Below are 72,089 nucleotides of genomic sequence, written 5' to 3'. Positions count from 1 at the left end.
TTCTGTGTTTTTGACCTTACTGAACAGCTGTTAAAGGAATTATTCTTTCATGCTTGGCAGTTTTGTTTTGCGACTATCTTAAAATTCCCCGTAAACAGAGATACAGCGATCTGCATGAGCCCATTTCAGGAGAGTGAAGTCTGACTTTTTATTGCAGACATAGTATTCTATTGTATTGTCCTAGCTTCTGTTATCATCCACCTTTGTAAAAAGATTGTAAATGGAATGCTATGCTGCTGTCTGTCGTAAAATTATAACTTCGTCTACTTCCAAAAATGTGCAGGTGTCTCTATGTCTAGATTCTGCTACTGAAATGGCAGAATGTCTATTTCGACTGAATTATTAGACTATATATTTGTCATGCTCAGTTTTGAGATTGAAAGGCTGAGACAGATTGTAAAATTATCTCATCAGATTGTAAGGGATAAGCGAGACAGAGGTGACACAGGGACTCAAGGCACAGAAATATTTTGGAAAGTACTGTATAAAGACTGGTAATATGACGACTGTGTATTGTGTAAGCAGTGTGCCTCTGTGTTGTATATAATTGTGTAAGAGACCAGTGAGCTGATAATATGATAGGAGCTTCTGGAATTCTGGTTGCAGACATTACTAGGATATAACCAAGATGTGCTACTATTTCTAGAAAGTGTAAGAATAAAATCTTGGCCAATAATTTATTTGCCCTCAGAGTCCCTTCAAATGGAAGACCTTTTAAAAACCCGAAAACTACCAGATTTAGAGATTTTTAGAAGTCATTTATTTTACCCCAGTGCTCACACAAGACAGGACATGACACCTCACTGCCAGATAATATCCCATCTTCCGGGCCTCAGAAGAAGTGAGTTCTGCAGTGAACTACCTCGTGCTGACACACAGCGACCCTCCCTGCCAGTGTGCACTGTGTCCAGGCCTCATTGCTCAAATTTCCCTAGATCTGGACACCATAACTCTACCCATAAAACTTTTCACACCCTTGAAGATTGTTAAATTATCTCTGACTTCTCATTTAGAGGAGAAATAATTCTCGTTCTTTTAGCTTTCCCTCAAAGGTATTAGCCTTCAAATCTTTTATTATTTTCATTGCTCTCCCTTGGAACCTCTCCAAGTATTTCACAGGCCTCGAAAGTTTCAGAACTTCGGCCTGGAAGCCATGTTCTGACAAGTGAGAGGATGACCTCGAATTTAGCAGAACACACATTTCCAACATTCCTGGAGCATCGCGTTTGCTCTTGTAAACCACAATGCATACAAAGCACGTGATCTGCTCTTCCATATCACCCTTTGTGAATCTCTAGTATTTCTAAAATATAGCAGAGAGACATTTCCCGTCTCAGAGTTGTGTGTCATATTTCTCCCCCAGAAGAGACGGAAGCAGACAACCAATACCCAGAGTCACCAAGAAAAGAGCAGATTTATTCTATTTAGCAACACCTGACAAAGACGATAAAATAGAAAACAAATATGAAACAAGCCAGGGAAGGCCTGCTTGTTATATGGGATGAAAGAAAGGTGGAACTAAAGAGTGACAGATTGAAGTGGTCTTTGAAAATGATTGTTATGAACATTTCAGCATCATTTTCAAGAGCATGATGTGTTGCCCTGATCCACGGTGTGCACTGTTATTCCAGCCTCAGAGGGGAGAGCCCACCCAGTGGTTTGTGAGGTGGCTGCCTGTGTGTCCACCCTGGTGAGCTCTGAACTGGGAAACCTGGCTCTGGTCTACCTGCCAAAAGCCAATTTGCTGAAAATGTGGCTTGGATCTAAACAAAAGTTAACTTATTTGCACAAAGAACAAGGATGATTCACATTTTTGTTCATTTAGTGCAGTGATTCTTGACTGTTGTTTTTTTTTTAAAGAATCTTTGAAAGTGCTGTATGAGCTAGTCCCTCTCTCCCTCTCCAGGCACCTCGCAGCTCCTCCCCACTTACACGCCACTGCTCACAGCCCCACCGAACTGCCTTCAGTTCCTGAGACTCGCCGTGCTCATTTCCCCCTGGGCCAGTCCTCTTTTCCTCTCTCATAAAGCTGACTCCACTCACCGTTCAGTATCAGGTTAGTGTCAGCTCTGCTAGAAAGCCTTTTCTGAACTCCCTTGACTCGTCCAAGAACTCTCACTGTGGGCTCCAAGAGCATCCGTATGTCCTCTCCTAAAGCTTACCCTGGTTCATCATAACACCTTATGAATTTGTCTTCCTCCGTAGGCTGGAAGACCTGGGAAGGCAGGACTATCTTGTTCTTGATTTTCATAGTATGCCCGAGAACTAGCATAGTGCTTGGCATGGAGGTAAGTTCTATACATTTGTCGGATAAACAACTACCAACACCAGCATTATCTCATTAAATCACAAATATAATTGAGTTACTTTTCTCCCTTAAAAACTTTGCCCATTTTTTAAATTAAAGTATAATCAAATTTGCAATGTTGTGTTAATTTCTGTTGTACAGCATAGTGATTCTTTTATATATATATATATATATATTTGCCATTACAAGGTATTGAATATAGTTCCTTGTGCTATACAGTAGGACCTTGTTTATTTTATATATAGTAGTTAGTCTCTACAAATCTCGAACTCCCAATTTACCCCTTTACATCCCCTTCCCCTACCCCCATAACCATAAGTTTGTTTCCTATGTCTGTGAGTCTGTTGATTCTTAATTGACTACAGAATCCAGCACAACAGTCTTACAAAGCACTTTTTGTCCTTCACGATATACCCACAACATAACATTTTACATTCCCTCTCTCAATTTTACATCTATATTCTCTCTTTATATAGCAAAGAACTAATTCTTGCCTTATATATTGACATACCTTCTGCTCAGCCTCACATCCTTTGGATCTGATATTTTACTCCAGCCTCTACTGAAGCAAAGAGCTGAGCGAAGTTACCCCCTGACATCTCACTTCCACTTCCCAGCCTCTCTCTTATTCCCTACCCCGAGGCTTCTCTGCCACCTGCCCTTGAGATTCCCATGGGAATAGTTCAGGCAAGGGAGCTAACACACCTGGGGCCACCTCTGACCCTTGCGGGCAGTAAATAGAGCCGTGTTCCATCTGCTGAGAAGACAAGTCTGGTGTATGGTCCACACGTCCCTCTGAGGATCCTGAAGTGTCTTCAGCTGCGGTAGTCCCTGGTGGCAAGGAGCTCAGGACAACATCTTTGGAGTGACTTTTCCTCCTTTACACTTTTACAGTTCCTTTTTTTCCCCACTCATGTTACATATATTTGCTCTACAAAATAAACTAGCTGCCAGCAAATCTTCCTTGGTTTTGGAAAAACCCAGGGCTCAAATATCTTAATACACCACATGCATCTTTACACTTTCCGTTCCCTCTGCCTGGAATTCTTCCTGCCCAGTCCCCCCCAAGCTTTTTTCTCTTTTGAAGTTCCTAGTCATCATCCAAACCCTTACACAAATGGCATCTTTACAGTGAAGTATTCCTTGACTTCCAGACTTAACTAGTACATTCTCTGAGTCCTGACTGCATTTTGTATGTGTTTCTTTTACATCTCACACGTAATCATGTTTCACAAAGCCATGAGAATGTGCAAATGACATGTATTCACTCATTTAACTTACATTTGTTTATAAAATATTTTAACAAATGCTTGTGTCTATAGGTATTTTGAAAGGAATCTAAGTAAATAAGTGTTTTTACTATTGATATTCGAAATTAGACATTGTATTAAATAAACTCTATTTGTAAATTTCCTTTGACTCAAACTGGACTGATAGAGTGTCATCTACTTTACATTGAGCAATATCCTGTGTGGATTATTTGGTGGTTAATTCCTTAAAAGAGGTTATACCTATTAGTATAAAAGATTATTTTTCCTGCTGGCTGAAGGAGACAGGGGACCCCACAGGCACTTGTGGGTGCCCCAGTGGCCTTGAGGGACAGTTGGGGGTGAGGTTGACAGAGCCAGAGAAAGATGAAGTACAGCCCCAGTGCTGGGGGCTGCACACCAGGCATTCACTGAGGGGTTATTTTCATGCTCAGGCAGCGTTGTGCATGCAGGTCTCCACGTGAACTTGTGACTTTGTGACCTTGTGTGACTGAGTGGAAGCTGCCAGTGTCCTTATCTCTTCCACATAGTCCGGACACTAATGCAACGAAGCAAAAGCAAAGCACAGACCACGAGACCAGAGAGAAGAGACCAATGCTTGGCCCCCTGGAGACCTCGCTGGGTCCCCAGGGCTGCTTCGTAGGGGTGGCAGAAACAGTTCAATTTCAGTACTGACTCTTTTTATGACACTGTAGTACCTGTCTGGGAAGGGCCAGAGAAAATCTGTGTACAGAAGTTTACTACCCAGAGGTACAACTTTGGTGGCAGAAGAGATTAAAAATACGTTTTGCTCAATTCCCTCAAGTATATAAGAATCAGTAAAGATTATGTGTCATTTTCTCAAATCTAAACCGAATACAAAAATGTTGTTTGGGCTGAGGACTAGACGTGCTACTTTTCACCTTAAGATGTTAATGTATGTTGATTCCTCCCGGGTATATCGTATGCGTATATGGATGTCTCTTTTTACTGCCTCTGTTAATTGGTACTTTTTAACTTCTCATGTAAAACCACTTGTAAGGCTACATTTAATGCAGAAAACCTGCCTGACTCCTTAAATTATGAAAATCTTATTCTTCAAAAGTCAATAATCTCAGGGCCCTATGAATTTATTATAAATATTAAGCTTTGAATAATGTAAGCTGATCCTACCTGATGGGATTTCGTTCCTGTCTTCCTCTCACAACATATTAGAACTACCCATGATCCTCTGGATAAACCCCAGTGGATGAAAGGGACTTCGCGGGGGAGGTGGATCCTTTGGAGGTTTGATGCCTCGGAGGACAGTGCGTCCTCTCCAAGCTAGTCAGCTCATGTGCTTGAATAGCCTTCTGGTTTTATATGGGGACCTCTTAATCACTCGTTAGCCTGTTTTTTAACTGGATTTGTTTGGAACCAGAATAGTTCTGATTAGAAGCAGGAGTTTTAGAAATGATATTATATTAATTATCAGGAAATATCAGTTATTTAAGGTTCTTATTGCAAATTACATTTTTGATAAGATAATTTGAGATCTCTGAATACCACAGAGAATGTTTTATTAGAATGATATTATACCATCATCACAATAATAAATGCCTTATTATAAAAGCTCAAACACACTTATACATTATTTAGAAACCAGAAAGAATATTTTAATAATTTATTTTTTCCTTTAGTAGGCATTTTTCAAAACAAAGAGATACTGATTTTATGGAATGATGATATACTCTACACTCCAGGTTGGGAGAGAATGTATATTTTGATTTTTTTAAGTGGTACAGTAAAGCATGTAAAAGCTACAAAATCATCCTTTCCATATTCCCAACACTTACTGGAGTGTAGCAGCCAGCTGTAACTTCAAAGGCATCTGTAGTCATTAGGCTTCTTAATGAAGTGACATAACAGAATGAAGCAAGTTTAAGTTGAAACAGTCGGTCCAAGTTTGCCTACGTAATTAAGGCTCTGAGACAATGATGCTGATTGTCTTTTGCACTACACAGTGGAGAGTTGTCTCCTATAGACTCTAAAAAGCATGGCCATTGTTCTTTGCACAGCCGTTTAGTCTCCAAAACAGACCTGGTGAAAGGACAGAGGCTGACAGCTCTGGAATTCCTCAGCAGGACAGCAGATCCAGGAAGGGGCACTAGAAGCCTCCAGTGAACTTCTGAAGGGAATATATTCACAGTGAGAATGAACCCTGGCCTACTGAATTCAGGTTGCTCTGTGCAGCAGGATAAAAGACGGATGTCTTAAAAACACCCGTTAGTCTACTGGGTGAGACCTCTTGGTTATGTATTCTTACTCTAGAGCTGTGACTCTCAAACTTTAAGGGGGCAAGGGAATTACCCAGAGAGCTTCTTTCAAGGGTGGCTCCCCTAAATATCCTGATTCATAAAAACGGGGCAGGGCCCAGGAACTTAAATATTCACAAACACTTAAGCTGAGTCTGAGACAAGTGTTCGAGGCCACACTTTGAGGGCCATAGTGTTACTGAGTCCAAGCTCATACTGTTCGCTGCACTACAGGCCACCATGTTGAGAGACAGGTTGTTAGGGCAAGGAATAGTGACTTTATTCTGAAAGCCAGCTCACCGAGGAAATGGTGGACTAGTGTCCCAAAGAACCGTCTTACTTGAATTAGAATTCAGGCTCTGGGCAACATTCTCAACTTATAGCCAAAGCAGCAGAATACAACGGTGAAAGTAAAAGAAACAGACCCAAGCAGCAGAATACAACGGTGAAAGTAAAAGAAACAGACCCAATATGGAGTCAGATTTGTTCTGCCTTACAACAAGAGAAGTGACTCAAATCTGACACTGTGAGCACACTGCCCACCAAATTTGTCTTTAAATGGTTTCTCTGCTGCCTCAACTGCAAATTCAAGAGTTACTGGTCAAAAATTCAATGGACATTTTTCATTCTTGCCCCACCCTTTTTCTTTTTTTTTTTTTAAATCCAGGAGTTTAAAGATTTAAAAAATTCTATTGGAGCGGGGAGGGTGTAGCTCAAGTGGTAGAGCACATGTTCAGCATGCATGAGGTCTTGGGTTCAATCCCCAGTACCTGCATTAAAAAAATTAAACAGATAAACCAAATCCTGCCCCCCCCAAAAAAAAACTGAAAAAAAAATTCTATGGTAAAGTTTTTACCAAGAGAGAGAAAGAAGGAGACCAAGAGGAGAGTTTCTCACATCCATTCCCTCATTTCCATTTTCCTTGTGCAAAGGGGACCACTTTCACCTTTGTAAGCTGGTTATTTTGCATCTACAATCGTATCGCTAAACAACATTCTTGTATTTCTTCTATCTGTTCATTTTTCAGTTTTGTGGACCTCCTTTTGTCCCCTTCACCTTCCTTACATGAGCATCTTTCCTATTGACCCACCCCCATTCTCTCCATATAGTGAGATCATAATATATTTTTTCTTTTTTTTAACTGTAGCTTAAATGGATTTGTTCACCCACTTATTCACTCAGTAAATATTGCTTTCTTTTTTTATTGAAGTGTAGTCAATTTACAACATGTCATTTTCTGGTGTACAGCATGTTTCAGTCAAACATATACAAACATATATTTGTTTTCATGTTCTTTTTCATTACAGGTAACTACAAGATATTGAATCTAGTTCCCATGGTATGCAGTAGAAACTTGCTATTTATCTCTTTTATATACAGTAGTATCAGCAAATCTCGAACTCCCAGTTTATCCCTTCCCACCCTCGTCCCCTACTGGTAACCATAAGTTTGTTTCCTATGTCTGTGAATCTTTCTTTTTTTTTTTTTTTAAATGGAGGAACTGGAGATTGAACCCAGGCCCTTCTGCATGCTAATCACAGGTTCTATCACCAAGTTATACCCTTTCCCCCGAGACCATAATTTAGATTTGGTAAATATTCCTGCACAATTTTTTCCTGGACTTAAAAACTGACTTTTTTTTTTTTTTGCTTCATTTGCTGTGTTTATCACTAATTCTACTCCAAACACCTGTACTTGTGTAAATTTCTTCTCTGATTGTCCAGTGCATCTGGAATAAATGTATCAGTTTTATCCTGTAGAAGACATCACTCAGGAGTTTAATGACCTGCTCCCATCTGGAGGGGTTGGTCTCTACATGTCTGAGCAGTTGTCTTCTTGGGATCCCCTTCCCCAGCTTGTCCCTTTGTTTCTGTGTCGTTTCGGAGCTCCTGCATCCTGTACTCTGTATTTTCCTCTTTCCTTGCTTTACTTACTCATTTTGAAGGACATATTCATGGCATCCTGCACAGAAGATACAAAGATGGTTGATTTTTGAAAACATGCATATCTGAAAATGTCTTTTTTTCTATCCTAAAATTACTTATTTAACCCCACTACTAGCACTACGTGACACATCTAATCCCTAAGTCTTTTGATTTTTTTTTCTTTGTGGTAAAAATTGAGTTATGTTTTGTGATAGTTTTGGCTTTTCATGTTGCCATTTAAAATTCCATTCTATTGAGTATAATAGTCCGAGATTGTATACATATTTCCTTGTCAGTTTCCAAACTGTTTCACTGTTATCTGTTCTCATGTTATCTCCATCTTTGTAGGTTTATGTCTTTTCCAAAACAAATCCCATTACTTTATAAACTCCCTAAAATGAAGGATGTGAAGAGGGAGTCAAAGTCAATATCATCTTCCCTCTGCCCTCTCTACATGGAAGCAACCTATTTTATTCATCTATCTTGACCTCTCAATAGCATCGAACACAGTTACTCATATTTTTCCTTCTTAAAATACTCTTCATTTTGCTTCCAGGACAGCATTCTTTTCCAGTTTCTCTTTTTTTCTGGCAGTTCTTTTTCAGTCATCCTTAAAGACTCATGACTCTTCTCTACCTAGACTTTCAATGTTTTGGCTCCCTCCACGTTCAGTTTTGTGCCTCTTTTTTCACTTTTTACTCTCTTCCCAGGCAGTATTACATTTTCCCTGTTTCATGAACCATTTACTCATTGATGATCCTAAAATGTATATATTTGTTCTTTCCTCCAAACATTTTTGAAACTCTCAACTGGTAGGGGTATCACTACTTAGATATCCTACATGCTTCTCAGTGTCCTTTTCTTGGTCTTCTATTGACCTTTATCTTTATAAATAGCATGGTACTGTGTCCTCTTATTCAGACATCTTTGATGTCTGCCTCTTCCTAAAGGACCCCCTGTGGTATACCCATCATTAGTTTCTGCTGTTTTCACCACCAAAATATCCTTCCATCTGCATCACCACCCTCCTGGCCATCTCTTACCTGGGTGAGTGTATTAGCTGGCCAAATAGTCCTCTTACTTTTATTCTTGTTCTTCTCTAAACTTCTCTTCACAGGGCAGCCAGGGTGGTCTCTCGAACTACAGAGTTGATTCCCTCATCTTCACACTGTCTTCACTGCCATCACCCACACCCCTCAACCCACATAATCCTTGCCATTTTTTTCCTTTGCTTTTTTCAATAAACACCCAAGTTCTTAACACGTGCTGTGCCTCGTTTCTCACCTCATCCAATAGCCCCATCCCTCTTGCTTTCTTTATTCCAGTCAGCACCATGGAGTGCTTTTAATTCCTCAAAAGTGATGGGTTTCCTTCTGCTGCAGGACCATTGTCCATGCTCTTTCCTCTGCAGGAATGTTTTTCTCCCATCCCACCTCCTTCATCAATGAACACATTCAGCTCAAATATCACTTTTTCTGGAGTGCCTTTCCTGACCCCACCCCGGATATCTATGAAGGAACTTCTAGCTTTCTTAAGAGTGTGTAGTCATCCTTTGCGTCACTTAACATAACTTTAATTCCACATTTATCCAAATTATTTTTACTAGTGTCAGTCTACACTCTTGAAGAAGAATAAACATTGATTTAAGGGTATCTGGATTTGATTTATTCCACTGTTATTTGGTATTCCTAACAGCACTAAGTAAAAGTGATTTGATGGCCTTTCTAGTGTTTTAGGGACAAAGAAACTATGTTTCTAAGTGACTTTCAGATTTCTTAAGCTACAATCATATAAATACTCTCCCTTGGCTAAAGGAAAATAATGATTAAAGCTGTTCTTCAAGAGTGGGCAGAAGCTTACTGGTTGTATTAGTTTCCTTGGCTGCCATAACAAATAGCCACAAACTGGGTGGCTCATAGCAGCAGAAATTCCTTCCCTCACAGCTCTGGAGGCCAGAAGTCTGAAACTAAGGTGTCAGCAGCATCTCACTTCCTGTGGAGGTTCTAGGGGAGAATCTTTCCTTCCCTTTTCTGGCTTCTATTGGTTGTTGGCATCCTCTGTGTCTGCATCACTCCAATCTCTGCTTTCATTTTTTATGAACTTCTCCTCTTTCTGTCTTCTTATCTGTCTCTTTTGAGGAAACTTATTATTAGATTTAAGTCCCATCCAGATGTCCAGGATGATCCTATCCTGAGATCTTTAACATAATTGTATCTACAAAGACCCTTTTCCAAATAAGGTCCCATTCACAGATTCCATTTGTATCTTTTGGGGCCACCATTCAACCCACTACACAGGATGAGGGATAGACTCTGAAATTGTAGTATTTAATGGCCGGGTTAGGGAGGTAAACTGAGAGAGTGAAGACTGAGGAAAAGCCAGTTGTCCATCAGGATCTGGTGAGAGGTGGGGTTGAGAAGGAGAGAGGGTGTGGGTGTAGGGGTAGAGGGCAGGGTGTGGATGTGTAACAGAGAGTAACAAACCTGACTCCATTATTTGATCTATTCCTTTAGCTGTAACCCTTGTGCTCTGTTGCCTGGGCGTGGTCATACTGGCTCTGCACCTTTGTAAAAGTGTACTCCCTCTAGTCTGAAATAGACAGGAGAGTCCATTCTCAAGGCTCTGACCTCTAATGGTATAAGACTTTTCCATTCATATAGAGATAAAAAGTTGCAGAACAGAGAATAACAACTGTCTTGTTGGAGGATTACAGGAACATTGTGACCAGACCTATGTGGACAGCTGCAAAAACAATGGATTTTGGCACCAAGAAGTTCGCAACAACCAGCCACATCCCCTCCCCTTTTAGTATAAAAGAAGCCTGAGATCTAACTCAGGTAAGATGGTTCTTTGGGACTCTAGTCCATCATCTTCTCTGTCTGCTCTCTTTCTGAATAAAATTTCTATTCCTTGCCCCAACAACTGGCCTCTTGATTTATTGGCCTTTTGTGCAGTGACCAGTAAGAGCTTGGACTCAGTAACAGATGTGGTGCTGGGAAAAGCTCCCCAGGTAATTATACTCCTCTTAGTTGAGAACCCCTGTCTTATAGAATAAGTTTCAAATAAATCTTATCCTCCCCTAGGTTTGGTACACATTATACTTGCTTATGGGGATCCTAGGAGCAGAGCATACTTTCACAACTGTTTAAGGTAATTTTTGAACTTAGCAGGGGACATCTCCAGGGAAAGAAGCTTCTCCACTTTGCCACACATACATGTAGCCTCCAGAACTCCAGAGGACTGGAAACTAAGCAAAGATTGTTAACATGGAAGACAAAAGCAGTCACACTAAAGAATAGGAAGCCCTTAAGTGGGAGGCCAGGAAATGGCTGTAAGGGGTTTCATGGGAGATTTACTGTAACTATAAGAAATAATTTACTTCTCCTTCAATATTTATTGAATTTGAATCAGTTTGTTAGTGAAAAATGTCCAACCTATCAATGATTTCCTTAAAATGAAGACAGGTTTTTATCTGGCCAGTGTGGCAAAGTTGTGGTCTCACTAAAAGGATGAGGAAGGAGACAAAAGTCCATTGTTGGGTCCTCTGAGCAAAAGCATCACTGTTGCCTGGGAGTTCCATAGAAGTTTGGAAGCTCAGGCCTCAGCACAGACCTGCTAAATCTTAATGTGCATTGAAACAAGGTCCCCAGGTTTTTTGAATATACATCACCATCAGAGAGGCACTGGAGTAAACTAATTTTGTGTACCCCTGCTTTTGTGAAAAAAGTGAAGCAGGTGGTAAACGGGCCACCCTGTAGCTCCTGTGAAGGCCTGGCTGCATCGAAGTCTCCTCTTTGATTACAAGCATCAACATCAATCAGTTCCCTAGCTCGGTCCAAGATGATCTTTCCAAAGTTTTGCATTGCCAGTGGGAATGCGGCATGAGGCAGGCCAATGAAGGGACCCCCTCCAAAAGGGAGCAGGAAGGCTTGCTATTTTGTGGAGAATTTCATCAAGCAGGAACCAGGAGTCCATTCTTACTAAGAAACGATCAGACTGGCTGCTTAGTGAAACTCCTTTTCTTCCCTCACACACTCTAATACAATTCTAAGTAACCTGGCTTCCATCCCAGGGTGTCTCCTGTGTTGGAGTGCAGGCTACAGACACTATGACCCATGCAGTCACGTCACCTCTTCCTTTTAAAAATGGTTTTTGAATATAACAAAAGCTCACTCGTTCTCAGAACGATGGCTGTGGAAGAAAGTTACAGGATTCAGTTCTGGAACAACTGCACAGACCGACCTGGCTGAACTTGTTTCGTTTAAGAGCTAATCAAATCTGTATCATCATACAAACTTTTCTGCTTGCTTGGCCTTGTTTTAAAAAACAATACCTTCTAGCTGTTGGGATTAAATCCAATATTACACAACACAAAGGTGAACCTTTTAGAAAATACTGCTCAGTATAAACATGAACAGTGGAATTAGGCTTCCAACACTAAGCATTTTCATCCTGAAAAATTGCTCAATAATTTTTCTGTACTAGTCATAATTTTAATTAAAACATTTTAATCAGCCTGTGCTTAGAGACGGAGGTGGAAAGCAATGTTAAACAAATCCATAGGAGAGAAGGTGACAAAGGCCTATGGAAGGTGGGGTCCAAGGGTGCAGTTTCATGGTTTATTGAGATGAAAAACCTTGCAAAAGTGAAAACAAGAGAGCAATACTTTTGGCCTTTTGACTTGGAAAATTTTCTAGACCAAGGCTTTGATTTGTAAGGTGTAGGAAAAACATTTGTCATTGCCATTTATAGTTCTTTCAGTGTTTCTGAAAGGAAATAATTTTTTTTTAATGAGAAATCATTACTAAGGAACTAATAATTTCATTTACTACCATTTCTAGAAATGAATTATGCTTGCAAAATATACTTTAGTCATCTGATTATCTGATTGAAAAACTACAGAAAAAGGATGTTTTTTAGAAACAATTTTTGAATTGCCATTTATTTCATCTCTTTGAAAATCTCTGTGTATGAAAATGAGGACCCGAAACTAGCCTAGCAGCAAAACCAAGGGGCCAAGTGACCAGGCTTTCTTACCAGATACAACTCACTTGAGCTTTCACTAAGCCACTTGTGAGCTCTGTGACCCCGGGCAAATTACTGAGCCACTCTGTGCTTCACTGACCTCACTTTAAGAAGAGAGAGAAAAATAACATGACATACATAACACAATGAGGCTGTTCTGCAGATTAAGTGAGAAAATGTATATAGTGTTCTTGATAGAATGGCACTTAGTAAGGGATAATAAATATTATCTGACTAATGTGTACTATTATTTTGATCACTTATTATACTTCAGATAACTGACACAAAAAAATGGCATTTTTTAAAATTATATGAAAAAGTGAATTAACAGCTATATTTTAATAAAAGCCACATTCCAGTTTCTGATGAAGAAGGTATAGGGTGGGAGAAGGTGTAGCTCAGTGGTAGAGCACATGCTTAGCATGCATGAGGTTCTGGGTTCAATCCCCACTACCTCCATTAAAAATAATAAATAATAAATAAATAAATAAATAAATAAATCCAATTCCCCCCAAAAAAACTTTTTTTAAAAGAAGAAAATAAGTGGATTTTATTCAATAGCAATTTTTAAAAAAAAAACTGTATAATAAAGCAATTCCTTTTAGACCTATGCAAATAAAGCTATTTTTATTCAAAAAAAAAAAAAACAGAAAAGCTACCTTAATGTTTAGTATAAGACTTTAAGCTGAAATAGAATTTGATAATTTAATTATATTCCTTGTAGTTATATTTAAGTTAGTGTAATTCAAGGATTTTATGTACGAAAATGAGGAACTCCGTAAATTAAAATAAAACATATAGATAGTAAATTTTCAGCACTTCTTAGGTGCCAGACACAGATTACACAGGCTAATACAATTAATCATTACAAGGACCATATGAGAGAGGTACTCATTTTACAGACAGATAAACTGAGTGATGGGAAAGTCATACAATTTGCCTAAGGTCTCAGGGTTAATAGGGAATGGGACAGTTCTCAAGCCGAGTGACCTGGGTCTAGAGCATGTCCTTAAGCATCACACTGTGTGACTTGACTAATACCTACAGGTTAACAATCAGAAATGCTTATAGAGCAATCAATCAACATCGCAACTGACTACATTTTCCCAAAATGTACATTCTGGCTTTCAATTATCGAAGGTTGACATATTTGCTATAGTTTAATAAAATAAGTGTATTCCTAATTAGAGTAGGTAAAATTTGATTCCTCTTTCTTTCTTTTCTTTTCTTTCTTTTTTTTTAGTTTCTGATTTACTTTTGGTTATTGTTTGCTTTATTCCGCTATCCCACTTTCTACATTTCTCCTACTGTTTCAGTAGCATTTCTGTTTCAAATGTCAGTGTTCATTTGTGATGATCTCTTATCCAGGAATTACCATGTGAGCTGGCATCTGTTTGCTTCTCAGTGCCCTGCCCCTGCTCCCTGGCTTGGCCTCTGAGGCGGCCCTCCTAATATGCTGTTATGAGGTGAACTGTGTCCCCACTGAAGACATGCTGAAGTCCTACTTCCAGCACCTCAGAATGTGACCTTATTTGGAAATAGGGTCCTTGCAGAAATAATTAGTTAAGATGAGGTCTAAGGATTCTGCAACCAATTGCATTGTTTTCTCCATATGTCTGATAATTTCCAGAAACCAGCTGAGTGTTCTACTACTCAACTCAATTCTGATACTATTTACCCTGAGATAACATCATAACTCACAGGTTAAGGGTTCAGTCTCATAAGACTGCCCCCATCTCCACACACATACACTTCAGACACCAGTCAAAAGTCCAGGATGTCACCTGTGCTTCTGATCAACCAGCTTTAGAGCAGAAGTTTCCACAACCCCTTTCTTGGGTTCAATTAATTTGCTAGAGTGGCTCAGAGAACTCAGAGAATTATTTTACTTACCAGATTACCACTGTTTTACGAAACAGTATAACTCAGGAATAGCCAGATGGAAAAGATGCATAGGGCAAGACATAAGGAAAGGGTATGAAGGTTCCATGCCCTCTCCAGGCACACCAAGCTCCCCAAACCTCCCCGTGTTCACCAACCCAGAAGCCCTCCAAATCCTGTCTTCTGAGGTTTTTATAGAGACTTCATGACATAGTCATGATTGACTGAATCATTGGCCACTGGTGACTGAGTCAACTTCCAGGCCCTCTCTCCTCCCCAGCAGTTGGGCAGTAGGACTGAAAGTTCCAACCCTCTAATTACAAGGTTGGATCTCTTGGCAACCAGCCCCCATCCTTAGCTGCAGTCCAAAAGTCACCTCATTCACATAATAAAAGACTCTTTCTCTTTTTCCATCACAGAGGATTTCAAGGATTTTCAGGAACTCTGTGCCAGAATTGATGTTGAGAACCAAAAATATATTTCTTATTATAAATCTTAATACCACAGGCCATACCAGGGTAGAATGGGCCCTTGATCCAATATGGCTGGTGTCCTTATAAGAAGAGGGAAATTTGGCCTCAGAGACAGACACACAGGGAGAAAGCCATGTGATGACAGAGGCAGAGATTGAAGTGATTCAGCTGCAAACCAAGGAAGGGCAAGGATTGCTGGCCACCAGCAGAAGCTAGAAGAGGCAGAGAAGGATCCTATCGCTAGTCTCAGCGGGACCATGCCCTGCAGACAGCTTGATTTTGACTACTAGTTTTCAGAACTGCGAGAATGCATTCCTGTTGTTTTACACCACCCAGTTGGTGGCAGTACTTTGTTACAGCAGCCTTCGGAAACAAAGACAAATGCCCCCAAGTGTTTGTTTGTTTGTTTGTTTGTTTGTTTTTGGCTCTCCTTTTAGTATTCCTCCCTCTTCAAACCCTGATATCTCATTCTTTTGGCTCAAGGATCTCAGAACTCTCTAAATAGAAAGTTAGCTAATTTGAGCGTTAGCATGAGAAGGAGAGAAGGCAGTCTAAATAGAACACTCTATCTTACCAGGTAACGGAGTTCATTTTCAACAATCCCTTTTGGTGAGAATGTTTACATTCTCTCATCTAAAGGTGTGTCCTCTCATCTAAAGAAGCAACTCTGATGTCAAGAATTTCAGGCTGGGAGGAAAGAGGGCAGGATCGGAGGAAGCAGAGAGGGTAAGGTCTTGGCGCTAGTCCCTAACTACTGTTCTGGTAAGTTCACATGATCCATTTTTAATATTCTTTCCTGGCCCTCACTGTGATTAGTAGGGATCTGGGATGAATCTCTGTCTTACATCATTGCAGAGCCTGGATTATAGTGTTTCTCTACACCTCTTCCCCCAACACCATCTTCAGTTTACACGGAGACAACATTTCCAACACCTGGACCTCACTTTTCCTTCATCTCCTTAACCTCTGCCACTCTCTCTTCTATTCTAGGGTAGCTGTCACCAGACAAGGCCATAGCCTTGAAGTTATCATCACTCACCACCATTTCCAAAATCTTACATCTTAGAATAACCCCTCCCTTGAATTCTCCAAATCCCTCATTTTGTAACCAAGCAGGACCCTGTGGGGACTTCTAGGGTCAGATCCCTCCCCCATACCCTCTGCTGTAGCTCCTCTCCAAAGCACCCAGATAACAGTATCTCATGTAGATTTCCTGAGTTTTTCAGATGCTAAAAACCACCACCAAAGCGAAGAAATTAGCTACTTGATGATCGAGAGCATGTGGTCCCCAGACCTTCTGGTGCCTAGGGGTTGACGGTGTTGACCACCCTGTTACCTCAACATCAGCCAATCAGAGAATTGTGCACAAGTTGATCATGTACCCTGTGATCCCCCCCCTCCTCAGCTGGCCTTAAAATATGCTTTGCTGAAACCCTTTGGGGAGTTTGGGGTTTTCTTGGCCACAAGCCACCCTGTGCTCCTTGCTCAGCCCTGCAAGAAAACTTTCTCTGCTCCAAACTGATGTTTTAGTTTCTTTAGCCTCTAGGTGCATCAGACACGTTCACTTTATTTGGTAACAGTTTTAAAAAAGAAGTAAGCTTTGTTATTCATATTACAAGCCCTCCATCCACTTCCTAGAATCTTAGAGATCACCACCCATTCCCACAGTCTGCTTTCCTTCCCTTCACTGACTCCTGCCCAATACTTTATAGGGAGCTTAACCTTCCTTCCCAAACCCTCACCCCCTTACCTTTTGTGTGGGCATTTGCTCTGTTTGACCGCAACACTGTTTTTCTGCTCATGCATTCAGGCTGCTGACCATTTCTGGAGAAAGCTAATCTGTTATTTCCTGCATAACCTTGTGTTTATCCAATGGAAATGAGGTCCTCACACTCAACGTTCCTTTACAGTATGACTTGATTCCTAGTCATGCTCCCTATAGGATCCTAAGAAATTTGTAGAATCATGCTTGAAGCCACAAAACACAAATACACCCTTGCCTTCGTGCATACCTGCCTGAGGTAGCTGTGTACCTACCTCATCTTTTGATCTGAAGATCTCTAATTTTCCTGTTCTTTCTACGTGAAAGACTTTTAAAATTATACACAGATGACGTACATGTATAATGATTTACACAGAGTGAGATGGACTCTGTGAGAAAGTCTGGGCTTGAAAAATTTAATTCAGAGTTATATTTGCTAAACCCAGAAGTCACAGAACTGAGGTAAAGATGACTAACTATACTGAATAGTTCCAAGGAATTTCTTTTAAACTTATTTTTTCCACTCAAAAGTGCTTTTAAAAGTCTTGAGAGACAATAAGGGAAATACAATAAGACAAAACAATATCACCAACAATTCTCCAGACTCTACTGTCATCCATCTCGAGGGCACCCATCATACTGACGGACACAAGTTAGGAAATCAAAAGGTACATTGTGTGAGCACTTGTATGTGGCTTGGCACACCTTTTACCCAAACCTGCCCGCTTAGTAATTAAAAGAGCGAGTGTTTATTTATCTATCTATTTATTTATTTTACTACAATACTGTTTTACAGACCTGGCAGCCAAAGACAGCACCTGGAATCTTACCTCATTCTCCCTAGGAGCCCAGCCTCCACAGCTGTCCTTAATTTTGCTGAATGAAAAACATTGAATGGTTCTCCCAGTGCTTTTTAAAAATCACTGAACACCATTTTACCAAAAAACAGGCTGGGTGTACTGAGAGTTGGTATGCTGATTAGAAAAGATAACTTTATTTTTTTGTTCTGTCTTAAGTATTTCAAATATTGGAAGAAAGGAGTGAAAAAACATTAGCTCCTGTCCATAGAAACAGAACAGAACTGGTGGAGGGACAATGGGAAATTTGAAATAGAACTAATTATTAATTCTAGAATAACATGTATAATCACTAAAATGGAAAGAAAACATTCAAGTACCATATAGATTTTGAGACAATTTATAAACTGGAAGATAATATATCTAATCAGACATAGAAATAACTTCTTCCAAGAGTAGTAAAATAGATGTTTCTGCCCCTTTACAATGCCTTGCTTCGTATGGAATGACTTTAATTCCTAATCTAGGCATTTCATTAAGATATTTTGACATTATGTTTGCAACAACATGGATGGACCTAGAGATGATCATACTAAGTGAAGTAAGTCAGACAGAGAAAGACAAATATCATATGCTATGACTTCTGTATGAGATCTAAAAAAATGACACAAATGAACTTATTTACAAAACAGAAAATGACCTAAAGACATAGAAAACACACTTATGGTTACCAAAGGGGAAAGGGGGTGAGAGGGATAAATTGGGAATTTGGGATTAGCAGATACAAACTACTATATACAGAATAGATAAAAAATGAAGTCCTACTGTATAACACAGGGAACTATATTCAATATTTTATAACAGCCAATAATGTAAACATATGAAAAAGAATATATATGTATAACTGAATCACTATGCTATACACCAGAAACTAACACAACATTGTGAAACAACTATACTTGAATTTTAAAAAAGGAAAAAAGAGGTATTTTGATATTATGAGGCCATGCATGAAAAAAATTCTATTAAAGGAATTTCGTAATGCCAAATATATACTTTAAGTGAATACATCTTTTATTCTTTTTTTTTTTTTTTTTTTTTTTTACTTTGGGGATTTTGTTATTATGTTCTTCAGGTGTGAACTGAAAATTAGTTTGATTATGATGGATATAAATACTTACGATTGTCGTGTATTAAGCATTTAATTATTACCAGGCCCTACGCGAAGTACATTACTTACACTAATCATCTAATTCTCCAACAAGTCTATGAGGAAGTAGTGTTAATTTCCCCTTTAGCAGATAAGGAAATTGAGTCTTGGACTAAATTTCCTAAGATAGCTAGCCAGTTAGTGTTGGGACTTGAACTCACATAGCCCATCTCTGGAGTGCATACTTTCAACAACAGTGTTATCTTAACTCCGTGCATATGGACAGTCAGAGAGCTAAAGCAATTAGTTTGGATTCTGTAATGAATCCAGTTTTATCTACACACAATCAAACAACTGATTCTCACTTAGTATTTTTTCCCCAACTGAGTTGATAGCTTTTTTTCACTCAACAGCTCCTTTCAAACCTACTACATCCTACACATTCAACAATCTCTCTTAATCTCCCTCTGGTTTTGTTTTTGTTTGTTTGTTTGTCTGTTTACCCCCATACTGTTTCAGAACATTCACAAATAATTTTTAAACTTTCTTCAGAATGCCTTGACATAATAGTTGAGTTCTAAAACTCACTACAAAAGTCAAAAGGTTAAGCCAACTTATGACTTGGGCTAGAACTTGAAGATGTAGGAAAGAATGTATTTTTCAGTCTCCTAGCTTTGCAAATAAACAATTGTCTTTCTCATCCACTTTTATTAGTCTACTGGTTTGACAATATACTGCTGAGAGAGCAGAATTTGAGAGAAACGTTTAGCTTTGAATCATCAATGAATATCTTTGACTGCTATTGGATTTCCCTAGAGCAGGTAGATCTAACTTCAGGTTAATTTTAAGTCTTTACCATTGTGCTGACTGTTCAAAATGGTCTACAATTTACATGTCTTTTGTGTTTATGTGAATGTTTCCAGAATACAGTCATCAGCATCCTGAACTTCCTAAATGTCTGTCGCAAGAAATTTTACGACTCTTAAAACCTCTTAGGTGACAAAGGTTTCTGAAAGGTTGAAAATTCAGCCAAATGGTAGCTTCCAGGTTTCCTATTCCACCTAAAGCTTGTCTTTCTTTGGAAAGTGGTTTGAGTACAGTTTATCTCATACTGTCCAATAAGGCTTAGATAGATGGTACAAAACCTCCATTGTAACTCTCAGAGAAGACAGTAGCCAATAGTCCCTTATGTTCTGGCTAATTAAATTAATACAGGGAGACACTGATGCTTGACAAATATAATGTGGTAAAGATATATTTACTGAGCCTTTACAATCACTGAAATGTGGATTGTTTTAGTAGAGGTATCACACAATAGAATTAGGTGACTTGCTTTTAAAACAATGCAATTGAAGTTTATCTTCAGTCTTCCTGGTATAATGATACTTCAAGAATAATGCTTTAATTTTTCCAGAAACTTAAAGAATCTCCTGGAAGCTTGCTATTTTTGGCTGGTGTAATATTTCCCAATTATCTGTATTTTCCCACATAATTTCATCATCTTTGTCACATATACCCCTATGCTTAGAAAAAGTAATTAGTGGCTAATGAAAACAATTGGCTCATTAAAAAAGGAGAAGTTCCCTCCAAGGGAGTTTTAGGAAACATGGAAAGATTTTTAAGTCTATCAAATTCATGCACTTGCCTTAGTTTAGACTTCTTGTGCCATATATTTTTGATAGTAAGACATCCTCACTGCTACCTAAAGGGCAGAGAGTGGGGATGGGTGGGAAGAAGAGGATGTAAGAGGGGCAATTTATATACAAAATGTAGAAAAAATTCATAGCACAAGTGATTGTGTATCAAGCATAACATTGGTTGGGAAATCGTACAAAAGGAAGCACAGTATTTCCTAAGACATCATGACCCTGTAACATTTTGTCATGCCAACTTCATGACATCATAATGTCATTATTATGACAATAACAAAAACTAGCTTTCTTATATTAGAATAACTTCATCTTTTCTATGGTATTTGTAGTAGTCTTCTAGGACTTCCATAGTGAAGTACCATTGTCTGGGTGGCTTAAACTTATTTTCCCACAATTCTGGAGACTAGCAGTTCAAGATCAAGGTGTCAGCAGGGTTGGTTGCTTCTGAGGGCTCCCTCCTTGGCTTGTAGAAAGCTATCTTTTCCCTGTGTTTCACAAGGTCTTCCTTCTGTGTCCTAATCTCCTCTTCCTGTAGGGATGCCAGTCATATCAAATTAGGGTACACCCCAATTGACCTCATTTAACCTTAATTATCTCCTTAAAGACCTTATCTCTCCAAATACAGCCACATTCTGAGGTACTGGGAATTAGGATTCAATATATAAATTTGGGTTGATATAATTCAACCCATAACACTATATAAATATTTATATTAACTTTGTGTATAGATTTTTATTTGTAAAGCCTGCTCCCATCACTCATATTTCCTATATATCTCGTGTTTCTGTAAGCATGACATGTTAAGTTCTTCTTGGTTTCATAGAAAATCTATTTTTACACATAACAGATGTGTGATCATGGGAGAAATATTTGTTAGATTATAGCTCAGGTCATTTAATAGATATTTGACATATTTTCCCAGATGTATTTTAAACATTTAATGTGCTTTTATGTGTTTAAGCCAAATGTTCTACTTAAGGCCTCAAAAAATGCTAGCCAATCACACGTATTTCAGTACATTGGTACCAGCTAGATTTTATGTCATAAAATAAGGTGTTTAATAAATTTCCAGTGAACTTTCAAAGTCAAATTTTAGAGAACTCCCTCCAATTGTAGAAACAACCAGAACATGTTCAAAAAATTAAGCAGAATATTTATATGTTGGACCTGTGAGCATGTGGTCTCTGTGTGACCATATAAGAGTTTTGGCTCTCATCTGAAAAAATTGATGAGCATCTTTTAATCATATTTTAAAATTAATTTTACATGTGCATTAAAATATTGATTTCAATAAGTTTTTTATATAGCAATAATGAAATTTTGATATGTAATAGTAATATTTTAAACATTTAGAAAGAGTAAACTTCCATGCTATTTAAAAAAAAAATTGTCGTCTTTTTTCTTCAATGTAACATTCACACATTTTATTCAATCTTGTATTCAACTTAGAGCCAAAAAAATATACTTTAAAAAGTTTTGTTGCTAAACTTGCACATTTTACAAATTCTGGAGGGACAACCGATCTTTTCCAGCAGATCCTGAGAAACTTCTGCACCAAGCTTGCTATCCAAAATAACTCTTCTTTTCTGATTAATTTTTAGCTCTTCCATAAAAAAGTGTTTATAAAACATTAATGGGCAATTTAACTTCAGTTTCTGGAGAGAGAATTCTGCTGCATCAGATCTTATATTTGCCACAATACAGCATTCCCCTTCCCAATACTTGGACTTATTTCCCTGTAGGTCTCACCATCTGCTATTGATGCCTGTCTGAAGGAGGAAATCCCTCCTCAAGCAATTCTTGTTCAAATATTACTCTTTAATACTACTACCTTCCCAGGTTACAAATTGTTCCTCTATATTTGTACCCCAAAGTCAAATCAGCAGATAACTATCTTCAAAGACATTTAATGACCAAGTGCCTTTTAATCTATTAAATCCAAAAGCAAAAAAGAAGAGAAAGTATTAGAAGTTTCAAAACTCTAAAGAAGAAAGCCACCTAGGATGTTATATATCACAAACAGATATTTCTTAAATAGCCAAAACAATTTTTTCCCCAAAAAAATCCTTTAGGAATTTGTATTGTTCCTACGTAAATATGTATCATTTGATCTTTTGCGAAGTCATGGTGCTATATTGGATTTTTTAATCTCTCATTTTTGGTTACCCTTAAGTTACACTATACATTTGAAAATCCTCAATATGGAACATGTTTTATGTATTTTCTCAATTTAATGACATAGGATTTGTCAGGTAACTTTCATTTTTGTGAATGTAGAAAAGGTAAAACTATCATTTCAGGAACCACAAGAAAGTCTTGTTAAATCTTCTTAATTCATTTTAAAACACGACTTTCACAGGTTTTCTCTTTTTTATCATTCCCCAATGCACCGCCCTGACCCTCAATCCAGCAGCTTACTTAGCAAACTCATACCTTTCATTCCCATGAATTCCCTGCTCACTCCCTAAGTCACTTTCCTCATCTCCAGGATAAGTTTTTATATTTTCCTCTCTATGTTCTACTTTTCTTTTGCACCTGGCATTCCTTTAACTGATAATTCAGTGCTATTCTGAGACTTAGCCCCTTCTGACATGATGAATGCAAGTTTAATACATGAATGTGCAAATTCAAGAAGGAACCTAGTTAATATCCTCTTAGATCTACATCTTCACAGCCTCCAAACATACCTCATATATCAAAAAATTAGACCAGCATGTAGGAAGTTTGAATTCAGGAAAAATGACAATCTTAACCAAAACAAAGCAAACTATGAAAACAATGTACACTTGAAATATAAGTACTTTCTAAAAAGATTGTCAACAACTGCTAGGAGTCAGCTTCTGAAACTTGAAGACCAGCTTCCTGGGGCCCAGGTTATCCATTTAGAGTTGAGAGAACACTTTGTCTTTTGTCTGGCTGGGATTTATTCTCACGTGCCTGTAGAAAGTGATAAAATACCTGTTTCTCTGACACACCTAAACTGCCCCAGGAAAGAGTTAACCTGGACAAACCCCTTCAGAGAAAGAGATTCCAATATATTTTTAGAACACTCTTTTTACTTGATAATCAAAAAGTTTTTTTTTTTTTTCAAATCTAATCTAAATCCCATCCACTCGTACCCCTGTCACTCTATCAATAGAAAGAGAGGCACATCATGGGTCAGCAAAACTAGAACATATAAGTTCTAGGATATATTATAAAACTTAGTAAGTAATAGTGGGAGGCCAAAGGCACAACCCTGTCACTAAATAACCCATCTATGTCCTCACAGCCATCATCTGTGGAAAGTGATGCAAGTCGGTTGACTTTGGAAGGGCTCTCATTCTTGGGGCAATCACCCATCAAAATTTTCTTCTCCATGAGTGATACAATCAGAATCTGTTACACTAGACAAAACTTGCTGTTTCCCAAGCTTGAGGGCAAATATTTCAGCCTTCAGAAAAGAATTTATCAGTTTCCCTCCCACTGAAAATCAAGAGCTGCCATGAAGTCCCTGTGCCCAGAGCCTGCCTTGAATAGCTCCACATCCACCCTTAGTCTGATAAAGCATATTATCTGTCCAGTGTGTTTGAGCTAAGATATTCCTTCTGCAAACACTCGTCTTAACATCCCCAACCACTCTAGGGCTGTGACCCACCATGACTGCAAGATTTGGGGTACTCTTTTGGTGATACTTGCTCTCTCATAAGTGATATTTGGGGCATATATATTCTATAGTCAACCTATTTTCAGAAAGCATAATAAAACAGCAGTTTTGATTTTATGACCTGGAAAATTATTAATAAGGTATAAGATAAATATGTAGTATATGAAAAATAAGTAAACCCATAAATGCCACATTTTAGAGATTTATACATGAACTATTATCTTCAATAAAAAGCAAGCAGATTCAGCAAAAATGTTCTGAGAAGAAGTGCTTTAATCTTGTACTGATCATGACATTTTTTTTCTTTTACAAGATAATAGATCTAGACATTAAAGAGACCTCTGGATAGACTCTCTCTGGAAGGGCTGGGTTGACAAATAGGAATTCTAAAACTGATTCCACGATACTGAATTTCTCAAAAGTAATTGGTCATTCTAGTCAAATAAAGCTGGTGTTATATTAAGAGATATTCTAGACTGTCCTTCTATAGAAAATGATTTTCTTTTCACAAATATTCACATGCTAATTTGGAAATACAATAAGATGATTTCCACTGAGTAAAGTATGCTTTTCTTGGAAGTTTCATTACTGCTTTAAAAAATTATTTACTCTCTTGAACCTAAATTTGAAACTTGATTGCCCTTAATTTGGAAAGACTGCCATTTCAAATCTAGGTCTATTCCAGAGAAAGGACTGCTTTGTTTTATGCAGCTTGTGTCTCCATGTCCTTTGATTATTTCAGTAGACTACAGCTTATTTACTTTAAACACATCCTAATTGCTATCAGTTGTACATTCAAGCTGACTTTCAAAAGAGGCAATCAGGCGATATGGGGCTGGCTGTGTATAAGCAGTTGCTTAAGTACACACAAATTAGTATTATGCATCTAATAATCTTTTAGTTTTAGTGATTAGACCCATATTCAAAGTACTTAGAGTAAAAAGTTGTGCATGCTTTCCTAAGTAACAAGATGCACTGAACTCCTAGTACATGGTCCAAAGTGAATTGATAACATGAACTTTATACTTCTAGCCCTCACTGAATGCAGTCAGAAACTGAAGCTCAAGAACTTCAGTAGATAGTTATACACTATATAATTATCTATAGCTATATAATGTATAACTATATATTATAAATGTGTATGTGTGTGTGTGTGTATACACACACATAAATATGCATCTATCTATTTATCTATCTATCTACCTATAGAGGGAGAAAAAGAGAAAAAGTAAGTTTTCAGTCATCTATTGTTGCATCACAAACTACATCAAAACTTTAATGGCCTAAAAATACCAGTCATTTTCTTGTGTACATGGTTTTGTGGGTCTGTAATTAGGGCAGGAAACTGCAGGAGTAATTCATTCCTTCTACTTGATGACTAGAGCCTCAGATGGGGAGGAACAAATGAACAAGCTGGCTGTGTCAAAGAAAAATCGCACCAGAGTTAAACAGGCAAGGAAGACTTTATTCAAGACTATTGCAATAAAGGAGAGAAACTGAATTCAACTCTACTGAAACAAAAGGGGAGGGGCAGTTAAATGCTTAGGTGAGCTGGTAAAAGTACTGGGGAACGTTAAAGGGGAGGCTGGTCAATGTGATTGGCCATCTGTGCTTGCTAAGTCAGGCAATTACCCTCCCACAGAGATTGGAAGATGGGAGCTCTGTCTTTCTTGATGTTTACATTTCAAAAAGATGGCTCCCAGGCCTTGAGAAAGGCATTCCTGGGTTGTAAAACTGGCAAAAAGCTGATAGATTTACATCTCAAAGGGACAAAGAATTTACAGTTGCAAGTGTTCTAAAGTGAAGGATCTAAGAAAAGTGAGGTCAGTGGCTTAGAGTCAAGAAGAAATCTTCCTAAAGTTTAGCCAGGCTGATGTTAACATTAAGGTTGCCTTGGTCAGTTATTGTAATTTGACCAGGGCCATGTCTAAGGCCTTGTTTCTGGATGTCAACTGGTTTCCTTAGATCTTCTCCACACCACGTCTGCTGGCCCTGGAATATCCAAGAGGTCTTCTTTACTCATGTCTGGGTCCTGGACTGGGATGCCAGAACAGTGGAGATGTTTGGGCTTCTTTCCCTCCTCACAGACTCTCCATATAGTTGCTTCTGCTTCCTTGTAATGTGATGATCTCTTGATGGTCTTATTTCTCACATGGACAAAAACTACAATGCTTCTCACAACCTAGTATCTGAGGTCCCAGAATGTCAATTCCACGACATTTTATTGGTCAAGTCACTTAGTCCAGATTCAAGGGGAAGGAAATTCTCCTCCATCTCTCAATAGCAGGAGTAGCAAAGAACCCATGGCTATCTTTAATCTGCCACTATTCTCTATATGGAGCAACACAGCCATTCCTGCAGAGTTAGTTATATGTTGGAGGTCATATGACATAAGGACATTACCTGAGCCTTCCATACAAGTATGGAATCAGGTTTAAAGCATAACTAAAAGTGAATGTTACTTCAGAAGACAAATGCAACAAGTGTTGAATGGGAAATTGATTGACCTGAATCCTACTACAGGGTTTCTTACAATTAGCTGTCTGACCTTAAGTAAATTAGTTAATCTTGAAGGCTCCTTCCTAGTCTAAAATTCTGTTACTCCAATTACCAGTATTGCTTTGATTTGTATTGTTAAGCATGCACTGAGAACACATATAAAAGACCCAGTAACCACTCTCATTAATTCACCATTAAAACTTTGATCATGGTAATTTAAGTACTTTGAAACCCTAGGAAGAAAAATGATATATCAGGGAGCAATATGGTTATTGTAAATAGTAATAGAAAATACATTTCTTCTTGATGAATCTGTTCCAGATGCATTTCACCATTGCACTCCTGCTCCTAGGTACAGTGGGGAGGTTTCTGTTTGGTTTTGACTTTATCAGACTCCCAGGTAGAACATTCTCACCTTTGCAGAAGTAGGAGTCATCTCATTGATTGTCTTGAGTAAAAGGAAATGGCTCATGCATCTTTTCTACATTATAACAAATGTCCTTTTGCATTATAATTGAATGGTGATTGTTGTGTTCAATCAATGGGAAAGGTTAAAGGAGCTCTTCTGCCAGCATTTTTAATGGAGAAGTCGATTAAGAGTCAGTTTAATCATTCTGGCTGCCTCAGAATTAAAGCAACAAAGACCATCAATGGCACTATAATTACTAGTCTTTCTGTAAGTTTACACTGCTATTTATGCAGCTATAAATTTTATTATAATGCACAATGCATCTAGGTTAACTTGCTTTATTTGCAATGTAAAATATTTGCTTTAACTGTATGAAGAAAAGAAATTGTTCTGATAAAGTATATAAAATTCAGCCCAATAATTGTTTTAAAAGCCTGAGAGTCCAAGTGAATCAGTATGATACTCTGTGTTAAATAGTTTAAAGTCATGGCCTTAACCTTGAGACACTTGAGACATATTTCAGTTTATTGAACATGGAGACTAACATCTCTCCCAGGTGACTGTAAAGGGTCAAATGTATTATTCTAATCCCTGTTCCAAACAGAGAAAAGGTCATTATACAGTACCTACTGCATGTTGTAAAGAATGAAAAATTCACACTGGGGGCGTGGGTGCAAATCTATTTTAGACTTGGCCTTTAAAATGTTTTTTAAATTGAATGATTAAGTGGTGATGAACCAGAAAAAATACCTTGAAATTGATCCCATTTATTAATTAGTTTGCACATGTAAAAGGTCTTTCTATAAATAGTCAGAAGACTAGAGAAAAATGTTCTTCTTAAATGGAGGGATGACTTTCAAATTAACCTTTTTTTTTTGACTATAGAAATAATGCTTATAAATGTACTTATTACCATTCAATACTTTGCATAATTCAATATATATATATATAGAAAGAGGCCTATGGAGGAGTTTATGTCTTAAAAGTTTATACTTGGCCTACAGTTAACAAGCCAGTTGTAGGTAGTGACACTAAAGAGAGGAATTAATTGAAGAAAATAAAGAATTTGTATCCTTGCCTTGAAAAGGTCTGCTTTGCCATGATCTTTGTAGAGATATTTTGAAAAGCAATGCTTTTTAGTGAATTTTAGGATATTAGGAATTCAATTAAAGAGCCCAAAGGGCAAAAGAGAAGGAAATTTGTGAGGTGAGAATGAGCATTATTTATCATTTAATTTATATTGGAATATGGAGCCTACTGAAGAAAGAAGCACAGGAAGGAAAATAAGCAGCTATCATTCTCTAAGAAAAAGAAATAATTCACACCTTTCCAGCTACTTAGATCTTCCACAACTTTCTTCTGACAAATGGACAAGAAAAAAAAAATTTCATTTTCAGTGTTGAAGAGGAACCTTATTCTCGACAGCTTTGTTGCATTACGTAATAGTTGGAAAAGCTGAGGGCCTGTGAAATGCACCATCTTGTCAGAGTTCCAGATCTAACTAGTAGAGAACAGGACTGGAATCCATGTCTGTGTCCCTCTAACTTCTTGACTTTGTCATATTTGTTGGTGTCAAGCTACATTCTAGAGTTAATGTTTGACTTTCACATGCTTCAAATTCTATACATATTTTGCTTTGGGATATATCCAATCATTAGTCTTTTCAAAACAACTTTTGCCTTTTGATTTCTTTACAGGAAACCAAGAGAAGGAAACTAATATTTTTGGTAGACCTTCTATATGCTTATCCATGTGAGGTGTTTTAGATACATTGGAAATTTTAATTTTCTTAATAGCCTTATCTAGTAAGTATGATTGACTTAGTTTTTAATATAGAAACAGGTTCAGAGAGGTAAATACCCTACCCAAGTTTATGAATTCTACAGTTGCAAGACCATGGTTTTTCGGACTTAAAATCCATGTTGTTTCCATAAAAATGTGTGTGTCCTTGGTAACAGTAGTTACAATGCCTTCGAGTTTAGACAATAAAGTATTCATACTACACCTTTGATTGTCAGAGAAATCCATATCAATTGATTTTTTAAATTATGCATGCATTTTTATAAGTTTTTTCCTTTCATTTGTGAACACACAATGCATTCCAATTTCACTAATAAAGTGCTCTGTTTTTTCTGTTGAAATTATGAAAATTGGATTTCACTGTAAAGTGTATTAAGAAAGATAGATAATTAAAGTCAAGGAAAAGCTCTTATAATAACAAATTCTTTGGAAGTATATAAACATTTTTCTATTACATCTAAATAATTTACTTCCAATATCTAAATGACAGTACAAATGACCAAAATTTCTACTAGAATGCTCTAAGAATTGTACATGAGGTATTATAAATAATCTTGACTACTAGTAGATTTATCTTTGTTTAAAAATGTGTGTCTATTGATGCAAAGCTCATGAAAACCAAAAAATCAAAAAATGAAAAGATTTGGCTCATAAAAACCAAAAACATTGCATCATTAAGCCTATGCTAATTCAAGTTCTTATTCTATATAGAATTTGTGTGTTAAATATGCAAAGCAGGCCTATTGGTCAGAAGTTAATTCATTTACTTGAACCTAGATAAAATTTAGTTCTATCTAATTGTGACAATTTAATAGACATTCTCTCTAATTAGGGCTTTGTAGTATATAAATATAGAATTAAATCTAATTAAGCAAAAAAAAAAAATACCCCTTGTTCCATACAGTATTTTATAAAGGCCTATTTACCATATATATGTGGAGAGTAGGCAAAGAATTCCAGTAAGAATACATTTCCTTTTGTCCTTTATTGGTCATTGACATTTTCATTGGTTTTGGGTTAAATAGCACAGGGCCATTGCAGAAGATTTTCAGTTTCAATCTGACTCTTAGCAAATTCTGTAATTTCTTGCTTGTATGAGATTATCATTCCATAGTAACACTCCAAGATGTGTAGTAACATCAGCCTGATCCAGAGAATCTCAGGCCCAACTCAGAGCGTTTGTTTACCAGAAATAATCAAGATCAACAGGTATTTGAAGCAACCCATTGATAATGGCCACAACATGAATGGTACAAATACTCTCTACAGTTATGTAGGATCTTGATGAGGACATTTACAAAATATCTGGTCTTTACTGGATTTGTTTACCATATTAAGATGTTGCACTTTCTCCTGCAGCAAAAGAGAAGTATCAAGTTTTAAGGCACGACAAAACCAGATCTGTATTTAGAAAGATACCTCTGGTGATGTTACAAATATTAGTTTGTTGAAAAGAGTTACCTAAGTCAGATAGATAATTTGTGAGGTTGTTGCTTACAGCAAGATGAGAGAAAGAGTTAGCAATAGAGTTGGAAGCTGGGAAGACAGCTGGAGTGGGAGGTTGGGGGAGAGGAGACGATGTATCAAGAACTAAAAGAAGCTGGTTGACTGGGCACCAGTGGGATAACAGGGTTTAGGGAGAGGTATATGACTCTAAGGGGTCTAACTTAGACAAATAAGTGGATTGAACTATCATTTCAATGAATGGTGAGAACTTACTATATTATTTTTCTCTTTATTTCTAATATTATTTGAACATATTCTCCATTTTAATAAAATACCACAGATAGCAATTGTCTTTTTTTTTTTTTATTTAAATTAGGAAAATGGTGGCCAAATTAATGAGAAGTCATTATCTGGTAAAGAATATCCTTTAAGGTTTCCCCAATGGACTGCTTATGCTTTGACCTTCAACTTCAAACTCAATCTACCAAACTCTAATTAATGATAGCCATGCTAGAGTGTTTACAGTGATGTATACTGATGTCTGAAACATATATGAAAAGGACTCAAGACAAAATTAACTGACTTATAAATATGTGATAAAACCAATGAAGCAACATGTTAATAATCATAGAATTTAAGAGATAGGTATACGGAGTATTTACTGTGTAATTCTTTCAACTTAGTGTTTGAAAATATTCATAATACTTTATTGGGAAAAAAATCACTGTACCAGTCTTCCATCTTCCCAGTTCTTTTTCCACCCCAAATCATTTTCTGGAAATTGATATACATGCGCCAAACCATGAGGGTGGGCCAGTGAACTTCACTAAGCTAATCATGATACTTCATTGACATAGCTAGGATTATTTGTCTCTGAATAGTCACATGATTTACCACAAACCAATTGGAATCTTTTTCAAACATGTTTCTTCTGAAGATAGTGGGGAAGAGGCCGTATCCTTCTCAGAGAAGGAGCAAAGTTGTGTACATTAAAGCAGGTAATCCCCAGATTTCCTGGAGAAACATGAGAGAATGAATCTAATGCCAAGCAAAAGCAAGAAAGTGGGTCTACTACGTGCTGAGACATTCTGTCTCCAGAGATATTATGACTCTTGTTCAGGTTCCGAAAATCATTGTTACAACCCTGATTCCTGCAGCTCTTCCTTGAGTATTGTGAGCAACTCCAGAACACTTCCAATGAATCTTCCCTTTTGAAATGTTACTTGGATTACTCTAGTTTAAGCTGGATTTCTGTGTCTTGTAACAAAAAGTACTTGACTACTCTAAGAGCTAACATGTATATTGTAGCAGAGCTCTAAGATGATCCCCAGTGGCCCACACTCTGGTATAACTTCCTCTTGAACATGCCGTCACAGAACCTGTAACTTGCTTCAAGCCAATAGAATATCTCAAAGGCCATGGAAGGGTTGCTCCCTTGATTACATCACATAATACAGGACTCTTTCTCCCAGACTGGATAAAGACATTCTCTCACTGGCCTTGAAGAAGCAAGCTGCCATGATTTGAGAGGGTCTGTGAGGGCGTCACTTGGAAATGACCTGTGGATGGTCTCTAGGAGCTGAGTGGCTCCCCTGTGACAGTCACCAAGAAAATGGGGAAGTCAGTCTTAGAACTGTGAGGAATTAAATTCTGCCAACCACCAAGTGAGCTAGGATGAGGACCCTGCTCTAGAAAGCAAAGCTGCCTGCCTGACACATTGATTGCAGCCTTTGAAGACATTGAACAGAAGTCTTGCTCATCTATGTCCAGACTTCTGCCATAAAAGACTGTGACCATCAACAGATGACTGGATAAAGAAGCTGTGGTATATTTATACAATGAAATACTACTCAGCTATAACAAAGAATAAAATGCCATTTGTAGCAACATGGATGGACCTGGAGAAGGTCATTCTAAGTGAAGTAAGCCAGAAAGAGAAAGACAAATACCATATGATATCATTCATATGTAGAACCTAAAAAAAAAAAGAAAAAGAAAAAAGAGGATGCTAATGAACTCATCTACAAAACAGAAATAGACTTGCAGACATAGTAACAATCTTCTGGTTACTGGGGAAAAGTGGGTAGGAAGGGATAAATTCTGGACTTAGAGATTTGCAAATGTTAACCACTATATATAAAAGTAGATAAAAAACAAATATCTTCTGTATAGCTATATAAAGAACTATATTCAATATCTTATAACATAAAAAGAATATGAAAATGGATATATATGTGTGTGTGTGTGTATATATATATATATATATATATATATATATATATATATATATATATATATGCATGATTGGGACATTATGCTGTATACCAGAAATTGACACATTGTAACCGACTATACTTCAATTAAAAAAACAAGAAGTGTGAGATTAAAAAAATGTTTATTGTGAGCTCTTAATTTGTGGTAATTTGTTACACAGCAACAGAAAATTAATAAGAGATTTTGAACACATACCACATGCCAGGTACCAAATCAGAAGTTTTAGTCCATTATCTCATGTAACCTTTATAACAATTTTTAATCTTATGTCATAATATTACAACCATCTTACAGGTGATAAATCTGATGAAACAGACATTTAAAGAGATTTAATTATAAATATGGAGTGAAGCCCTGATTTAAACTCAATAGTCTGGCTTTGAAGCCTTCTGGCTCAGAATATCTTCCCCAGACTCTTTCCTAATCAATGTATTAGCGTCACAGCATATAAATACAAACTTGGACCTTTACAAAAGCCTACGAATTGCTTTCATATCACACTTCTTTCACTGTCCTCCCTTCCTCCAGATGTTTCATTAGATCATGTTACCACATCATCTTGAAATGTTTCAATGGCTCCAAAATGCCTACGGAGGAAAGACCACACTAGTTAGGAGTGTATTGTCAGGGTGTGTGTGTGGAGGCGGGGAGGGTTGTTTCTCTACCCTTCTAGGCTCTTCTGACTGATCTAAGAATTAAACTGACATGAGACAGATTCACAGGAGAAAATTAAGCAAAAGTTTAATAACATGTATATACGGAAGAGACTCAGGAAAACTGAGTAACTCACCCTCCCCTTAAATACCATCTATGGCTAAAGACAGAAGAGGATGTTGGGGGTAGTGCTTTCGGACTTCAGAGGGGAGGAAGGCAATTCACATGGAGGTGGAAAAGCCAAACGTTTGGTAAACAAATGTTTGCTGGGCCATCTAGAGACAATGGGCTACAGAGAGGAATTTCAACATGCAGACTTTGATAGTTTCCCTTCTATCTAAATACCTAGTTCATACCATAGTTATCGATGGTGTTAGCTCCCTTCCTGGAACAAGTCCTCTGTCTACATTGTTTAGGCAGTTAGGGGGAAAGTCAAAGGTTCTTCCTGAGTCTTTCAGGTCTTTATTGTTTTTAACTCAAAATAATCCATAATGCCAAAGAGACATTTTGGGTTGGTAAATTCTGTTTCCCTACAGTGTTCAAAGATTTCTGTAATGTGGCTACTTAAGTTCAGCCAATGAAAGTTTAGGTATGAAGTTGAATGTTCACTATATTTGCTCAGTAAGGAAAAAAAAATGCAAAGGGAACTTGCTTCAGAGCATTGCTTCTCCCGGTTTAGCAGATGCAGCTAAGCGGTGGTTGTTCTGCTCATTGTAAGAATCAGATTGAGTAATACATCTAAATGCTAACTGGCTTATAAGCGCTAAGGAGATGAGTGAGCCAGAATGGAAGTCATATGGGCCAGGAATTCCCCTTCTGTTGACCACAGAAGGTATAGGCATAATCTATCAAGAACAGAATGCATGCCATACTTTGTTCATTAGCATTTAAAGAGGATGTTTGGCATCAGACAACAAATACAATACTTGCAAGATCTTGGCAGCAGAATATTTTGTCAATTAATGACAATCCACAGCTTTTAAGAAAAAGACTAATGCCCGATATTATACGGAAATTGTTTCATTTTCACTAACGAAAATAAAATGAAATAAAATGAAAACCCTTGCTCTTCCAAATATCACACTTCCACCATGACAATCAAATGGTAAGAAAAAAAAAGAATATTTTCTGAAGAGCAGGGAAAAAATAGGCTTCAGAAACTCTCAAGAGCCGTCAAAAGCACAGTAACTTACAAACCGACCCACACAGGCAAAAACACATAGTAGATAGAAGTCCAAGCCATTATAGAGTGTGGTTGGCTGACCACACACCACACAGTTTGGTGAGAAGCAGGAAAGGAACAAGCATCATGTTGTTAGATCACAATATATAATTTAATTATGTTTAAACATAATGTTCATATTTGCTTATAACAGGAACTCAACAATATTCTTAACAGTGTATATACACATACATACACACATACATATATAAATACATACTTGACTTTGTTCATATATATATACTTAACTTTGTTCAATACTGCCCCCTTCAAATTGATATGATTTGAAAACAAACATTAGTTTCTAAAATTAGGTAGCTTAACAATGCAGTCAAAAAATAAAATTTAAAATAATGTGATGATTGTTCTTAACATATATGTATATATTATTAAAAGCATCATATAGAAATGTGTGTATATATAGTAAATTATAATCAGATTAACATGTATATGTTTAAAGGAAATTATCTTGCCTAAACATTTAAATATATAAAACAATGTTAGCCGGGATGAGGTGAAATTGAAGCTCATATATTTCTGGGAGTGCAAAATGATATTTCTTGGAAAACAACTCTGTTATAGCTAACATTTATGCCTTTTAATCTGATAATTCCTCTTCTATTGCACAATCAGAAAAATGTAGAAAAATGTCAGTTTACACCCAAAACTATCTCTATCACTGTTATTTATAAGAATAATTTAATATAGCATCAGTATCCTAACAAATGGAGAATAATAAATTATTTATATTACATCCATGTGATAGAACATCATCTAGCTATATAATATTGTCTATAAAGAAATATTATAAATTGTATTATACATAAATAAATATATATAAATATATATATATATAATATTATAAATTATCCTGTGGCTAAAATAATTATGGTTACTTATTCATGTATTTATTTAACTAACTTAATAAAATCCTAGTATGTACCAGACCACTGGGCTAGGTACTTGTATTGAAAATGCCTCCAATCTTTAAGAGGAAGATGTAGACATAAATAAATTGGTTGACTAAGCTTCATAGACTTTTTGATAAAAGAATGTACTTTGTAACAGTGAGGGACAAAGACAGTTTTAGTGACTCTGCCTGGGTTGGAGGTAGAGAGAGTCACTCAGGAAAAGTTTTCTGGAGAAGACAATGCTGACAGTAAATCTTAGAAAGCAGGTCTATGATGCTAAGTAGAAAGGTAAACAAAAAATCATATATAAAGTCAAGCTAATTATGCTGGTTTATAGCCATAGCTGTGTTGTGGAATTATGAGGGACTGTTAGTTTCTCCATTACATTTTTTTGTATTTTCCAACATTTCCACAATGAATGTACATCATTTTTAAATTAAAATATTTTAAGAAACAAATATAAAAGAATCTATTAGACACTTGATTGGTTGTTCAGAGCTGATGTTTGTGCCAAGGGTACCAGTACCTGGCACCGCCAATGTTGCAGACACAAGAGATGCCCTTGCTGCTCACAGCAAGCTTTGTGGTGCCCCAGGTGCAAAGCAGTTTTTATGTTGCCCTCATGCTTCACAGACATCCACACAAAAGCATTTTCTTCAAGGACCCTCCTGTCCATGGGGATTTCAGGTTAATCTGTAGATTTTACATGGACCAAAATATTCAATCAGACCTCATGTTTTCTTCCACAACCCTTATACCCTTCCTAGATGAGTAACAAGACCACTCTTCTTCCTTATTTAGTAAACACATAAATAACAAAAGCACTTCTGGAGGTCCCAGACACATTTCAATTTCAGTTCAGGTGCAGACTATGACTCCTGCTCCAAGAATGAGGCAAAACATACAGAAACTCCAAAAGGACAACTGGTAAAAATCCAATGAAGGTGTTAAAAAATGAAAGGTTTGTAGAAAGAGCTCGGATCTTGCTCAGATTTGATTTAATTATTGACAATTTAATTATGACAATACCACTGCCAGCATATACATTCATTGGTTCTCAGTTGGATCCAAGTGACACTGGTTTTTGAGGGACAAGCAGAGACAGCCACAGTGAGACCAGGTATGGGAACCAAAAGTCATAAAAGTGTTCTTGCAGATGGAAAAGGGCAACCAGAAGAATAAACAGCTGGAATGACAAGATTGAACGTAACAAGGAAAAACTGAAGGATGAAGGACATTTTAACGTGTCTCCACGGGGACGGGAAATCCTCTCCGGGTCTCTAGGAATAGAAGGGCTGAGGAGAGATGACATTAAACCCCACCTCACTCTTTGTTATAACACAGCAACTGCTGACCTTATCTGTCTGGAAAATTAAATAATCATTCAAAGGGATGAGCAAGAAAGTGGTGAACTTTTACTTTTCACTTGTAAACTCTCAGGTGGTCCTGGGTATCTTTGCTTTATTCAAATGCTATTTATTGAGATCGAGAAACTGATGAGCCAGACACTGTACCAGGGGCTAGACATGAAAAGACGGATGAGAAATTGTCTCCGGTCAGATCAGGGAGACAAACATGTAGAAAAATAATTGCACTACAATGTGATACATGCTAGTGGGTGATAACATTATTTATAAAATGAGTTGGGATCAGAGGAAAAAGAAACCTCTTGGGATGGTATAGGTGACTACACAGGAGAGGGAACCTTTAACCTGTGTCTCAAAAGATAATTTGAAAGTTCCAGAGGAGGAAGATAGTAAAGGGTCTGCCAAGCAGACAGAAGATCGTGAACAAAGGCACAGAGGCATGAAAAAGATGGTACTTTTTATAGAAAGGGTTCAAGCAATGAGACCACACTTGAAGCACAGCAGGCGGTGTGATGGAGAAGAGCTCATTTTACAACACCAACATGGCTGTGTTAACCCAAGCCGGACTAGCCCAGAAGAAGGAAAAAGGGAAGCTGTAGAGTAAACCCACTTATGAACATAGATGAAACAACCTGAAAGAGATATCAGGATATAGAACTCAGTAGCATATAAAAAAAAAAAATACTAAAGACTGATTCACACTCTGTGGAGAGGGCTTCAGAAAGGCAAAAGCTGGCTCACAAGTTATCAAAATTATAATCACTTTTATATTTTCTCACTGATTACAGAATGTGAGATATGGTAAAATTTCAAACCTTTCTGAAACACATTAGGAAAAACATTTCTAAACACAAGGTAGGGAACAAATTATATGTAATTCTACCTTCTAGATCTAATCACAGAGGCGAGCTTACATTTTCTATGGACTACAAACATATCTATGTATCTAGTTCTAGATTTTGTCTATTTTATTTCTATATACAAAATGTGATCAGTATAGGAAAGTTTTCACTTTTATAAAAATGTGACATCTTTTTAAAACAAATGTATATATTTATGGAATTATAAAAATATTTCAATTGGAAAAATTCCTACAAGTGGGTGTTCTGGATCAGAGAAATATTGGGAGGCTATGAAAAAATTGGCCTTAAAAACGTATTTTTATATTCACAACATTTTGACTGAAGTGTATTGAAGATGAAGAATATTATCAATCTTTAAAATCTTTGCTATAGATCCACAGAAATATTTTTTCATTGACATAATTTACATTTTTTTTTATTATTAGTGAAAGTAACTGTATCTTCATATAGTTCTCTAATGGCCCTTTCATGGTCTTTGTTCATTTGTTTTTGGACTGGGGTACCTTTTTGTTATTGTTGTTATAGGAACACTTCATTCATTCACAGTTATTCAACATCTAATATGTGCCAGGTACTCTTCTAGGCATTGGGGATAGAACAGTGAACAAAGACTTGCCCTCAGGAAGCTTGCATTCTATATATTTATATAACAGAAATGTTATAAAAATGAAGCAGGGTAAGAGGAATAGATCTTGATGAGAAATACTGTTTTATATGGAGAATCCAGAAAGATCCCTCTGATGAGGTGGGGTGTGACCAGACTGAAGTGAAGGGATGGACCCTGCAGATAGCCTGAGAAGGGGCGTTTCAAGAGAGGAAATGAAACATGTAGAGAAGTGGATTAATTATTTATTGAATTTGTAGTTACTTATTAATATTATGAGTTAAGTAGTCAATTATTCATTTCCCTTAAGAAAAGAACTTAGTAAACTTACATTCCTCTTGTACTAACCCTGAGGTTTGTTGACAAAAATTTGAAAGCAGATTAACACTAATTTTTTCTTACATTGTGTATTTCTATTTCAAGAATCCTTTCAAAAATATTACCTTATAAACAATAGGAACATTTTTTCAGTTGTTTAAAGTGTTTCATTGCACAGCAAGCTTCCTAAGAATTTGTTTTCTTCTGTCTTCAAAATTTTACCACTGATAAATTTTCACTAAGCTATATTACTTCCTTGAAGATTTTATATATAAAGTCTCACCTGTTCTTTCAGTCCAGGAAATAATTCTGTGCTCAAAATTTTCCTTCTTCCTTCAATTCCATCTATCTATCTATACCCTTTCTTTCTTAATCTGCAGTTCATCTTTTTACTCTATACTCTGATATCATTGGATTTTAGAATCAGTCATTCTGATTTGTGTTTCACCCATTCCACTCTTCCCTCATTCCACTGAGGGGTTTATTTTTATGTTTTTGATTCTATAAAGTCTTTCTGTTTCTTAGCTTGTCCTAAATCTGGCAGTCTGGAGTCAATCGATAAAACCATTAATGTCATAATCATTCAATTGTCATTGAGACTGAATGGTGACTACTTCAAGTTCTCTTCTACCTACTGCATTACTATGTCAATGGGTGACACTTGATCTGATTGGACAGATCAATCCCCCTCTGCTTGTTGCTGACTCCTGTTATATACCCAGTGAGTCTTCAATGTATGATCAGACCTATAAACATAGGCATGCACTTTTCAGCAGGGAAATTGGATATCCCACTTGGTAAGACTGCCTGGGTGTAAATTCCAGCTCTTTGCTTACTACCTAGATAATGTACCTCTGTTTCCTCATTTGTAAAATAAAGACAGTAAAAGTACCAAACTCGGGGCGGGGGGGTTAAGATCAATTTCTATGTAGCCACCAGGCTTATTTTTCTGAAACTGCACATCTGCTCAAATAATTTCCCTCTTTAAAACACTTTTAAAGGAAAGAACCAAAACTACTGGCTGTGGAAATAATCCTGAAGCTAGTTCATGATATTCTAATCTATAGTAGTGGTGGTTGGAATAGAGAGAAACCAAACCCATTGAGAAATACTTGTCCTGTATAAATAACAGAACTTGAAGTGGAGTTCATTTTAAAAAGTATGAATCATTCATTAAAAAATATTAAACAGCTACTATTTAGAAGCTGATTTTAAGAAGTCAAAATCAGATTAGTTGCCTTCAAGGAACTCATGATATAATGGAAGAGACATGCAAGCAAATAATTATAATTCTAAGTGTTAAGTTCAACGGGGATGTGTGCAAATTCTTATGGGAGCATGACATTGGGTATAAGAAATTCTCCCCAATGGGTCCCAGAAAAGACTTAATAAAGAAAATCACTTTGGGAATAATCTTTAGGAATAAGTGAAGTAGGTAAAGAGAAGAATAGTGTTCTATGCAATAAGAAAATAATGTGTCCATGAAAGAAAGGACATAAAGTCAAGGAAGTGGTTACATGGTTGGAGTGTGAGGGAAGACTCTGGGAATATTGGAAGGTCAGATTGTAAAGGCAGCAAAGGACATATTATGGAAGGTATTTAACTTGGAGCTTATAGGCAAAAGAAAATAATTGAAAGGTTTTTAATACAGAACTGACATAATCTGGTAGCAGAGTAGAGCATGGATTTGAGAAGGCTAATGGGGGAAGCATAAAGATTAATTAGGAGACTTTTATAAAAACTCAAGTAAGCAGTACTGGTGCCTGAACTAAAGAAGAGAAGTTGACATTACATCAAATGGTTATAATACAACTTGCAAAATCATTCAGAGACTATAGATACATATCATCCATACATCTCAGTCTTAGAGGAACATAAATAAATCAAAAATTCCTGGGTCAACAGGAATATTGCCCATCAAAAGGCTATTATCCATCAAGTCCACTCCTGGGCATAAATCTGGAGGAAACTCTAATTTGAAAAAACGCATGCATCCCAATGTTCATAGAAGCACTATTTACATCAGCCCAGACACGAAAACATGGAAGCAACCTAAATGTCCATTGACAGAAGACTAGATAAAGAAGTTATGATACACACACACACACACACATATATACACACAATGGAGTATTACTCAGCCATAAAAATAATGAAATAATGCCATTTACAGCAACATGGATGGATCTAGAGATTATCATACTAAGTGAAGTAAGTCAGAGAGGGACAAATATCACCTGATATCACTTATATGTGGACTCTAAAAAAAAATACAGATTTTATTTACAAGCCAAAAATAGACTCACACACATAGAAAACAAACTATGGTTACCAAAGAGTTGTGGGAGGAATAAATTAGGAGTTTGGAATTAACAGGTACACAGTACTGTATATAAAATAGACCTACTGTATAGCACAGAGAGCTATATTCAATTTCTTGTAATAACATATAATGGAAAAGAATATTAAATGTATAAAAAGAAAATGAAATATAGAAATGTATATGTATAACTGAATAGCTTTACTGTACACCTGAAACTAACATTGTAGATCAACTATACTTCAAAAAAAATTAAATTTTTAAAAAAGCTATGCCAAAATGACCATGAAATTACTATACCAAATGCAATGGATCAAGTTTCTCAACCTGTGGAGTAGCTGAAATTCGGTGACTTTCAATCCCTAGTTATTACTGGGAGTTCCTAGAGGAATGTGTCCCTTGTGCTCACAAACCTGACTGTGGCAGCCTCGGTCACTACATGATGTCTATTCTTTTGTTCTGGTCTAGCATGTTTTCATCTACTCCCTGCAAGGCCCTGCTTCTGCCCCTGCTGATGTATCCCTTGTGAGAAGGCCGGGGTCATAACAACGATGCCATCACTGGACGCTATCCAAACCACAAACCTTAAGTGCCAGAGGTGGGGTATGTTCTTTGTTGTGGTGTTGAGAATGACCTCTTCTCAAGCTCTGTCCACAATCTGTCACTTGGCCCAGAAGCAGTTCTGTTGATATCCAAAATTTCACAAAGTTTCTCAAACAATTCCATTGTTTCAGACCCTCTTTTCTTACTTGTGATCTCACCAAATTTCTCATAAAAATCTCTGTCCATATTTATCCTTCTAGGCATAGAGGCTCAAGCATTAACTTCTAAGAGTCTGATGAGAAGCATTAGATTTCTTTTCGTTCTTTCTCCTCAGCCCCAAAGAATCTTCCAAAAAGTAAATTCATTTACCTGTGATGCCACTCTCTCTTTCCCAAACTTGATTGTTTGGTTATTCAAAGCTAAAAAGCTCTATGTTAGTAGTAGCTCCAAGAGGTACCAGTAAGGATCTCAGTCACTCACAAATAACAGAAATTCAATGTAATTTCTTATAATGATAGGAGTTATTTTCTGTCCAATAACAAGAAGTCTGAAGATTTCTGGTCCAGAGCAGGTAGCGAGACTCAGTGATCATCTGGGACCCAGGGTTTCTCCATCGATGCGTAGACATCTATCCTTATGCTTGTCATCTTGTGATCGCAAGAGGGCAGCTGTGCTTCCAGCTGTTGCTTTTAAGTCACAGACAGGAAAAGGGTTGAAAGATCAGAAGTCTTTTCTTTGAGAATCAGTCTTTTTATTCTAGAAGGCAGTTTTTCCTAGAAGCCTTCTTCATATATCTGGCCATAATTGAGTCACTTGGCTACTCCTGCAATAAGATGACCAAGGAAATGGAGTGCTTACCTTTTAAGACTCCAGAACTGAAACAGGGGAGAAAATGGTTGGAACTGAATGTTGAATGGATATATGTTTTGAACGTAAAATACCATGGAAATTAATCTGGGAGGAGGTAGTTTATATTATATCATGGGGCTGGGTTTGCTAGATAAAAATACAGGATAACTAGTTAATCTGAGATTCAGATAAACAATGAATTTTTTTATTATTATATAAGCATGTCCATGCAATATTTTGGACATACTTACACCAAAAAAATTTTTTGTTTATCAGAAATTGAAATTGAACTGAGTCTTCTGTGTTTGATTTGCTAAATCTGGCAACCTTAAATGAGGTCTTCTCCTTTGGTTACCAGATTGTCTGATAAATTAGCTAAAATATATGGGCTCTAAGTTATAAAAGAAATACTAAACTTTTTCCATAGTATACTAGTTTCAGTTTTGTTGGAGTGACATCCAGATAGCTGTCTAAAGCCCTTCGAGGCCTTTCCCTGAGACAGCCTGACAGAGCAGAATGTAGTTTCTGGTCTTTGCTGACATGCCTGGAGGATCCTTCTTTACTTCTCAGTCCAGACAGGCAGACCCTGTCAGTCCATGAAACACACACACATGTGTGCACACACACGCGTGCACATACACACACACGTGTGCACATACACGCACACACAAACACACACACACACATACACACACACACATACTCACACACAGCTCTCTCTGTCCTCCCCATAGCCTAAGGGTGGGAGGAGCTAGCAATAAAACCTGAATTTGTTTACCTGGTAGAAGTTAAGTATGTCTGTGTTCTCTGTTTAAGAGTATCCCTGAACTAGAAAATCAGTCTTTGACTGAACTAAGAAAACTCACCAATATAATTTCTTGAAAACAGTTTTTAATTTAATTTTGAGTAACTAAAAAATACACTCGAGTGGTTCCCCCAACAAAAGAGTGTGTGCACCAAATGTCTCCAACTCTTTCAAAACACTTACAAAAATAAATCCAACTCTTACAAAAATAAAACCCTTCTCAAAGCTTTGAGTTGCAGGTTTCCAGACTTCTACCTTCCTTAATGATTGTGTGACACCCTTCAGCAGCAACGTGTACCCAGAGGCAATTTCTCCATCTGGGACCTAGCATAGATTATCCAGTCCAGACATGATGGCTGAGATGCACACCTACACTTTTTTTCCCCCCTTATTACATATGTACTCTGGCCATGTAGTTCCCCCACAAAAAGAAAATGTCAATCATTGTGTGACAGGAAATCATTGAGGATCTGTGTCAAAGAGAAAGAGGACGGACTGGTGCCTGGGAGAGATGGCCATGCAAAAGTATCCAAAGGAGCAGTGATGTCAAGAGCTGAGGATAGCTATTGAGAGTTAGAGTAAGAAACCACCTCAGCCCATCATAATACCTAAGAGGTCAGAGCGTCTTCCCTCGATGAACCATCTGGGTACAGCCTAGGAGAAGGGATTAAATAGTTTACCACAAGAACAAAGTCTTCACTGCCACTGCAACTTGGAAGGCATGCAGCAAAGACTACCCCTCACTTCCTCCACCCTGAAAATTTCTGTCTTAACAGAAAGGCTGGTATTGCCACCGTGGTATCACCATGACAGTTGATGGCAAGGGCTCTAAGCTGGGCTGAGCCATCGGTGTTCAACACAATACCGTGTCTTAGAGAAAGAAAGATTGGCAGTCAAAGACAGGGGCCCCAACAGGGAACTGAGAAGTTTCTTCAGTTCTCTCTCTAAGAGACAATTAGAAACAGAAATGGTTCCTTTGGGCTGAGAAGACCTCTCTTGTTCTTGGACTCTTTATGGATGGGGTCAGAGGCCCCCAGAGATACTAAACATTTTGAAAATTTTGCTAAATAGGATCTGATTAGATTTTAACTTGAAAAAAAAAAGATGAGATCCTTTTTATATCTAAGGGATGGTGTTGGTCATGCCAGTTATACCTACAATTTTTTGTGTCTAAACTCTGAGTGTCTCAAAGACAGAACTATGTCTTCCTGTGTAGGCTGGACCTGAGCACCCAGACACAGTGCACGTGTATAATATATCTCACTTGAATACATAAATAGATTCATTTCTGACTACTTCCTTCCATTTCTCCCAGGGAAAGAGAAGAAATGTCATCATCTGACTAATATGAAGAAGTTTGCTTGATGAGATCAGCAACTGTTTTTATTAGTCACAACTGAGAAAGGTCCTTACTCACACAAGTAAAGCTACCTTAATAGAACACACCGGAAAAATTCCAGATGTCCCAGAAATATTTTAAACACCATAATTTTTGCCACCTGTAAATTAGCAAATGAACTTTTGTGAACAAAGAATTTTTTTTTAATTTTTAAATTTTTTTAAGCAAGAAATTTTTTAATGCAATCTTTAAAAAATTCTATATGTAACATTTCTCAATATTCCTCAACTTCTAAATCAAGAATCCAGACTTAATTATTTAATCTTCTCAATGTGTTCTTTTTCTCACAATGCTATACAAACACAATAGGCTTCCAAAAATAATGTCTTATATTCATGAGGCTATAAAGTTGCTAAAAATGCTGCAATGGCCAGCCTGGTATGTGTATATTTGTGAACAAAGGTGAATATGTTTATGTTGAATAAATCCCTAAAAGTTAAACTGCAAGATCAAAATACAACTTCCTTTAAAATTTTTGATCTATAGTGTCAGTAAAGTGTATGAGATGGCCCATTTCCCCATATCCTCACCAAAATTGGGTATTATTTATATTTTCAATTGTTGCTGGTCTGATGGGTTAGAAATTGTCATTTCAATATTCTTATTTTAATTTTTCAGATCATTAGCGACATTGAGCATCTTTTTTATGTTTTACTATAATTTGTAAATATTTCCTGAGAATTATCAGTTCTTATCTTTTTCCCATTTATCCATTAGATTGTTTTGTTACTTGGGCCCATCTCCAGAAGCTCTCTATGTTTTATGGTCTTTTAAAATAATCTCATGATTATTTTTAAAAATCACTTATGTGGGATATTGAATTTAAACTATTTAACATGCATCCCTGAATCTTGTAGATGAAGAGTCAGGTCCTGAGTTTGGTACCCTTTCAATATGGTAAGGATACCAAGAACTTGTTAAGTAAAACTACAAGAGTTAATTATATTATCTCATCCTAATCACTAACACTGTTTCTCTCCATCTCTAATGCACTATTTATAAAAAGGAAGAGGAAAAGTAGGTAAATGACCACTAAATGGGAAGATAAAAATTGCTGGCTCTTGGGTAAATAGGAAAGATGTATATCCATTGCTGATCCATATTACAATTCAGCCCAATTTAATATAAACTATCACTAACTTTAATCATCTGATATACTTTATAAAAATCAAACATACTAAAATATTTTGTTGCAAACCATAAATTGGGAGAAATTATTCACATTGCACCAAGTGTACAGATGAATATGATTATATTACAAGATTCATTTAGTAAAGTGTCACTATTAATGGGGTACACCTAATGCATAAGGTAATGTGAAACTAAGGTTAAGCATTAATTTTCTTTTAATTTAGGGTACATTTTCACCACAAGAAAAAAAACGGGTAAGGATGGGTACATATTTTGTTCTTCTTTCAAAAATACTTTTGAACAGTGTGCTAAATTGTGTGCAGGCTTTGTGTGTGAATTCCTGGATTTGAGAAAAAAATTCATTCATTCATTCATTCATTTTTGTCCCATAAAATATCCATGCAGATACTCTGTTGAGTTTTTGTGCACTCTTCATTAATTCCTATTCATATTCTAATGCCAGCTAGCATGATCCTGACATTCAGGGTCTATAATGATGGCATGATCTTCTGAATGATCATCAGTACTTTGGGTCAGTATCTCTGTGCCTGTTCATCACCACTACTGTCCAAACCATGGCTTCATGATTTAAAGGAAATGCTCTAGTTTGAAATCAAAATACTGTCTCTTATTCTGGGAAGTGGTGTTGAGACGATATGTTTAATTATGGCTCACATGGTTGAGTCTCCCATCAACCGAGACAGTACCATCAGGCATGTCTGAGCTTGTCCTAGAACACTGCCCATGTCAACTGGATAGCCAGTCCACTAGATTTCTTCACTCTTATAGGGAATCAAAGGGAAAGCAAGTAGAGAAAGCACTAGGATTGCAAAAATAATTTTAATAAAAGACAAAAATTCAGGATAATAATAGTAACCAATTACTGGCATTACAAGGTAGATATTATTAAATAGATAAAAATTGTAAGATGAAGAAGCTTCCAAAGAAATAATTTGCTAAAATCCATTGGGACTCAGAGGTGTCAGAGCCAAGATTCAGATCTCTGCTTTCCCTGCCTCTCATGAATTCTGTCCCTCAAGAGAGCTCAGGGAGATAAAACTTCCTCTCGTTCTTAAGACTCTCTCAAAATAAACATATGGTAAATTTTAGCATAAGGAACTAATAAAATGATCTGTATGTCAAACTGTCAAACTGTAAGAGATTCAGTGTGCTAAAATCCCAAATTTCAAACAGATTAATTAGGGGATTTTTTAAATTTACATTTTAATAGCAGTATGAAGGTGATACCAAGTGGGACCCTGCAGGCACCCCCACCCCCTAACCCTTGCCTCTTGTTTATAGCCTCATGTTACTTAGGCTGTTTCCCCCAGGATCATACCCCAACCTCTTTCTCGAATGAAAAACAATTATTCTTAGGTAAGCTTCAGGAGGCAGCCATAAAAAGAAGAAACAAAGACTGGTTAGAATTAACAAGGCTCAAGATGGTGGAGGATTTGACTTCCAGTGGACTTTGAGCCTCATTATATGCTTATAATAATGTATTAGCATGCTAAGTGACACACCCACCAGCGCGCACGGCCATTGACAATTGCCATGACAGCAGCTGGAAAAACCCATACAAAGACAGTTAAAAAGGTGATTGGCTCCAGCATACCTGGAATGAGGACATGATGGTAGAAGCCAATGAAAGTCCACGTGGCCCAACCTGGAGCTAGAGCTGTCCCCACTGGCCATCTTGACTGATGGCTCCCTGCTCGAGCACTTTCTTTTCCTCTTTTGAGAATAAAGCAGCTTTTCACCTTGTCCCTCTTCCTCTGCTCTGAATTCTTTCATAGCCAACAGCAAGGACCCACACTTTGATGGGGTTCCTAATTTAGGGCTTCACTCTTCGCTAACATAAGAACCAGAAAAGATCTGGGAATGAAAGTGTTTGAGCAGTGAGTCAGCACCATTGTCAGATGCTTTGAAGTGGATCACAGCATATTCACTGCGAATCATGGAAAATAAATCCATGGAGATTAAGTTCTCATGAACTTCTCTCTACATCTGTTAATTTCTGACTTTTGGAAATAGTTATATTCTCCCACTTATGCTAAAAGACCTAATTGGAATTTTATGCTTTTTTTCATTATATTCAGTCATCAACTCTTTCATTCGACCAATATTTATTGAGCAACTACTGTAAAAATCAGGTGTTATTCAAACACACATCAATGAATTAACAACTTCTGATCAGGTTAACTTGGTATTTTTCATTGAATTGAAAAATGGCATCAATTCATTTCTCAATAAATACAGGGAACTACGAGGAAGAGAAGAAAAATCTACTCCAACTTTTCTAAGCTTAAAACTGTCTGTAATGAAGACCAAGATGATCCTTTTCTTTTCTTTTCCTATCAACTCATTTATAATACAGTTTCATGATTTTTTGAATGAGAAAGAAACACACAGGAAACGAGAAAGTAATCATGAAGAGGGCAATGAGAATGAGTTCTGGAAACTAGTTTTCACCTATTTAGAGAATCTAAATAGAACTTAAGTTACAAAAGCCAAAATTGGTGAGTCATTGCTGTTTTTTCTTCCTCCCTTGTCTTCAGGACCATCAATGTCATGTTCAACCTGACAGTGAAGATAATCCAAAATAACAGATGTACCCTGACTGGGGCCAGCATTTAAAGATGTAAAAACATAGGTCAAGATAAGGTATAAGCAGAGACCTCCCCTTTTCTTTAATGTTAATGACTGCGTATCATACTGTGGGCTTACATGAATGCTGGTCCTACGTGGATGCTGAGTCAGGGGGAAGAAACTGGACTAGAAACATGATCCTGCAACTGTCATACATCCAAAACACAAATGTAGTAAGGGAACCCAGCTGGCCACATAAGCATTTTTAAATTTCTGCTGACTTAAAGAAAATGGAAAAATATTAGTTGGCAAAAACTAAGTTTTAACCTGTCCAAAACCTTCTACTCAGGAGACAAAGAAGAAGCAGCCATTTAAAATGATGCTTTGTGTCAGTAAGTTTATTAAATAGCGAGACTGGCAATGATGGGGAAAAGTAGACTGTCCATCCAATTAAATTACAGAATATTAAAAAGGTCAAAGCAATATAGAAGTCCTCTAATTCATAGAAAACACTAAACTTCTGATTTCTCATGCTCCTGACAAAGATTGTAATTGCAATTTGAAAAGGGTAAAATATTTATCTAGTCCTTTGACAAAGATTGAAACGAGAATGACACTGGGCAAATGTAACTTCACAAATGTAATGTGAAAACTAAAAAAAAAGAAGACTGAATCAATATACCTACTTCTTTTGTCCTTGCAAGGAGGATACACAAAATGATTATTTTAAAAATCATTTTTTAACCTTTTAATCTAAGTTTGAAGTTATCTTCTTATATCGAAATTATATTCTTTGCCTAAAGTCTCCATGAGCTTCCATATCACATAAGCATGAACCCTTTATCTCTCGGTGGTTTTTCTGCTAATATCTAGTTTACTTCGCACATTGTTGAAGACATTCACGAATGGGAGCCCTGTATGTGCATCAAATCTTTCTAAAGGAGGGGGGAATAAACTGCAATGTGTGCACAATAATGGTGTGACTGTGTTTGCAATAAACATTTAAAATGACCGACTTTCTCATAAATACACTAAGTAGGATGATCTATGAGATTTCTAATTTATTCTTGTTTAAAATTTAACCATGCTTTTTTAAAGCATATCAATTTTGTTAATACCATGTAATTAAAACATGTCAGTGCACAGCAAGTTTTAGTCTAAATTAATGACTATGAGAATTATTTTAATTAAATAACCAATTATAGAAAAATCGCAAGCATGAGAGCTGACATTTAAATGAATTTCATTTAAATTGCTTCTTAACATTGTCCCATCTAGGACACTAATGCAAAATGAACTATTGTATCAACTTAGATTATCACTATTTTTGTATGCACATAATGTATTCATATTCAATCACTGGAACTGAGCAGAATATTTGGTATTGATCTAAAACTTCTATTAATAAGAACACAACAGAATGAGCTGAAGTAAAAACAAACCATCTTTCTTTTTTCATTCTTCCTCTTTTTTTTTTTTAAATGAGCTTCTAAATGCTATATTATTCTCACAGGAAAAAAATGTTTATACATTTGGGAATTACACCAAGTTAAATCAGGAGACTTGAAATTCTCTTGTAAGAGGATATACATATATATAACTTCAATGCCCAGTATATAGTGGGGCTCAGTCAATGCCAGTTATCAGTGATAATGTAAGTGTTTCTTTGTCTTTTCTTTTTTCAAATGTGATGATGTGGCCTATAGCTTCCTCTTGGACCCTGGACATTTCAGGACCCTTGTCAGATTAAGAGGTTACCTGTACTCAGAATCCAGCTGGGTACCTGTTTATATGTTTGCTTCTATAAAGTTTAAACAGAGCAGTGTCATTTTCCTTCCTTAAATAAATTATTGCTATTATTTTTTACATTATAAAATTCAATTTCTACTGTTCATTTCATAGTCATCCTTCCACAAATACAATTTTTATTTAAAAAATCTCAACAACCCATTATACCCACTAAAAATGTTTTAACTTTATAATGCTATTTCTGGTAGAAGAGAAGGTTGTCTGAACACGAGACAATTTATGCCAGTTGTGCTGGCTTATATATTGCAAAATGTAAGTGTGGCAGGAATTACAGAAAGAGCTAAAGTTTTATTCCTGTAAGAATTGAAGTTAGACACATTTTGATTCATTGCCAAACTATCAGTAAGATTTTAAAGGAGGTGTTTTATCCATGTAGACTTATTTCTCCTTTGTTTGCTGTCATAGTACACAGTTTGACACACAATTTATGATTCTAAGTGGACCATTAATGCCTTTTAATTTATTTTTTCTAAGATGAAATTTTATACACCATTTTGGGAGAAAGTCTTACTTACTTAGTAGTTTGAAAGCTATAGTAAAAGGTGCTTTCTGCGTGTTTTGTTAGAACAAGAAGCAATCCACATTTAGATTTGACTAGTTAATTGTTCTTCTTCATTGGAATGCACTAGGGCATGTGGTTTAATTATTATGTTCATATTTGTAGACTTCACTTTTTTTAATCATCAAAGAATATTTAATATCAGAAAATGGAATATTTTTTTCCACATTTTTCACCTTGCTATCACTTTAAAAATAAAGAAGGAAAGAAAAGGCTACTGCATTTGTTGTTCATTGATTAACCAGTAATGTTATGTATAAATAATGTATCTGACAGTATGGCAGCTCACTTGGGACATTATGCCATTTACTACAAAATAGGATGCAACAGACAACTGAGCAGTGAGAACAAATTAAACATCTTTCCTTAGTAACTTCAGCATTTTTATTAGGTGATAAACATCACAGTGAGAAGAAAGCAGATGTAGTTATTTCAGTAATATTAACCTTCATCAAAAGCTATCTTGACATAAAGCATAATACTTTTGCATTATAAAATTTTGTCTAATAACAATGGAAACTGAAATTTCCAAGGTCATTATGAGATGGTATCTGCAAAAATTAATGATTGTCTTGTGTAAAATTTCATCTATAGCTACTGAATTGTATTAATATTGATGAAAAAATTTAAAACATAAATCCAGTGTTGTACAAGCATGAAAAATGTCCAAGTATTTTCAATGTTGTGTTGCTTTTGCCTCAACAAATGTGTCTGATTGTGTTATTTGACTATATGTGAATTTCATTCCTTTAGAGTTGTGTTTATATAATCTAGCTCCTTCAGAAGCATCTGGATAGTGAATAAAGTTAAGAGCAGTTATGTAATTAGCAATCAACATCCACCTCTCTTTTCTTGTTTTAGGCCATCACTTACCCATGGGGATACAGAGATGAAAACCCCTGTCCTTAAAGGAATTTACAACTCAGTGACTGAGAACAATTGTTGAAGTCTATTTAATACATAGGATGCACTGTTATAACAAATCTTCCCTTCCTTTCATTCAGAAACATTTATTGTGGGCTTACTAAGTGTCTGGCACTGTTCTGGGATCTTTAATATACATCAGTGAACAAAACAGACAAAGATTCTGCCTCATACCATGTTTATGTTCTAAGAGGGGGAAATAATCCACAAACAATAAACAAAAGAAATACAAAATTTATATGGCAAGTCATAAGGTGAAAATACTTTTTAAAAAGGAAAAGGAGGTAGCTGGAGGGAAAGAGCATGGAGTGGGCAGTCATAAAAGCGGTTGTCAGAGGAGGCCTTGTTAACAAGGGGATATTGGAAAAAAGAGCGAAGGAGGTGAGAAGAGGTTAGTGTTATTTTGGGAGAAAAGTAAACCAGTTGGAGGGAACAACCAATACAGTGGCCCTAGACTGGGACTCCTCCTGGCATAGCCAAGAACTGCCAGTGTGACTGGAATGGAGAAGGTTCAGAGAGGCACTGGGATGCCAGATCATATGGGTCTGATGGGCCATGATAAAGAATATGGCCTTTGTAAGAAAGGGAGAGCCATTTTAGGGTGGTAAGCATGGAATTGACATGATCCAACTTACGTTTTACAGGATCACTTTGTTTTCTGTATTAGGAATTCACTGTAAGAGATCAAGACTACAAGGAATGAAACCAGATAGGAGACTATTACAGCCAATCAGGCAAGAAATGATGGCAGCTCTAATCAAGACAGTGGCAGTGGAGATGTGAAAACTAACTAAACTGCAGAAATAGTTTAAGGATAGACTTGAAAAGATTTCCAGACTCACTGACAGGAAGACATGAGTGAGAGAATGGAGGTGAGAATAACTCCAAGATTTTTGGCCTAGTACCTAGAAGAATGGAGTTGCCATCACGGCAAGGAACAGATTAGGGGCAGGAGGCAAACAGGAGTTCCGACTTGGATGTGTAGTTTGAGATACCTATTACATGGCCTAGTGGAAATGTCGAGGAGGCAGTTGGATTCATCATTCTGGAGAGAGGTATGGAATGAGAACAGAAGTGTGGAAGTCTTTGGCAGCTAGATGGTATTTAAAGGCATGAAACTAAAGATACCAAAAGAGTAAGTGTAAGATGGAAAAGAGATGAGTATAAATACCTTTGCAACTCCCTTGAAAGTCCCAGGTAAAAGAATCAGCAAAGGAGAAGATAGCAAGAAACCAGCAGATGGAAGGAAAACCAGGTCAAAGTACAGAAAACCAATGGAGGGAAGTGGGAGTGATCAACTGTGTCAAATACCGCTAACAGTTCAGGCAGATGGAAACTGACCACCAGATTTAGCAACGTGGCCTTTAACCAGAGCAGTTTCACCTGATGAATGTCAGATGGGAGTGAGTCTAAAAGAGAATGGAAGGAGTGGGGGAGGTATAGCTCAGTGGTAGAACACGTGCCTAGTATGCACAAGGTCCTAGGTTTAATCTCCAGTACCTCCATTAAATAAATAAATAAACCTAATTACCTCCTCTTCTCCCTCAAAAAAATAAATAAATAGTTTTTTAAAAAGAGAGAGAATGGAAAGAGAGAAATTAGAGCCAATAAAATGATAAGTTTTTTACCGAAGAGTTTTGCCCTAAGAGAAGCAGCAAAATGGGGTGGCTGCTGAGGGCAGGGAAGTTCAAGGGAATCAGATATTTTTAAAATAAGGGAAATGACAGCAGAACGCTTACTTACTGGTGGGAAGATCAATTAGAGAATGAAACACTAATGGAGGAGAGGGAGGATTCCTGGAGTGTGATTTCAGCTGTAGGAGGGGTGGGATGTCGGCACGAGGGGCGGGGCTGGCTCTAGGCAGAAAGTGAGGTAGTTGGGTCTGTGGCGACACAGGAAGGAAGCAGGGTGTGTGGGTCCAGATGCTGGTAGGTGGTCAATGTGGTGAAGTCTAACAAGTTTCCTTCTGATTGCTTCGATCTCAGCAAAGTCAGGCATAAATTTTAGCTCTAACAACAGATGTTTTCCAAAGCACTTGAGGGAGGAATTTAGAACAGTCCACTGAAAAACAAAAACAAAACAAACAACAAAAAAATCCACAACACTGTAAATCAACTATACTTCAACTGAAAAAAAAAAAAGTTGACTGGTGTTGGACAGATGAGGAAGGAAAAGAGAGAGGTCAGGGGTGTTAACAGGTAAAGAAGAGCACACCTGCAGAGTGACAGTAACTTGGATTTGCACTTTATTATTCACAAAATGACTTTAATTCCATCTTATCATTTTTTCTTTACAACAGCTTTTTGAAAGTCATCAATGCTTCCATTTTACAGAAGAAATTAAGCCTCAGCCAAAGACCATTGGCCAATAAATAGACAACTGGAATCTAAACTTTTGGAAGGAATTCTTCCTAAAAGATCTATTAAAGGTTTTTAGATTTGATGAAACATGGTATTGTTGACCAGACAAGAGAATTCATTATTATGATCAAAATGGAAAAGAATTCCAAAAATGGGAAGATATTGTTACTAGAATTAATCATTATTATTTCTATTTTGCTGATAATAATTTCCTTGCCCAATACAGTCTGATGGCTTCTGAAATTTTCTTTCACAGGAAGAGAGGAAAAAGGAAAGAGAGGGCAAAGGAAAAGAGTGGGGAGACATCCAAAAGAGTCCTAAGGAGACACTGCTGAGCAATTAAACTAAAAAGTACCAGAATCTGAGAGGCAGCTGATAAAGAGTCAGGACAAAATAAAAAAGCCCAAGAAGGTAACAGTGATGTGATTCACGTTTCTTCTGACTCTCTTTTGAATTTAGTCCTGATGATAAAGCAGATCATTTTTCCAATTTTCCTTATTCATTTTTTCCTTTGTTCACATTCTAGAAGACCTTCTTATTTAAGGAAGAGAGAGAAAATTCCAACAGACTTGGGTATAGACATTGATAACATAATCCTCACCAGAGGGAACATTCAATAAGTGGTTGACAGAAACAACTCAATAAATTTAATTGTGAACAGTTAAGGCATTCCCTCACCCCCATCCCCAGTAGTAAGTAGTCCCCTTCCTTGTAGTCAGCTAGGATTTTCTTTTCTTTAATCAATCCCCCAATACTGAGCATTCCGCTTAGTGCCATGCTCCATGGGTTGTCAAGTGCATCCATACCATTATCTCATTCCATTCTCACCACAGCGCAGTCACCACAAGTTTAGTTGGTTGGATCCCCAGCTAGAGTGGTTGAGTGAGTGAAGGAACCACATCTGTCCTGTTCATCAATGCACTGCCAGCACAAAGCCAGCTGGGAGGGGAGGGTCACATCACAATGAGCAGGATGCAGTAACCAGGCGAGCCTTGTTTCCGTTCTGTAGATGACTCGAAAACCTTTTAGGGCTGGTAAGTGGCATTTTGAAGGAAGGGTTGTGATTCTTAATCTAATATTATTTTCACATATGCAGAGTCTCAGCATCACTCTATAAGCCCTCACCCTTCCTGCAGAAGACAGGAGGTCTGGAAGAAAGCAACCATGTGGAGTAGACGTGCCTAATTTAAATCATATTTAGAAATAAGTTTATGTGGTAGGTTATGGTATCATACTATCCATTGAATTTCTGTTCTCCCTTTTGTACTTCGTGAAATGTAATTAAATAGATCTTTTACTAGCAAAATATAACTGTGTGTAGACTGAGGGAAGGGTTAGATGATTTATTACCCTTGGAAATCTTATGCCTACTTATGATGCTTTGAGAAATCAGTCTTATTATACAATTGATGCAAACTTAAGAAATCTTTTAAGACTTGCAGTTAATAAAATTGCCCCTTTCAATCTCACAAAAGAGACATTTCTTTTTTTTAGATTAACATGTAGTATGGTTTTGTACTAACTCTTCTTGAGATTCTTCCTGAAAATATGCTTATCACTTTATATGTTATCTAAGGATAAAAAGCTAGCTAGTATCTCAAAGAATTTTATATATATATATACACATATATATACACACGCACACATACACACACATACATATACATATATATACATACACACACATACATATACATATATACATACACACACACATATATATGAATTGTACTTATGCTTACACTTCTATTAACAAAGGTAAACCCCTGTTAATGTTTTCCACTGGAAGGGCAGCTTCTGGAAAATTAAAATTTTGACTCAGGTTAATAACCAGCTAAAGTATGCTCGACCCATGAAACTGAAATGAAATCACAGAAATCTTCATGTTAAACATCTTTTGAAAAATAGAGATGTTTATATAAACCTAGTGCAATATTCTTCTTTTTAAGTAACAGCCAGAATTTGGTCATTTGTCATCATTCTTTCAGCATTTCAGCTCGCATTTCATTGATCACTTGTTGACAATTGACAACACCTAACACAGACTCCACACATGTGTGTCATCCACGTGGCCTCCGCCAACTTCTCCACGTCATGTTGTAGTTTCAGATCCTACCACTTGATGGCAGATACAGTAAAAGCCAGTCAAGAAAGCGGGAGAGCAAATCCAAACATGCACGGAAACCCTGCTGGAAATGTAGAGGCCCCAGATGTGAGAGGATCCCTACTTGCTTCACTGTAGGGATTCAGAATCAAGAAGCAACCCACAACGGAATGGAGATGATAAGGTGGGCATGTGTGTCAGCTGGGAAACAGGACAATGCTGGGAGGGCAGGGAGAGAAGTGGAGAGGGAGGAAGGGACAAACGGTAATGGAACTGGGAAGAACAGATCTTGAATTCAGCGAAGGTCAGGAAATGACAGTCACAGTGAAATAACGAGCCTGGGATATTCTGTATCAGTTTTATGAGGTGGCATCTATACATGGAGGGGAGAAACAATGTAACCTCCATATTATCTCTCTATACCACTTTCTATTTAAATATATTTTTGTACATATATGTGTGTGTGTGTGTTAGTTTCCAAGGGCTGTTGTAACAAATTACCACAATCTGGGTGGCTTCATTCTCTCACAGCAGTTCTGGAAGCCCAAACTCCAAAATCAAGGTGTCATTAGGGTTGGTTCCTTCTGGAGGCCCCAAGGGAGCCTGTGTCCTAGCTTCTGGTGACTGTCAGCAACCTTTGGTGATCTTGGCTCATGGACACATCATTCCAATCTCCACCTCTGTTTTCACATGGCCTTTTTGTTTCTGTCTGTGTCTCAAATTTCCCTCTGCCTTTCTCTTATAAGGACACGTGTTATTGGATTTAGGGCCCACCCTAAATACAGGATAATCTTGTCTCAAGATTTTTAACTAATTACATCTGCAAAGCCCTTTTTCCCAAATAAGGTCACATTCACAGATTCTAAGTCCACATTTAGAATCAGTGGGTCCACATTCAAACCATTAAATACATATATATATATATATATATATTAAAAAAATACATGTATATATATTACACATATGCATAGAGGAGTATACATACTACTAGTATATATACACAAACATATATATATATACACATATATACTTGTATATGCAAAAAAGAGGGTTATATCTTTTTTATAAAGTGTTATAATTATGTTTTATGTATTTTTTATTGAAACATAGCAGATTTACAATGTTGTGTCAGTTTCTGGTGTACAGCGTAGTGATTCAGTTATACATGTATATTCTTTCTCATTATAGGTTATTGCCAGATATTGAGCATAGTTCCCTGTGCCATACAGTAGGACCTTGTTGTTTATCTATTCTGTGTACAGTAATTTGTATCTGTTAATCGCAAACTCTACATTATAAAATTTATAACTGTTTTTATGTATTCTTAAGAACAGTTATACATTTTAAAATATGTAATATCATATATTTTTCATGGCTATGTTTATTTACAGAGCTGCTTTATAAATGAGAAAGTCTTACTTAGTAGTTTCTGTTTGTTTGTTTTGTTGTTGTTCCTCACACCATTAGAATAACTCTTACTTGGTAAGGTTAGAGAAAAAGAGAAGTGAGATGGAAATACAAAGGTTTGACCTTGAGATTATCTTATTTATTTGAGTCTTTAAAAATCCTTTCCCCTATCCAGTTGTGGAAGGCAGCCTCTGAAATAGCCCCAAGTCATCCCTGCCTCCTGGTATTCAGATGCTAGAATGACCCTCCCGCCTTGAACGTGGGCTGACCTGAAGACTCAGTCCTAATGGACAGAGTGCAGCAAAGGTGATGAGCTATCACTTCTGACATTAGGTCACAAAAACACGATGGTTTCTCTCCTGCCTCTCACTTGGTCATTCTCATGCAGGCAACTTCTCTTCAGAGAGCCCCAGCCAGCAAAAAAGTGAGGGAGGCCTCCTTCTAACCACTAACAGCCCTAGAGGAACCAAGTCTTGCAAATTCCCAAGAGGGAGCTTGGAAGGGCATCTTGCCCAGGCAGAACCTTTAGCAGGTGTTGAAACCAGTGACACATTGATTGCAACTTTGGGACCAACACAGAGTCTGAACCACCTAGCTTCGCCATACCCAATACCTGACCAGCAGAAAATGGGAAACTAGAAATGTTCGTAGTTTTAAGCTAACTTTTCCATAATGTCAACTTTCCCTTAATGTGAAGTATTTAAAGTATTTAGTCATTTGTTGATCTCCCTCTTCTAATTCTCTTTAACAAAACTACCTATAAATTGAAATTAATACTACTTTTTAGTTCCTGTAACCATAGCCTTCAGTATTTGAAAGTGTTCTGGGTTGAATTACTGTTATCTTTTGTATAATCCTTAAAACATCATAAATTATGTATTTTATAGGTAATTATTAAATACAACAAGGAACTCAAAGAGCCAGTGGTACTGTCTCACATCTGTGGATGACTATTATTTTAGAATTAATTTCATTCTAATCTTTCATTTTTATGGGTAAAAGCAAGATAAACTTTGTTTCTTTATCTATGTAAAGAAGTAAATGGAAATGAATATTTTGTCTTAAGATTCAGAACCAGCTAAATAATTTGTTGGACCCAGTGCAAAACAAAAATTTGGGCCCCTTGTTCAGAAAGCAGGAAAAAAATTGATGTTAAATTTATTAAAATATATAGCTTTTTCATTAATTCCAGTTTCTCTTTTGACTTACCATGAAGTTTTTTATTTGCTGTTTAATGTCATTCTAAGTATAGACAAATTAAAAATGTAAATTATTAGCATGGATTTTACCATGCATCTTTATATTATGCAAAGCCAGTTTTACATGCAAATATAAAAGCATTTCACTTGTAAGTTGAATCACCTAAATTATACAATTTGTATTTGCAGCTCAAAAGTACACATATAGTTTGTTCTTACAAGAATAGTGGAAAAACTATACAAAACTAACTCAAGTGCTTTTGCTTTGCTGTTTTGTTTTGATATGCACACACTTTCTACCTTTGATATACTGGGGAGGAAGGAAAGATTGAAAGGAAAAAGGAACTCTGGGTTGCTCTATCTTTCCTTTTTCTTCAATGTCCACATTTTCAACATAAATGGTTGGTCACTAAAGAGAAGTAACAAATGAGAATGAACATGGTAAGTTTATTTAGTCGTTTGTATGTATTAGAATGTCCCTTTACCATCTTCTTTCTATATTTGAAGCAGGTTCTGATTCTTACTAAATTCCCAGGCATCGTGGGTCCACCAGAATTCAGGGCTCATGTCACCACAAACACAACACACAGAGAGACCACAAGGCATGGTAGACACATATTGTGCACGTATCTCCTCCACTTATTTTCATTCAATGTTGTTCCATCAGACTTCAATTGCAAAATACAAGCTCAAAGATAAAATTATTAAAATTTTCAAAGCATTAACAGTAAAAGCAGTAAATCAAACATGGGACCTTCTGAGCACAGGGCCTCGTGCTACTGCATAGATTTTACACCCATAAAGTTGACCTTGGTAACGTTACTCGATTCTTTGCAATCCTCCCAAAGTATATTGCAACAAAATTACCCAGTGCTATCATCAATAAATACTTCCAATGACTTTTCAACTGACTATATTACAAAATCCTCCTTAGATTCTGTTCAAAGTCAACGCTTGGAACCTACCTGGCTTGCAAAGTCGCTATCGTAATAGTCATTAATATCATTTTCTTTCTGGCCATGCATGCGCACAGTTACAATCCTTCCAATTGGTTGCTAGGCTCCCTGAAAATTTCACACGGGGGGACCACGCATGTTAGTGAGAATCGAGACCAGTGAGAGATGTGTCTACCTTTACAAAGCAAGCTGAGGGGAGCTGTGAAAAGGGAAGGTGAAATAGAAGAATCTGCCTTCCTTCATAGGCATTTTTCAGGCAAACCAATTTAGCCAGAAATATACATGGAAGTTGAGAATCTAGAAATTCATTCCCTTAAACCCTTCCGCACCTTCATGCTTGGAAAGGCTTTGCATTATCCCAAGGAAATACAGTTCCTCAGTTAGAAGCTTGGTTAGGGAAGTGAAAACAAATTCATAATTCTTAAAATAAAGACATTAATTTTTAACAAATTTAAGTTGTACAAAAAGCTTCTGATTTTATCCAGAAAATTCAAGTACAAGAACTCCTTGCCAGAGAAGCTGGTCTTGTTCATTTAGATGCAGAATGATACAGATTCTCAGATTCTGTTGCCTATAACATAACGCCAGTGAATGCAGTGGAGTAAGATAAATACATATGGAATCCTCAGAATCAAACTCTCCTTTTTTCCTGGCTTAATGATGTAAACATGATCCCTTTATCTTTTTTGACTAGGGTTATTTGTTCATTGAGCACATTCTCTATATAGAGCATCTAATTTAAAAACTTAAGTTAATATTTCTTAGCAAAATCTTCCTACCTTTAGAATTATTAAAGATCCACATTCACTGATAGGTATTCATCCTCCACACTTTATCTGCCCTTTTCATCCTGTGGGTAAGATCTCAGGTAGTTAGATCTAATGCATAATCTGTTCTATAATTTAAAGGATTATCACTTATAATTCTTCTGAAATTAAAAAAAAAGCTTACATTAAATTATTTCTAAATTTTGTTTCAGGATTCTCTTTGATAAATGACAAATCTGAGTTTCTCAATATAGCAGTCTCTATAAGAATAAAATTCAGACTCAGTAATCCATAATTTATCACAGAACCCACTTTTTAACCCACATAGCAAAACTGAGCACCATGCCATTTGCAGCAACATGGATGGACCTAGAGATGATCATATTAAGTGAAGTAAGTCAGACATAGAAAGACAAATATGATATGATATCACTTATTGTGGAATCTTAAAAAAAAAGATATAAATTTTATTTACAAACCAGAAATAGACTCACAGACATAGAAAATAATCTATGGTTACCAAAGAGGGAAGGCGCAGGTGGGGATAAATTAGGAGTTTGGTGTTAGCAGATACTAAGCACTGTATAAAAACAGATAAATGACAAAGACCTACTGTATAGCACAGGGAACTATATTCAATTTCTTATAATAACCTATAATGGAAAAGAATCTGAAAAAAATATGTATGTACATGTATGTATAACTGAAATGCTTTGCTGTACACTGAAACTAACATTGTAAATCAAATATACTTCAATAAAAAAAAAAGAAACTAAAAAAATGTCAGGGGCACCAACTGTGTGCCAGATGCTCTGTGAAGCCATTGTCATACAATAGTGATAGCACTGAGAATTTTTGTAGCCTGGAATGCAGAGGACTGAGCTAACCTAAGAGTGTTTGCAGCTTTTATGGACTGTTCTACAATCTAGGAGTTAGGGAACAAGTGGAGCCACACAAGGTCATGATGGAGGAACTGTCCATGGTTTATCAGCCGCACAGAATCTTAATATCCCTCAAGTGGAAAAGTCTGGAGGGATGGTCTCTTGAGAGAAAAGAAAAATCATTTCAAATGAGATAAAAAAAACAAACAAACATGTTTTAGATCCTATTCTTTGTATTTTAGTGACTTGAATCTGGTTTGGGATGAGATATCTACATGCCATCCTGGTGTTGAGAATAAGGGGAAAAAAGTATTCTCTTCTACATTGAAGGAATGGTTTGATTGTCATGTACTAGAAATGACCTCAGTGCATAATTGATCCTGCCTTTTAATTATTGTCAGAGATAGTGGCATAAGATCAACTATTCAAAACTCAAATCATAAGTTTTGGCAGACGTCCTCTAGCAGTAATTGGCTTATATCCAACACTTCTATGTAACAGGTCAAATCATTCAGTTATCTGTGGATACCTTTTGCCAATTAATCTATCCTGAAGGTTCACCAGGAGTTGCATTGTTTAAAATGAGACATGTTTTAGAGACACTGTGTGTGAGATGTTTTATGGCCATGATGGGAGGGGGCTGAGGGTGGTGAGAATTAGTAACTACCACCTTGGAAACCATCTCAGCTGTATGTCTATTTGTTAAAACAGAGACAGAAATATTTTTTGAGAAAAATCTCAGCCCTTCTTACCATCACTTTTTTGGCCTACCTCCAAGCAAAGGTGGCATGACTAGTTTTCAAAAATGCATTTCAAGCCTATCCTCTGTTAGTCAAGTGACAAGCATATAACACTGCTTTAAAATTGCAACATAGAGTTCTCATATTTTCATTTTTTTCCCAAACAGTATTAACCTTGAACTCTCTAGTGTCCAAATCACCTCAAGGATTCATTTCAAGAAATAATATTCATGAAAGATATATGATCCACAGATTATTCTAGGTATTCTAAATTTTATTCTGAGGTCAGTCCAGCTGCATATTTATACTACATTGTTTTGTTATAATAATGATTGCTTTTACTGCATTTTCTCAGGAGAATGGCACTGACATCATTAGGGGACATTAAAAAAAAGCATAATAAGAAACAACAATCATTAGCAGAGCTAACCCTAGGGATATTGAGGACATTTTCACTTTTATCACATATAAAGGAGATCGAATAACACTGTGTTTCCCTTACAGGAACTATGATCAAATTTCCTTCTTTGTTTTGGGAATCAGCTTACCTCAAGCAACTAGAAGTTTTGGTGTATATTCTTGTGTACTAACCTGGCTGCTGGCTTTATTTTATTTTCTTCTCATTTCCTTTTAGATTCTATTTCCTCATCTCTTTTTTTTTAAATCTTATTTTGCTTCATATGTTGTAGTAAGATGAAAATATTTAAGTAATGTAAATGTTAAGGAAGATATTTTTATAACTGTATGTGAAATAAACAAAAGAGTGCAAGATTTCAGAAATGGGGCCATTCCTCTGTGGTCAAATTCCTAACGTAATCCCAGGATTGGTTTACTTACAAGGAGTGGAGCTGGAGGTCTTTAGAGGGTCAAGAAACACTGAGGCTGGAGCCTTCACTTTGTTATACAGGAAACTGAAATTGCTCAAGATGATAATAGTAGGCAGAGTGGAAGGGAACATGATGACTTAACTGTCTCAGTGTTTGAAGACCATTATTGATTGCTGAGTGCATGGGAAGTCCATACAAGGAAAATGACAGGGCTGTAAATGCATAAAGTGGTCCACGATCTGGGAAAGTTTCATATACAGAAGATGAAAGGGTGTTTTTTAAGAAAAGATGTTTAGGATATAGGTGATTTGCAGAGGTAACAGTGAAAGGATTGCTCTAGGTAATAAGTGCAGGTAAAGAAGAGCATATTGAAATGGGAGGGTGGGAGGAGCTGGAAAGTTCAGTACCTGTGTGGAGGAGATGAGGGTCCCATATTTGAGTAAAACTTAGCTGATAAGGGTAGAAGGTCTGTATCCAACTAAATGGCCTCTGTTTCCAAATGGCACCAGTCCGAGTAGCATCAGGTCCTGGTCCCTATACACGACTATCCCAAGTCTTGATCAGAATAAAATTTGGCATCTTCAAAGTCCCCTTTCCTACTTAATCTGTGCTTGCAAATGCAGTAACACGTGTTACTTCATCCTCCCCTTTAAGCCTCTCAAATGGTCCCATTAATTAACAAATCTAGAGTCAAAATTAAGAAAGAAAATGCCACTTGTGCTGAATGCAAAACTTACTAAAGCAAAAGAGTTATGATATCACTTTTGTGTTTGTATGAAGATGAGGTGCCTGCCCAGGAGAGTCCCGTGCACAGGGAGGGGCATGTGGACTAGCTTCCTCTCTTTACAGCTGGCACAGAGTTGCTTAATGATTCACCCTTGGGCAGTGGTGGAATGAGATGAGAAATGGGAGATGCTATGGGTCCCTGAACTCCTGCCCAGCCCATTCAGAGTGATGAGGGTCCGTGCTGAGGTGTCTTCCCATGGCCAGGGCTTCCTGTTCATACTCTACACTGACCACTCAGTGGTCAGACAGCTGCATGGAGTTAGGCATCCCCAACAGGCTGGACTGGTCCCTGGACCACTGCACCTTCTACCACATCGACAGCCTGGTGCACTACGATGTGCAGATAGGCAGGATCAGTGGGAGCCCTTCTGCCTGCCACTTGGCCTCCAGCCCACCATGGACCCTCCAGTCCTGCCAAGGGCACCCTCATCCCATTAAACCCCAAGGGGCCTGCTAGGAGGGATGGGAACCCCACTGAGAAAAGACAGGGAAGGCCCTAACTACAGTAGATGTAGACAAAAAACAAAAACAAAAACAAAACCTGTGCCCTTTACTCAGTCAGACCCATCCACGCATCCTGCAGACAGCACCTCTGAGAGCTCTGTGCATCATCCAAGTTTGTTCTCAGACAAAGGTCTGTGTCCTCTTGCCTTGTTCTTGCCTTATTCCTAACTCCACTCCTAAGTTTGTCTGGCTCCTGGCCTTTTAGTTGTCATCTTCCACTCCAAACTAATTTATTCCTTAGACCTGATGACAGATTTAGTGTCTTTAGTATGATTGCAAATTTTTAGTGTGTTTCCATCTCAAGTGTGATTTTGTGCTGATCTTCATCTACATGTGCTTCTAGACACACACACGCTAAGTAACTACCCTCCAGATCCAATCAGCTACCAGGCATTCACCGAGCCACCGTGGTCAGAGTTAAACACTTCACCATCCTCAAGGATTAATAAACAAGTCCCATCCATTCCTAATCTCATCTTTCATATTTGACATTATATTCTCTCCATGTTCTGCTCTTCTCTAAGGGAGGATCTGTTAATCTGGTAGTGCAACCTAACCCAATCTGTCACTAGTTCAAGTGTGCTGGTGGAATTTCTCCTAAGAGTTAAATATATATTTTAACTTGATCTTCTCTGGATTTTGTTAGAGTGTTAAAATTTCTGTTATATGATGGTAGGACAAGTAATTTGGCAGTAAATAGGGACTTCGGGGCTATTAAACCTTTCAGGATGGGGAGCCCCCTCTCTGCATATTTGGTGAGTTTTTTTATACATAGTTTTTTTGGAGGGGAGGTGTTAGAAGTAATGAGGCTTCTTTGTTTAACTATTTTTTAAATGGAGGTACTAGGGATTGAACCTAGGACTTCGTGCATGCTAAGCATAAGCTCTACCATTTGAGCTATACCTTCCCCTCCTGATGAGCTTTTTGTTTTTCCTGTTTTAGCACTGAAGTAATCCACAGAAATAATACAAAGAGACACATGACTACAAATGAACAAACTTGTTAAAACTGGTGCTGTATTCTTGCAAACATCAAGTATATGAGTCTGATCACTGAGGATTCTTTATAGTAGTAACAATTAAGTTATTAACATGCCTATCACATTTTACACACTGAACAGATAAGTATTCCTATCTGGAAGTGACAATGAGGACACTGAGGCTGAAAAAGTTTAAAATAAACTGCTTAAATCATGTACTCTACTAATAGCAGCTGTAATTTATTTCGCATTTGCCATTCTAAGACTTAACTGCACTAACACACTTTTCATTGTCACGTTTCTGTGAGTACCTACTTAGGTATCACCACTCACTCATTAAGTAAATGGAGGAACAGAAGAGTTAAGTAACTTGCTCACAACACACAGGTCATAAATAATAAAGCAGGGCTCAAATTCAGGAAGTTTCACTCAGAGGCTGCATTTTAATTCTTCTACCAAGCTGCCTATAAAAGGAACAATGAAAATGAGATACCTCCCAACTCCAACCTCTGTCCCTTCCAGCAAGTGGGAGACATAATAGCAGTACATCTGTTTATATTTCTCCTTGGGGGGAAGCCCCACTATGAACTGGGAAGGGGAAGGTGCCTTGCTGGTACTCAGATAAAACGTAGAAAAGAGTGAAAAATGACTACTAATAAAATTTAATCCCAGGAAATGCCCACTGCCTGCTGTAAGTGTGTGTAACTCATCAGTATCACTGAAAGATAAACACTGAGCCTTCGCAGGAAGCTGTTTGGTCTGGGTAGCAATGATTTTTAACATTCAGGAAACTTGCCATGCATACAGAAACATAAAGAGCTTCTATTGTACTTCTCGGTGGTCATAAAATGCTCCAGAAATAAATATTTCACTTTGTTTCCTTCTTAGGAAAATTATCTTTGCTGCTTCAATAGACTTTCTAAGTATTTAGGGCAACCTGTCCTAACCTCTGTTAGAAGAAAATGAGAAAGACTCCCTTGTACAAGATAAGACAAATCTAATCGTTGTGTTTGCAAACATCAAATAGCAGTGGGCTCAAGAAGGGTGATATAAAGCCATCAATTAATTTTGTTGTAACTGTATGCACCTGTGAACAACGGCTTAATTAAAGAGGCAAACAGAAATCTCTCTCAATAATACCTCACATTACTTGCACTTGTGTGACTGTCAATTAGCTGGAGTGGATAAACACAATTGGAAGTGTGCCATGCGGACTTCTGGTAAAGGAAAGGGAAAAAAAAAAAAGATACAACCAGGAGATACGTGAATAGTGAAAGGAGGACCCACAGACAAATACGGCCAATTCTCTGTGGCATAAATATCTGTTTCAATAAAGGAAATGAAAGTAGATGCTTTCTCCTGAAAGGACCAAACTCCCTCAATCACTGAACAAAGAAGATGAAGCATTCATACACAAATATACATCAAAAGGAAAAAAGAGCAGAGCATCTGGGTTGCTCGCGAAGACAAGCTTAGTGCTGGTGTTTTATTTCTATATGAAAGAAAGCAGGATGAATCCCTCGGCTTCTTGTCTCTCAAGATAATAATATTCCACCTCAAGGTCTCTCTCAACAATTTTACTTTGTCCACGATTCTTTAGTCTTTCAAAAAAAACAAACAACAACAACAAAAAAACCCCACAACAACTGTGGTGAAGAGGTTGGGGGAGAAAACTTAAAACTTGTGAGAAGAGTATGTCGAGATTCCCTCTGGAAAAAGAGATGGGTTATACAAGGTGGAATTTTCCAGGTGTCAGCCCCCGCCCCCCGCTCTCCAGTGATTTATTTTGCTAATTGAAGGGAAAGGGCTACAGAGTTATGAGATTGAAAATTGAACAGGCAACATTTGAATTATGATGAAATTATAGCCTACCACTAAAAAAAGCCTTCTTCAACTTTTGTCATCACAGAGTGGAGTGAGATCGTCTCTCTTTCCATCCAGGTATCTCTCGAGGAAAAGTTTCAACGATTTCTCAAGAAACCAGACAAAACATTTGCTGTGTTGCTAGAGAACAATTCCTACAGCCTTCTGAACCCACACAGGGTTGGAAGCTCTTTGAGGGCTGGGGTTACAACTTATCCTTGGTTTCACGTGGGTCTGATTTAATGCCTGGCACTCAGTTAAAATAAACTTATATGAAAATGATCCTTTTTTTAAACCCCCTGTTCTACTCTCACCCTTCTGGTTCTTGAGCTTTTGAGGCAGGGATGAGGTTTTATTTTATGAGTGAAAATGCAAAAATGTAACTGGAAGAAAGCCAGGCTCCCCTAACACAGTGGTTTGCTGCTACACCCTTACTTGTCCTAGGTCAGAAATCTAGAAGAGAAAAAACTTGTGGGATTGAGTGTCCATAGGTGTGGCCCCTGTACATGCCCAAAATACTCATATGACTATACACTTTTCCAAACTTTAAAGTAACTGTAAATTTCCTTCTTTCTTTCTTTCTTGGGGAACTTTTGTTCCCCTTCACCCATTTTGCCCACCCCTTACCCCTCACCTTAGGCAACCATCAGTTTGCTCTCTATATCCATAAGCTTGGCTTTGTTTTTGTTTTGATTCCACATGCAATTGAGATCACGGGTATTTATCTTTTTCTTTTCTTTTTTTTTTTTCTTTAATTGAAGTATAGTCAGTTTACAATGTGTCAATTTTTGGTGTACAGCATAATGTTTCAGTCATACATATACATATATATTCCTTTTCATATTCTTTTTTCATTATAGGTTACTACAAGATATTGAATATAGTTCCCTGTGCTGTGCAGTAGAAACTTGTTGTTTATTTTATATATAGTAGTTAGTATCTGCACATTTCAATCTCCTAATTGATCCCTTCCCGCTCCCTATCCCCCTCATAACCATAAGTTTGTTCTCTATGTCTGTGGGTATTTATCTTTTTCTATCTGCCTTATTTCACCTAGCATAATGCCTTCAAAATCCATCTATGTTGTCACAAGTGGCAAGATTTTTTTTTAATGGCTGAATAACATTCCATTGTATACCACCTCTTCTTTATCCATTCATCCATCGATGGGCATTTATGTTGTTTCCACAACTTGGCTGTTGTAAATAATGCTGCAACAACATGGAGGTGAATATATCCTTCCAAATTAGGTCTAGTATTTTCTTCGGATAAATACCCAGAAGTGGAACTGCTGGATCATATGGGAGTTCTAGTTTTACTTTTTTGAAGAAATTTCATACTGTTTTCCTGAGTTGCTGCACCACTTACATTCCTACCAACAGTGCACACAAGCTCTCCTTTCTCCACATCCTCACCAACACTTGCTGTTTCTTGTCTTTCTGATGCTAGCCTTCCTAACAGATGTGACATGATAGCTTATTGTGATATTGATTTGCATTTCCCTAATGATTATTGCTGTTAAGCATCTTTTCAGGTGCCTGTTGGCCATCTGTATGTCTTCTTTGAAGAGATGTCTGTTCAGATCCTCTGCCCATTTTTTTTTTCTCAGATTGTTTGTTTTTGCTATTGAATTATAAGAGTTCTTTACATATTTTGGATATTGATCTCTTGTCAGATATATGAATTGCAAATATTGCCTCCCATTCAGTAATTTGACTTTCATTTTGTTGATGATCCAAGGTACATATCTAATGCAAACACAAAAATAATCTCTCACAATAATGCCTAAAATTACTTGCAGCTATGTATCTGTGATAATATATGGCAAATCTGGCTTGTTACATGTTTTCACAAAGAAAGTTTTGTTGGAACACAGCCTGCTAATTTGTTTACGTATTAACCTGGCTCATGTCACAGTACAGTGGCAGAGTTGATCACAGCAGAGACAATATGGCCTGTAAAGCCTATCAATCATATATATCACCAGGTCCTTCCAGAAAAAGTCTAGTAATCCCTGATTTAGCTGATGTGATTTTGAACACTTAGCAAATGTCTGGTACTGTGGTGTTTGTCATCATCTCATTTACAGGTTTATCTCATTAAATTAACACAACAAATACATGCAGTCGATTTAATTTTTATCTTCATTTTCACTGTTGAAGTTAGAGAGGTTAAGTAGCTAGACTGTTGTTCAGAGGTCAACCACTCTTAGAAAGTTGCCTTGAGGCTGGGCTGCTGGGCTGTTTAGTGAAAACCTTGTTTACTTCCTTTGTATTTCAATAACCATCTGTAGTTACCTATGAGGACAATTATCACGCAGTTGCTATTGTAGATTATTTGTCCTGCTACCTGCCCACTGGACAGAACTGTGACCTGTTCATCTTAATCCCTGCACATATCTCAGTGATTACAACCTCGTAGGCATCCTAAACTCTTGTGAAATGAATGAGTGAATGCCCATATTTGTGCATGCTGATGCATTTGTCCACTTGGGCTGCCATAACAAACTATCATAGACTGGGCTTAAAATACAGAAATGCATCTTCCCATCATTCTGGTAGCTGGAAAGTCCAAGATCAAGGTCCTGATGGGCTTTGGTCTCTGGTAGGGGCATTTGCCTAGCTTGTAGACAGCTGCCTCTCACTGTGTCCCTACATGATGGAGAGAGAGCTCTAGTGTTTCTTCTTCTTCTTCTTCTAAGGGTACCAGTTCTGTCTGACTGGGGCTCCACTCTTACATAATCTGATCTCATATAATCTGAATCCTCTTCTTAAAGGCACTATCTCCAACACAGTCACAAGGTGGCTACGGCTTCAACATCTGATTCTGGGGGGACACAATTCCATTTATAGCCAGTAGCATGACAGACATGGTTAGTTAGCTGCCCCAACCTTCATTTCAGTCCTCTTCTTCCCTGTTGTCTGAATTTGTAAAAGTTAAAATTTTTGGTTGCAACTAGAAGAGGCTATATGACTGAGATCTGACACAGAGTTGACATCTGTTAATTCAGCCCATTTCCATTTTTCCTTCTTTCTGCCTGAAACACAGACAGACGATGGGAGAGCTGGGAGGGCCCTAGATGCTCAGGGCACTGATGATCTGCACACCCGTGTAGAATTATCTATTCCTGGGCTTATGGTACAGGATACAATACTTACAGCCAAATGCAGTCCTAGTTGATTTCACTTGGCATAAAGGAAATGACTCCATCCTGGTTGTTAGAAGTACCAACATCAGTTGTACCATTAACTAGCTCTATGATATTGAGTAAGTCCTTTATCCCTGAGGAGTTGAGCTAGATGACTGCTGAAGTTTCTTCCACCTCTAAAAGTATGTGATTTGGCGGTTCATACATGAATAAATTAGCAATAAGCCCGGACATTCCCCCAAAATACAATGACAATACCCTTAAGGAAGAAGATTATTGGAAGAGTTTATATGAGATTAATATTGGTGTTTTTAAAACATATTTGTAGTTAACCTTGCCTGTAAAACCCCATTGACCCAGTGTTTTCTCGGTGAGAATTATTTTAAATTTGCAATGATTTATTTTCTTAGAGAGAGAACTACGATTTTCTTAAACTAGTAAGAACTTACAAAGAATGTCACAATCTCCCTCCTGTCCTACTGGTAGACAAGGCTGCTCTCTCATATGTATCCCTGTGACTCTCACTGACCCTTAAATATACTGTTAAGCACATATTTTAAACATGACAAGATGATCAATAAATCTCATAAATATTGATGTCTTACAGAGGAAATGCATCTTCTACTTGAGATCAGCATCTGGAGTGCAGCCCCCATCCAGTCATTCTTCATAAGTCCTACAGAAAGTCATTGTCACATTATTTTTGCTTTCTTACTATGTCATTATAGAGTGTGTCAAGGATGCCTGTCAGGCACTTGTACCAACAATGTTTTGAAGCTATGACATCATTTTGACATTAATTTCCATTTTTCCATTATTCCATAAGAAGCCCCTAACATCTCTTATTTTATGGCAAGCTTTTTACTGTCTAAGAACTCAGACATCAACTGTGAATATTGCTTCCATGGGAAAAAAATACAAAAAAAGACACATTGGTTGTTAATTGATGTGCTAAGGATTAGAGTAATCTTTGTATATCCAGGTAACATGATATACAGTGATTGGACTGCCCCCCCTTTAAGTCTCTGCCTAATGACACCCCCATTTTTCAATTTCTTAATAGCCACAAGCCTTATGGAAAGAAATCCTTGGCCTCAGTGAGTACTTTCATTTTCAGGAATAACTCCAGCGTGAGTGAGATAAAACAGTGGGAGCCAGCGATTTTTCAAACTACTTTATGCTGTCACCCACCCCCTCCAAGTCTGTCGCACTTACAGTAAGTGGTTTCACGAAAGCCCTTCAGTTTATTGATGCCTCCTTCATTCTTCATTGCACGTTTGCATCTGGCTCTGTTGGGATGGACTGTATGTAATATAATGTGCTCTACATTCTGCAGGAAACCAGGTCTGATTCAGGGGAGTGTGAGCTCTGCATGTCCTTGGAGACTGGAGACGTGACAGCCTTGTCCTGGTCTTTGAGGAAGCATTTCCCTAACTAAATGGGCTCACTGTGCTCAGAGAAGTGACAAAATATAACCTTAGTTTGAAAAAAAAAAAAAGATTTGATAGAAAAGTAAAGATAAGCACTTATCCTAACTGATGTCTTATGATATACAAAGTAAGCAAAATACCCTAACTGATGTCTTAATGATATACAAAGTAAGCAAGAATTTGAGTTAGGACATTTAAAATTTTTGTGACAAAATTTTAAAATTCAGGGCTTTTTTGATGCTTAAGCATAGCACAGAGATAAAACTTACGGACCCTGGAGCTAGAGTCTCTGTATTCAAAAACTGGTCCCTGTCACTTACAAGCTGTGTGACTGAGCCAGTTCCTTAGCCTATCTGTGCTTTAGCATCCCCATCTGAAAATGGAGTCAGTAATAGGTTCTTACATCATGAGGTTGTTAGGAAGATGGAATTAATACATCTAAAGTGTATTAACAATGCCTGGCACCATAAGTGCTTATTCAGTAAACATTTCTAATCAACAAATGGTCATTGTTTCCAGTACTTTTTTTTTTAAATACAGTTCTCCGTGCTACATAGTAGGACCTTGTTGTTTATCTATTTTATGTATAGTAGTTAGTGTCTGCAAATTCCGAACCCTCAATTTATCCCTCTACCTCCCTTTTCCCCCTGCAGAAAGTTTGTTTTCTATGTCTGTGACCCCAG

The sequence above is a fragment of the Camelus bactrianus genome, chromosome 14 (assembly GCF_048773025.1).
Source record: "Camelus bactrianus isolate YW-2024 breed Bactrian camel chromosome 14, ASM4877302v1, whole genome shotgun sequence".
In the NCBI taxonomy this organism is placed as follows: Eukaryota; Metazoa; Chordata; class Mammalia; order Artiodactyla; family Camelidae; genus Camelus; species Camelus bactrianus.
The sequence above is the reverse complement of the archived record's forward strand: the minus strand, read 5'-3'. Positions refer to the sequence as shown.